The sequence below is a fragment of the Myzus persicae genome, unplaced genomic scaffold (assembly GCF_001856785.1).
Source record: "Myzus persicae strain clone G006 unplaced genomic scaffold, MPER_G0061.0, whole genome shotgun sequence".
In the NCBI taxonomy this organism is placed as follows: Eukaryota; Metazoa; Arthropoda; class Insecta; order Hemiptera; family Aphididae; genus Myzus; species Myzus persicae.
In genome coordinates, this window is record NW_019104096.1 from 63,924 (window position 1) to 136,012 (window position 72,089).

At 29.7% G+C, this 72,089-nt stretch overlaps 6 protein-coding genes across 13 annotated transcripts in view; 4 read left to right on the top strand and 2 right to left on the bottom strand.

Moving 5' to 3' along the window:
* The first annotated feature begins 982 nt into the window (after positions 1-982).
* LOC111038696 lies at positions 983-13,596 on the top strand. Its single transcript, XM_022321911.1, has 5 exons — positions 983-1,175; positions 1,373-1,691; positions 4,250-4,695; positions 7,047-7,719; positions 10,750-13,596. The coding sequence occupies exons 1-5, from the start codon at positions 989-991 to the stop codon at positions 11,189-11,191; spliced, it is 2,067 nt and encodes a 688-aa protein (XP_022177603.1). The 5' UTR covers positions 983-988; the 3' UTR covers positions 11,192-13,596.
* Positions 13,597-20,460: 6,864 nt separating this feature from the next.
* On the bottom strand, positions 20,461-28,731 carry LOC111038693 (AP-1 complex subunit gamma-1). 5 transcript variants are annotated; one of them, XM_022321907.1, is made up of 17 exons: positions 28,201-28,731; positions 27,498-27,570; positions 27,377-27,438; positions 27,121-27,304; positions 26,737-26,883; positions 26,009-26,324; positions 25,749-25,844; positions 25,350-25,676; positions 25,063-25,284; positions 24,691-24,903; positions 24,363-24,490; positions 23,456-23,702; positions 23,266-23,383; positions 23,085-23,201; positions 22,821-23,014; positions 21,811-21,903; positions 20,461-20,708 (listed from the first exon to the last, which is right to left on the bottom strand). In XM_022321907.1, the coding sequence occupies exons 2-17, from the start codon at positions 27,518-27,520 to the stop codon at positions 20,568-20,570; spliced, it is 2,628 nt and encodes an 875-aa protein (XP_022177599.1). In that variant the 5' UTR covers positions 27,521-27,570; positions 28,201-28,731; the 3' UTR covers positions 20,461-20,567. The 5 variants fall into 5 exon arrangements, with proteins under 5 accessions (XP_022177599.1, XP_022177595.1, XP_022177597.1 ...); XM_022321903.1 differs by having other exon boundaries at positions 22,821-23,017; positions 28,201-28,730; XM_022321905.1 differs by lacking the exon at positions 28,201-28,731 and adding an exon at positions 27,989-28,141 and having other exon boundaries at positions 22,821-23,017.
* A 12,389-nt stretch (positions 28,732-41,120) lies between these two features.
* On the top strand, positions 41,121-54,740 carry LOC111038689 (UDP-glucuronosyltransferase 2B15-like). Of its 3 annotated transcripts, XM_022321899.1 has the most exons (5): positions 51,100-51,296; positions 52,377-53,128; positions 53,244-53,463; positions 53,621-53,840; positions 54,007-54,740. In XM_022321899.1, exons 1-5 carry the CDS (start codon positions 51,224-51,226, stop codon positions 54,284-54,286), a joined length of 1,545 nt encoding a protein of 514 aa, XP_022177591.1. In that variant the 5' UTR covers positions 51,100-51,223; the 3' UTR covers positions 54,287-54,740. The 3 variants fall into 3 exon arrangements, with proteins under 3 accessions (XP_022177590.1, XP_022177591.1, XP_022177589.1); XM_022321898.1 differs by lacking the exons at positions 51,100-51,296; positions 52,377-53,128 and adding an exon at positions 41,121-42,045; XM_022321897.1 differs by lacking the exon at positions 51,100-51,296 and having other exon boundaries at positions 52,148-53,128.
* A 3,254-nt stretch (positions 54,741-57,994) lies between these two features.
* LOC111038695 lies at positions 57,995-62,037 on the bottom strand. Of its 2 annotated transcripts, none has more exons than XM_022321910.1 (3): positions 61,780-62,037; positions 61,179-61,423; positions 57,995-58,669 (listed from the first exon to the last, which is right to left on the bottom strand). In XM_022321910.1, the coding sequence occupies exons 1-3, from the start codon at positions 61,948-61,950 to the stop codon at positions 58,660-58,662; spliced, it is 426 nt and encodes a 141-aa protein (XP_022177602.1). In that variant the 5' UTR covers positions 61,951-62,037; the 3' UTR covers positions 57,995-58,659. The 2 variants fall into 2 exon arrangements, with proteins under 2 accessions (XP_022177602.1, XP_022177601.1); XM_022321909.1 differs by lacking the exon at positions 57,995-58,669 and adding an exon at positions 58,709-59,451.
* A 350-nt stretch (positions 62,038-62,387) lies between these two features.
* On the top strand, positions 62,388-64,928 carry LOC111038700 (ribosome biogenesis protein WDR12 homolog). Its single transcript, XM_022321916.1, has 9 exons — positions 62,388-62,551; positions 62,726-62,811; positions 62,900-63,122; positions 63,291-63,431; positions 63,639-63,814; positions 64,094-64,155; positions 64,214-64,460; positions 64,532-64,664; positions 64,751-64,928. The coding sequence occupies exons 1-9, from the start codon at positions 62,481-62,483 to the stop codon at positions 64,890-64,892; spliced, it is 1,281 nt and encodes a 426-aa protein (XP_022177608.1). The 5' UTR covers positions 62,388-62,480; the 3' UTR covers positions 64,893-64,928.
* A 2,089-nt stretch (positions 64,929-67,017) lies between these two features.
* Positions 67,018-72,089, top strand: part of LOC111038692 (EF-hand domain-containing protein 1-like) — a 6,030-nt gene continuing 958 nt past the window's right edge. The window contains exons 1-7 of the mRNA XM_022321901.1: positions 67,018-67,167; positions 67,346-67,482; positions 69,078-69,294; positions 69,403-69,764; positions 71,180-71,370; positions 71,849-71,954; positions 72,023-72,089. The exon at positions 72,023-72,089 is cut by the window's right edge and continues 57 nt beyond it. Of these exons, the coding sequence (XP_022177593.1) occupies positions 67,120-67,167; positions 67,346-67,482; positions 69,078-69,294; positions 69,403-69,764; positions 71,180-71,370; positions 71,849-71,954; positions 72,023-72,089 (1,128 nt within the window). The 5' untranslated portion in view covers positions 67,018-67,119. The remainder of the gene's footprint in view (positions 67,168-67,345; positions 67,483-69,077; positions 69,295-69,402; positions 69,765-71,179; positions 71,371-71,848; positions 71,955-72,022) is intronic.

Consider the following 72,089-nt stretch of genomic DNA (forward strand, 5'->3'; position numbering starts at 1 on the left):
AGTTAGTTATTAGTATTAACGTTGTTCCTTAAGAAAAGATTAACAGGTGAACAGATTCTATAAAAAAAATGATTGAACAAATTGAGCGGTTATTCGAATAAGTATCTAGATGCTGAATTAAAAAATGTTTGATGTCAATATTAATCATATCAATTTATCGAATATAGGAAATGTCTGAAAACTCAAAAATCACTTACCTACGTCTAAATTAAGTTTATTAAAAAATTGACAATTGTTCATTATAGTGTAATTTAACTTAAATCTTAAACTTTAAGCTACTATTTCGTTAAAATCATAAGTATTAGATAACATATTATTTACTTATGTGTATTAATTATTTTAATATACGTTAAGCTAACTAAAACAATAAAATAACACTGTAAAAAAAATTATTATTATTTACACTACAGTGGCGTGGTAAGTAGTTATAAATCACATGATGCCCCACGGCCCACATAATTGTCAGTAGGTAGTAGGTACTAACACGCTGGCTAGCCCGCTAGCCCTGCTCAACCCAACCACTTCCTAAAATGACAATGCGTGTATGTACATAATGTTTGTACTGTTTACCAAATACATTATATTGCATTATTCTATACTGTAGAGTCTACCCTACCACTATATTATATAGATTATATTATATACATATACACGGCCCCAACTATAGTAGATAGGTATCTACTAATAGTCTTCACCGTCACCCACCCTTGGTCATACCAACGCCCTGCAACACCACCTATAGACTAGTCTATTCTAAAGAGCATAGATAATAATAATATTAATAAAATAATAATAATATTATCTAGGCTCTCTAGTCCAGTCTAGTCTACAAATCCCGTAGAAATTTAAACTATGATGCCCGATTACCCAGGCATCACAAATCCCACAGTGCCACACCACTAATAAGTGATAGTAAATATTTATTAAAAAGCTTGATCAACATATATGATCTTTAATTGTTTATACTGTTTTACAGAAAACTTAAATTATGACTAAAAACCAAAATTTAAAGAAGTGTACAAACGATACAAATAAAATCATCCTATACGTGGTTTTTATGACAACTTTGTTCCTGTTATATTGTAGTGGTGCAAATAATGAAATTGAAAATTCAATAGATTACCATTCTGCCGAGTACCAATCATATAACGGCAACGTTATCACATCTGAAAATAGTAATATACCTACATTTTGTAAACATATAATAATTATAATTTTTTATAAACAGAGAATGTATACATATATTTTTTTAAATTATTATTGATATTTTGGATACTTGGTAAACAATATATATATATCGCAATAATTACTTTATACTTTGATGTTTATATTATAAGCCATTCAAATTATTTAATTTATGTTATTTTTATAGACACAAAAATATTAACAAAAGTGTATGATAACGTGAAAGAAGGGTATGTCGTATGGAATGACAATTGTCGAATACCTAACATAAGTGCCTACGACAAGACAATTAAAAATTTTACTAAGAAAATCAATTCTCCAAAGTGCTTTTCAACATTGCCGTTAACTAGCGTAATCCTTGATGTAGACAAATGGTCTTATACTTTCAAAATTAACCATGGACTTCACTCACAAATTTCAAAATCAATTGTTAGTTGTTGTTATTCGTCAATCACTAGAAATGAACTGAAATTCAAAAATAATCCAAATGATGACGATCGTTATAAGTAAGTGTCTTTATTATAGGTACAAGCACTTAAACAGTGTAATAAGTAATTATAAGAAAAAACAAAGAAAAAAATTGGTCATAATTCAAGAGCTGGTTTGCTACTTTTTGGGAATTCACTGGTGAATTTTAATTAATAATTATTATGTAGGTAATAGGGATATGTTGATAGGTATTGATTGGAAGAGTATTTATGTGAATCCCGGACCCTGATTAGTGATCATATTAAGAAGGCATTTTAAATATTATCAAAATATTTTAATTATAAAAAATTTTTTTTATAAACAAAAATTGTAAGTTTGAAAATTAATACGTATTTGGTAAATGTGTAAAACTATAATTTCTATTAATATTTTTATTAACACTTCAAGTATATCGGTGATTAAAAAAAGGGGGGCAAGTGGCGGTCTCCTTAACAGTACCAACGTGTCTAGTGAATCACTGGAATGGAAGCGTACAATTTGAATTCAATGATATTGGATTCCTATAATTTAATTGCATCAATATGCTCAATTGAGTTTAGCCCAGATTAGCAGCACTATTGTGTATACTACAATACTCCTCAATGCTTAAATATAGGTGTTCTAAATACCAGTTTTATGATTTGTATGATAAATATTATATCAATTTTCTGTGGTTTTGAATTATTTTATTTTTAGTATAATTGTAGTTATGGTTTAATTGTGATGAGTGATGACTATAATGGATTTGAAACAATACAAGATTGCGTCAATATTAATTACCTAACCTATAATTGTACAAATTATTTATTTACATTTTTAATTCAAGTTATTAATTTATCTAATTTTAAAAGCTAAGGACTTTATTAAATGTGTATTTTAATCGTTTTTAAAAATTACGAAACATAGCCATAAGTTGCTTACAAAGTATTAAATTCATTGCCAAATGAGTCATAAATATTGTGTCATTGTAAGACTGGAAAATTACACCTAAGTATAATAATATAGTATGATAGTGTAATAATAATATGCGCGTATTAGCCAGTAAAATGTATTTTTAACAAAACGTGTGCAATCGTGTATTCCGGATGCATTTGCATATAAAAAAACTCAAGTGATGACATTACATTAATGCAATATTACGTAGAAATTATTAAAATTCAAGACCATAATATTGTACGTTAAAAAAGAGTTATTTTATAATTATTACTAAACTATAATGTTCAGATTTTCTGCTTTTACATATTTTATAATGTTTGTATGATACAGCTCGGAGGAGTAGATATAAAAGATTTGCTTAACATAGATGAGTCATAAAATTCAAAGAAAAATGTTTATTTAGCATATTTTATCAATATTAGGTATGTAAGTGAGCATTTTTCGATTTTGATTATGCAGTGAGTAATAGAAAGATCTGACAAAAAAAATTTGATAAACATAACTAAATTTTTTAGAAATGTTTGAAGTATCAAAGTCAAAATTCGTACAAGTAGTTTTTGAGTCATTTAACTTTTAGTTCTAAGGATAAAAGGTCCATAGTAATGAGTTTATAAGATTACATGTGGCCGGGGGCTATGGTGATATGATAATTGTAGTCATTAATATTAATCTATCCATAATAAATAATAATAATTTGTAAAACCAGTTTTTAGGACTATTATTCTTAATACAAACATTTTAATAACTAAGAAACTACGAATTCGAATTTTGAATGTGGTACATCGAAATTTTCAAAAAAATTATCCACTAATTAATTTACAGTAAAAGCAAGGGTTGGATTCTCGTTTGAAAAACAGAAGTTTGTTTTGCCACAGGGCACTCATAAAGTAGTACAAAACAATTTGAACATTTGAAAATAAGGTCTTCGAATATATTTTAAAATTCCAAAAATAAACATTATATGAATAGATTTATTATCAAGGAAAAAATGGGGGGAGCATGCTTGGTGAATCGCCCAGTAAACTTTCACCTAGTATACTTATACACTATGGTCTATGACTATTGACTATCAACACTATACTTTTACAGTATATACCCAACAATATTATGTCAATAGTTATTTCGTTATTACTTGATACAACACAATAAAATATTTTCAAAAACATTAATACTTTTTTTAAATAATGAGTGTCTTACGTTAAATTAATCACCAAAAATATCAATCTTACATATTAGTTATTTAGTAGTATATAGACGATAACACAGTTCATGTTCTCGTCACGTTTCTTGCCCTGTTTCTATATTTTAGTTTTAATGTGAGTTTTAGCCTTTTAGGTACAACTGTACAATTGTTTCTAAACTGATATATTGTATCTACTTACAATAAATTAGTTTAAAATTAAAATATTAAATAAACCAACAAGAGTACAGGTAATTTAATCATAGAATTTGGTTTAAGTTTGATAGTATAGGTAAGTTCATTCAAATAATCCAATACCAATAACAACAAAACTATATTACCCAATATAAACATAAATTAGGCAACATAAATTTAGTATGCGTAAGTAAGACAGAGGCAACGAATGAGTCTGTAATCTCCTCATAGTTTTTAACTTTTGACTAAACATTTTAACTAACATATTTTTATCGTATCTTTTAGAGTTGAGCCGAAATGTAATCCCATCAATGATTCAGAAATAATTCCCAAGTCCGTCGAATACATGATGGTAACATGTAAATTGAGACCAAATGATAATAAATTAAAATCAACAGTTTATAAAGACATCCATGCAATGGTGATCGATAAAGGTCAGAGGCGATTCCGAAACGCAGATATCCCAGACAAGCCCAGCGTGCTAATAATATCCATTGATTCATTGTCTCGGTTAAATCTTATACGATCAATGCCTATAACATATCGTTTGTTGGAAACGCATGGATTTATGTCACTTGAGGGGTACACTAAAGTCGCCGACAATACATTTCCCAACGTTGTTCCAATTTTAACTGGCATGTTTGTAAATCAAATGACTAAACGATGTTGGAAGAGTCCCAAAGACGAGATGGACGGATGTCCATTTCTGTGGAAAGATTTCAAAGAACGAGGTAATTAGCTATAGAATTAGATACACCTTTTAAAATAACATATATATATACCAGATACCTGCCTACTTAATACCTTATTTATACATGGTTAAAATTATGCCTACCTACGTCTGTTGTGAATTTGTGATCATGTATAATTTTTGAATGACTTGACCGATTAAAGCAAAAGTTATATCAAAAGATCCTTGGGATTCTCTGGGATGATTTTAAGATTCTTTTTTTAATCCCTATAATACGTCGTTGAAGGATTACTCACACATTTTGTTTCGACATACAAGCATTTTTAAATTTATATTCTCAGGGTTAATATTGCAATAGTTAATACATATGGGTATATTTGTAAAAGTCATATAATACCTATTATCAATTGAAATAATAATAAACACCGTGAAAATTGTTTTTTGATGTCTTTTTCATATTTATGGCATTCAGCTTAAGTGCTTAACTTTTAAGTAGACTCCGCAGGTTGAGAACTGAGGTATTTCCTCTTTATAGCTGTAAAGCTATTTTATTCGGAAATTAGTTGTCTAATATCAAAGTTAAGATATTTTGTTCAAACACTCCATTTTAATATTTTATCATTCATAGTATGTGTCAAATATGCATTCAAATTATGTCCGAACTCACAAGTACAGTAGTATAAGCACATTTCCTTTTCAAATGTTGAAATGGCTCAATATACAAGTATACGACTGGCAGCAAACGATTATATATTTTTCCTGTCCAGCGGTTTTAATGTATTCCTGTAGCGTAATGGTGATGTAATACCATATCTTAAAATCATCGACTTAAACTTCGTCCTTGACTTGATTTTCAAGTTCTTATTATTATGTAGATATCACTATATCAGTGTTTCTGAGAGTTCTGATTTATCATTAAGATGCTTATATTATATATTTTCAAATAAATGAGTTTATTTTTCAAAGTTAACGCCTCATGGATAATGATATTTTATTCGATTTCGAATACCATACTCGATACCCCTTTGGCCCTTTGTGTTATTTAAATAACCAATATGTACCTATGCACTTTGCACTATTTGGTGTTTTTTCAGTTTTAAAATGTTTTTATATAAAATCAGTACGACAGTCCATAACCCACAACCTTACCAATTGGAAAATACCCTTCAATTTCTTACATGTCTAGCGTGATACTAAAAATAACTCATGATCATTGCCGTATTTTGATGGAAGACTTGGGTGTTCTTAGCACCGAGATTCACATCTAATTTACACCATATTTTATGGTTAGTTACAGTTATTATTTTATTCTAACAAATTTATATATTTAGCACCGAAAAACAAATTATTTTCTGTATGTATAATAATGAATGTTTCGTTGTTTCTTTTACCATTATAGCCTCAAAAACTATTGTAAGGTTTTCAATAAAAGTTGTATCGATAGATTCCTTTAGACTCGGGACTCGGGTAGGGTTTGTATAGCTTCGTATTTTCAACCCCTATATTGGTCGCTATATAGAGTCTCACACATGAATTTGGTTTTGACTAACGAATAGAATATTTTGTCGTTTGTATATAGGTTATTTAGGTTGTTATTTTGAAGTGGCTTGTCCGCTATCAATAATACTAAAATAGCAACCGCATTTTCATTTATTTCTGCTTGTTATTGGTTACACGTAAAAAAAGTTGCTTAAATTAAAAGGATAGTAGTCTACTGCAGGTGTGGAATGCCCATCTCGGTTTCATTTACCCTCAGACAATAAGCTGCGAGTATTAGGTACAGCTAGTAAATGTTGGTATACATGATTTCCATGAAGGGTGTGGACAAAGTTTCTTGTTTATTCAAATGTTACAAAGACAGGGTTAACTACAAAAAATAGAGAGCTCAGTTTTTTTATCGAAATTGTGTCCCTGCTCATAAGGTGGCTTATGTTTGTTGTCTTTTTCTAAACTAGTACAGCGCGCCGAGGCTGTCATGTTTAATGTATCTACATACAATTTTCCTACTATTGTTGTTACTCATTGGGCTCATAATGATACCTACATCTGAATTCTTACTAAATAGCAAATAATTATTATTATTGTTCCAGCTGCTTCACAGCAATGTATTGATCTGATATGTGTATGAAATATTGTAGTTTGACACTCCACACTCCACATCATGTTTAAAATATTCAAATGCCTACTATAATGTTATTTATTATTTATTTCAACAATTATACATAGGTTTTGGGAGTGATAATGTGTCAATCAGCTAGGTAATAGGTACTTACTAAATATAAAACAAAATATCTACCAATTACGATAATAATATTAAACACCCATATTTAAGATTAAAATACATACTATATAATGATACAAAATGTAACCATCGTACACATATCACTTCAGGTTACGTTACGGCGTACGTGGAAGACGAACCCAGCATGGGCACTTACAACTTCGGTAAATACGGGTTCCGGAACGCGCCGACCGACTACTACTCGCGGCCGTACATGCTGGCGGCCGAGCGTTTCTTGCCGGTAGTCAAGTTTGACGGCATGAATTTCTGCCTCGGTCCGCGGTCCGCTCCCGACCGAGTGTACGGTTACGTGGAGGACTTTGTCCGGTTGCACAGGCACCACGGGTACTTTGCCGTGTTCTGGCTGAACACGTTCAGCCACAACGACTTGAACACGCCGTCGTCCATGGACGAGCGGACGGCCGGCGCGTTGTCCAAGTTGCTGAACGGCCGGTTGTTGGACAACGCCGTCACTGCGGTGCTCAGCGACCACGGGCTCCGGTTCGGCTTGATACGCCAGACGCAAGTCGGCTGGCTTGAGGACCGGATGCCCGCGTTCTACGCGCGCCTGCCGCCCGGATACGTGGCCGCACGACCCGACCACCACGCAGCTCTGGCAGTCAACAAACACCGATTGACTTCGCCGTTCGATCTGCACCTAACGCTCAAGCAATTGCTGTTTCAGCAGCACGACAACGATGACAACAACAGCATTTTTCGGGGAACTGTGGCCGACGGCTGTCCAACCTGCCACAGTCTGTTCCGCCTGGCTGATGCCAACAGGTTATTGCTTATTTTATAATATGAACCGGAAAGGGGATATTTAATACGTTACTATAATGAAACTATACTGCCTATACAGCTACGAGCTACCTCTTAAGTTAAATGTCGTAAATCCCCAGAGAACGTTTTTGAGAAATACGGGTTTTTATATTTTGTATTTTCTTGAAATATTATTATACCGGGTACATTTAAATTATACATGTTTTCCTATGCAATTTTATCTATGAAATAATAATAAATATGGACAAATTGATTTTCAATAACATATCATCTTACTAGTCACGTTGATCAGGGGTATCAAGTTTTTGTAACAAGAGTTCCTCGAGTAGTAAGTACGTACTTCACAATTTATTTCTGATTAAATACGATTATTTATAAATAACGCAGAATTATTTGATATTTAGTATGATTTTACAATGAGGTGGTTTTTTTTATTTCTGTCAGCCATCACTTTTTGAGGCAATAAAAATGCTTTGATTTTTCTTTTCTGGTAGGAAAATGGATCTTAATGGTACGTTGGTGATCAAAAGTGAAAAATGACCAACTAGTTTTCAAAAGCGTCAAAAATAACAAAAATATTAACCGAGTTTGTATTTTGATGTATTTAACCGGCTCATGTATGTGTACTCACGAGCACTACCTAACCCAAACTCGAGAAAATTTGAAAAAATCTAAACATAAATCATAATAATACAACTAAGTACCTATAATGTTATTGGCGATACGGCCGGGCGGGGTTGTCCCCGCCGAAACGATATCAGTATGTACAGTTAGTGGTGGCGTGGCGTAGTGCAGTAGTGCACACAATCGTTGTGCACATTTCAATTTGTACAATGTAAAAATTAAAGCAAGTCAAACCACACAACCCGCGTTATAATGGAATTGTTGTGAACATTCGTTTCTGTGCACGTAACCAATTAAATTTAATGTTTTCAGCGAATTATGTTCGACATTGCAGTTGCGCGTAATATATTACACTTATCTTTGATCGGCATTATGGTTTTTTTTATTCTCATTTGTTTATTGCATACCGATTATCAGCTCGACATTTGTGTAAAATACTATCTATTATATTTTATGTAAAATAATAAATATTGATTACATTTTTTTAATGTACACTACTTCATTAAAAACCCACAAGCCGCCACTGTAACTTGACTAAAAAAAAAATAACAGTACATAGGTACATGACATTTTCACTGAATGCTTATAATGAGTAATAACATTTTCTATGAACCATTGTATTTTCAAAATCTGTTTAAGTGTGCTAAAACTAGTTTTTCTGTTCTAAAATGTGATGTTACACAGAACAGTCGATATCATATCCAGTTCCCTGGAAAAAAAAACAGTTCTGTACAGCAGTATTCCTTGACATCTCCCAAGCCTTTTATCGGGTTTGGCATGACGGATTAATGTCTAATGTACAAACTTAAAAAGTTCTTACCCGCCCCTCTTTTCCTCTTGATAAAATCATATCTGTCAAATCGTTTCTTTACTGTTCGCTTAAACAACACTTACTCAGCCCGTTACACTATTAGAGCCGGAGTCCCACAAGGAAGCGACATCGCCCCATTCCTTTACTCGATTTTCACTCATGACATACCCAAGACATTTTTTACATCTTTAGGCACATACGCTGATGACACGTTAATAACCGCCTCCCACGAAAGCCACGTCACAGCCAGTGAAATGATTCAAAACCATTAAAATATGATCAGCTTGTGGGCAAACAGATGGAAAATCAAAATAAACAAAACTAAATCTGTTCAAGTAACATTTTCACTACGTAATCTCGATTCTCCACCTGTCACGTTAAACAATATAACAATTCCTAAGGCAAACGAAGTTAAATACCTTGGGCTAACTCTCGACAAACGCTTAACCTGGAGCCCACACATAAAACTTAAACGTAAAACTGTTAACTCTAGACTTCATATCCTTAGACCACTCTTAAAATCCAAACTTTCCCTTTCCAATAAACTTCCTATATATAAATCAATAATTCGACCAGCTTGGACATATGGTATTCAGTTAAGGGACTCTGCAAAGCTTTCTAACACCTACACGCTTCAAGCTTTTCAATCTATCCGCCTACGATTAATAACATCTTCTTGGTATTTCACAAACAATCATCTTCACAAAGACCTAAAAATTCCTACACTCAATCAATTAGCAAAAGCACATTACCCTAAATTTCACTCCAACTTAAGCTCTCACAGTAATCCATTAATAAAGCAACTTTCTTCCACCTCACTTCCTGGCAATGTACGCAGAAGACTAAAAAGACAGTGGCCTAGAGACCTACTAAAAAAAAAAATTTAAAAAAAAACCATGACATCAAAATGTTCACGGTCGAGTGGTGCTGCTGAGTGCCTGCCCGCAAATGTTAAATTCTGTTACTTTATATTATATTAACTATCAAATTTGCTCATTGTACATAATGTTGTATAGATTGTAAATTACTTAACTAATAAAAAAAAAAAATGGCAGCCAAAATAAAACACGCGCATTATTGTATAACCAATAGGTACAGTTTTCTCTCCGCTCGGATTCTAGAAATGTGTACTTAACTGTTAACTGCTAGTGTTATCATTTAATAATGAAAAATTTAAAAATATGATCATACCTAAATTATAAATTATAATATTTTAAAGTACCTACCAACTATTTTATATTTAAATTATAATGACAACATGCATTTCAAATGTATTATAATGTTCAATTTCAGTCCAAAAGATTAATATTTTGTTACGTCGATAATCCCATAAAAATGTAAAATGCGATCTTGGAACTATTTATATTAAATATTTATATTAAATTTTAATCTGTTTTATGGTCATGATAATGATTAATGAATATTAAATATATAGAAAATATATTTGAAAGATACGTTCAGTAACCCCTGGTGCAATAGATAGATAAGCACACCGACTGCATTAACTGGTACTCCCAGGGAAATTACATAATTATTATATATTTTTTTTTTTGTAGTATATTATACTGTTTGGTTTTTCTAATTTTACCTAACAGGTCGTGCGAACAAGCAGGCATCGCGCCGCATTGGTGCACGTGCAACGAGTACGAAGAATTGGACTATCGTAGCAAGACAGCAGTGGACGGTGGCAAGTACGTGGTGCGGCAGCTGAACGCGCTGCTAGCCAAGTACCAATCAGCGGTGCGCCAGGGGTACAGTTGTTCTCACTTGTCGCTGAGAAAAACCGTGTCAGCCCGGAGCAGGGTGAACCGGGTAAACGGTCGCCGCGAGTACTTGTTGGTAGTGGAAACGTTACCGGGCCGGAGCATGTTTGAGGTGACCGTCGGCCAGGGAGGCGATGACAATGGCGCGTTTGGCATGCTCGGCGACATAAGTCGCATTAACATGTACGGGTTCCAGAGCTTTTGCACGGACGACTGGAGGTTGAAAAAGCATTGTTATTGTGTGAAAAAAAAACGGAAGTCTGGTGGCAGTTAACTGCAGCAGTTGCAAATGTTCCGCTGTGACTTGACGAGTGCATACAAATTGTGCGACCCCTAAACTCTGTGACATCACAATATTCTAGATTCCAACTTGTATTCCTATTTTTAAAACTATAAATTATTATAATTACTTATTGTGATATAACATCACAAAGTCCCAAAATATGAAGTAAGTGCATAATAATAAAATACGTATGGTCTGAAATTTACTACAGAGGCCAGAGAGTGCACACTACTGCACAATACATAAGTACATTGGATCGCAAGAGAAATTAAAATATCTTCTTGTAGCCATGAAGTTGACACTATTTAATATCCACTTATTGTTTCTCAAAGACTCAAACTCAAACAGTTATATATAATTACAACATTTTGCTATTCGTATGCAACTTATTGAGTTGTCCACCAATGGGCAATAACTCGTCATGGTTTAATAAAAATACGAATTACGGCCTGCAACCTTCTCCGCTTCATCTAGGTTGATTCAGCCAAAGGAAAACCCAACCTAACCTATTTTTTTTATATAATAACATCGCCAAGTGGGGGTTGTTCATCTTTGCACAGATGATAAAATCGGATATTTGGATTGCCCCAAAGGAAGCTCGAACCCACTTTTTTAGCAAGCTAGTATATACATAATACATGCAGTTTTCCAATGTTAATCATAATACAATTCGACTGATTCAATTAACCACCATCACATAAATTAATTTAATCGTTGTCATGATTACTGGAACGGGTGTCACTTCTCGGGCTGACATGAGTTCACCCTTAGACATCTCGTTCTGTCCTGTTCATGAGCCAAAGCCCGCCACAATCCTAAAAGCACCGTTCTGAACTTCTGAGTAATCCTTTTCTCGAGCCCAATGCTTTGGATTCTCGTACTGTCCTTCCACAGCCTGTTCAGCTCTCTCTCCCGTTTCCTCAAGTTTTGAGAGTTATGATCTCTGTTACCATTGTGTAGACGATTCTGAGTCGTAAAGTATAGCCGCTCTTTCATAATGATTGATCGGCAAGTATTCGAATAACAGCCCAGAGAGAATGTACCTATTAAAAATCCACCCTGTTGTAAATAAATATGTGGTTTGGTTAGTTTCTTATCTCGGTGGAAAAAAAATTATGCCACCATTTCCACCTCCGAGGAATGTTATTTGTTCAAAAGAGTCGTATGCTGAGTCCTAAACTGCAGAGCGATACGGCCTATATAGTATACATAGGCTATATACATTCCATCCTAGAAAATATATATAATTATAATTATATATTTAATGTTCACGATTGCGTACGATTTGTATCTGCAACTTTGAAGCACTGTTACCATTTGCTTTGAACAATTTTTGATTACCATTTTTACCTTTTCAAGACATCCAAAATGCGTTTGGTGAACTAATATAAATTTTTCCGGATTTAAATATTGGATGTTTGTTTTCTGACTAAATTTTAAATACATACTTGGAGAATGGTTGTTTATTTCCACAGGAAATTTGGACACAAGAGCCATCCGAAAATCCCCAGAAAAAATTCAACTATATAATTGCTATAATAACTTTAATTTTGCATTTATTTTTATTTTTTTTAAGTAGGTACAACAAATGGATCTGAAAGTTTTCATCGAACTTATAACGCTCAATTTCATAGCTCCCACTCTTCTGTCCATGTAGTTTTAAATATTTTAAAAGAAACGCAAGAGGAAACATGTACGAAAATTCAATCAGTATTTAAAGGTCGTATTAAAAAAATGGAAAATGCTGATTTAATTCGTATAAAAGAAGCCATGAAAGAATATAACAAGTATAAAATTCATAAAAATACTATAAAAAATTTGTCAAGATTTGAGTTTTTAAGTGGTACCATAACTTAAATCATTTTTTCAAAATTTAAATTTTACTGATCACAAATAAAAACATAAATTAGGCAACGTTGCACAGCAAATCATACCCAATCGTTTGACTTTTGGGGTAAACATTAAAGTTAATGGTTTAACGTACGCAATCGTGTTCTCAAAAAGGCACATCGTACGCAATCGTGTGGTACCCAAAATTTGCAACACAGTTGCCCCCCGGGCCCCGATCTCTTCTTACCTGTTAAAATCACAACACGTTTGTACACCAAATGATATGTGTATATATACTATGTAAGAGTAAGATAATTTATGTATAACATAAAATAATGTATACATGTATACTTATTACTAATTACTATTATTTAATCACAATTTTTCTTCCCAATTATTACAGAATACAGGCTATTAGGACTGTCAAATTATCATCATTGCAGGCTTGGTTAAAAAATGTTTTTTTTCTAAATTACGTGTAGCTAAATGCATATACTGACATAGTCAATACACGATATATTTTTTTTATTAAAAATTGTTTATTTTTTCTATACTGATATAGTCATTAGTTGATATTTATTTTTTTGTTCATATAAATTCATATTGATTAATATTGCTCTTTTCGTAATTTAATTTCCATTACATCATATATTTTCTAATATGTAATTGTTTTTAAAAATTACATTTGATAACTTCCGAAAATGTCATCAGTGGGGGCTTCTTCTATCAAAATGTTCAATTTCTTGTCAATTAGCTCATTCTCATATTGTGCCGTAGTGTACAGATTGTGTATATTATTAATAAAGTAAAAAAAAAAACATTTGGTAACTAGCACAAAAACGTGGTCCCAATGCTTACAAATAATCATTCACTGATATTTAATTATTTTTAAATTTTTCCCAAGTATCCATTATAAATGTTATGTTGTTTTCTTTTTCTTTCCTTAATTTATTTTTGTCATTGAGTTTAACACTATTTATTTTTAAATGTATTTCAGTTTAAGTAGATAATAATAAATAATATGTTTATTATTATTTGGAAAGTAGATGGATGCGAGGTATAAAACTGCAAGTTATAGTGAATATGAAAAGATTCTGGACCATTGTCTATTAGTTGTTCTAGCGTCTTCTGATGGTTTATCTACCCATACTGTTGATGGAAATTGTGCATTGTTTTGTTCATAGTTTTTGTAAATAATCGGCAAATCTAAAATTAGACGTAGCATTTTCTACTAAATTGGCTGGTAAAAATCCTAAAGCAAAAAAATTTTTTAGTCAAACACCCGATACGGAACTTGTATACTTGATATAACTTTATGTATACTCATTTAATAGCTGACTATCTTGTTGGATATGTCTAAACCAACTTTGATTTAAATTAAACCGACATGCCAGAATTCTGCGGTTCGGGAGAAAATTTCTTTAACAGCATTATGTGCACTTTTTATTGATAATTTGCCTACCAACTATATTATCAGCAATAACATTATGATTATGATCATTAAGCATACTAATAAGTAATAACTATAATTGTATATACAAGAAGCTAATTGAAAAAAAAAAAAGTAATAACTATTGTAACATCGTTATTAACAATCAGACTAGCAGAACAATTTTTATTACATAGTACAACGGTATCGAATACTACCACATCTTTTCAGTTCATTTCCCTATATTTATGTCTATCGACTAAAATGTGCGGATTGCTTTTTTATGTTTGGAATTTTTTTTAAAATTAATAATTAAAATAACGACTTAATAGTCAGTATGTAATTATTATACGTGTAATTTAGAAGAAAAAAACAATTTGTATTGTATACATTATTTTCTGTTATTCATAAATTACTATACATACCTAGTTTATTTACACATATCATTTGGTGTGCAAACGTGTTGCAAATTTTTTGGGCAATCAGTCGGGCCAAAAATGAAAAATTTAGCAATCGTGTTGTAGCCATATATAATAAAGGCACTAAATACTTTTATGCTATTAACATTAGTTTTTTGCTTTATGCCAGACATAAGCTGTCTGAAACTCTTAATGATATACTAAATACCTAAGTCAGCTGTGCAATACGCTAATACTGCAATGTGATATCCATTAGGAGTTTGCTTTTTAAATTAGGTATTTAGGTACATACAATTATATAAATAATTTTTAATAATGGATATTTCAATAATGTTTAATCATTATCATTCATTATGTATCTATATATTTTTTTAATAATAAAGATAGGGTTATAATTGAAACAAAGTTGCATTAGATATATTGAATCTAAAAAACTTTAAAGAATAAAAGATAAGAATTTATCAAACTCAAACGGGTTATCGTAGTGTATTTTTCCGGGACCCAAATAATATTATGTTCCCAGTTTCCCATTAAGAAATTATTGTCCCTCAAGGATTAATTGGTAAACACATACTAATATTAATAGTTGGAATATATTTATATTTACACGTATGCGGGGACGTGTATGAAAGTTGAATCGAGTGGGTTTTTTAATAGTTCCTCGTTTGGGTTAGTGAAAACTTTTGCCCTCCTCTTTTAAAAAAATGAAATGACGCCACTGCTCTGTCGCAATGAGGATTCAAGTTGGCCCATATACTACAAGAAAGCCGAAGGACTTTGGGTTCGAAATTTGTTTGAAGGGGTTGGCTCAACTTCTGGTACTTAGATATTGGCAATATGGGTTTGTAACACACGCTTATTTTACCCTTCCGCTGTGTTTCACTCTCAAACTCAACAAAATACCAGATTCAGAAGCTTTCATAAGTCATGACATATTATTCAAAAGTGTCCGTATCTCGTTTTGTTCCAATGCACAACTTTTTCGCGATGACAGTGCTGAGCCAGCTAGGGCCGGATTAAGGTTTTTGCCGCCCATAGGCTGAAATGAATTTACCACCTAATTTACATAGGTATTGATATTTTACTAATATCTCAACGTAATTTTTGGGTCACATCAAAAAAAAATTTGCCGCCCTATGCTTTAGTCTACACAGCCTAAGCGGTAATACGGCCCTGACTGAAGCAGATGTTCTTCCATCTAATCTAGGATTTTTTAAAGTTGCACTGGTTTTGTTAACTTGTCCCAAGATACCATTCCAAAATATTGTGTGGAGGCTTCGTTTCCTTATTTGAGGTTAAAAGCTATTAAAATTTAAAATATCTATTATTTTAATTATTTATTTACATAGGCAAATAATACACATTTTTATATTGCTGTAGTAGTTTTGACATTAGAATGTAAAAGGCAAACGTGAAACAGATAGTTAGTAGGTATCACATTGACACATTGTACAGCTAACTTTTTTGGTACACGCCATTCCGACAGGCAGATTATTTTTGACATAAAGCATAAAAATAACGTCAATATTTCGATAACATAATATTTATAGTACGTCGTTAGTACTTAGGTATACATAGTAACTTTATATATATTTATATATATTATTTATTATGTAGAATGGAATGAATGATAAAATATAACATAAATTTAAGTGTATGCCTAACTAACATTGGTCAATGCCCAGAGGCGGCATGATTTTCTTTTTACAGTTAGACAAGCAATTAACCATACTCATCACTCATGTATTTTGTAAATTGTTTATTAGTTGTTACTTGTTAGGAAATTAGTATAGAAATGCCAAACTTAAACCTAAAACTGTATTTTTTATTAAGAAAAAAAGTTGTTTTGTGGTGATTTCGTTTATTTAGTGAACTCAAATGTGTTGAAATGCAGAAAATGAATGTTCAGTAAAATACAAGAGAGAATAAATGTAGAATCGTATTGAAGTCACCAACGTGACTAACAAATTTGAAAACTATGTAATGTAATCAAACACTAAGACTAAAAATAAGTCTTGCCAAATCTACATCTAATTTAATTTGTCTCTCTCTTATCCAACTTCCTCATACCGACTTCACTCCTTTCATACGTCACCACATAAAACACCTCTGGGCTTCCCAGTGGTGGTCAAAGCTCCCAGCAGAATTCGCAGCCAGATATAAAAATATCGTTCCTTCAATCCCTCATAAAACCCGGTTCAACAACCTCCTCCTATCAAGAAAATCCATAGTTCAGTTTAATCGCCTTCGTTCAGGTCACACACTTCTACCTGCCCATGCATACAAATTGGTTTTAAATGACGCCCCTTTCTGCACCTTACATTTAACAGAATGTCTTTGATATATCTCACATTCTTTTCGAGTGCCCTTCCTTGCACTTAAAACGCACTATCTTGTTTAACTCCTTAAAAACTTTTAATATTACCCCTAACCTTTTCTCTATCCTTAACTTTACATCTGTAATAGTCATAGCTTAAATCTTAGCCTTTATTTCGGAGGCTGGCTTTTGTATATAATTTTGTTCTTCTATTTTTATTTTATTTTTTTCTTTCTCTTTTATGTACTCTTTGAAAAAAATTTTTTTTTTTCATATTTTGTAATACCTAAGTGTTGTGAATTGTTATTATCTGTAATCGTTTTTATCTATATTGTTTTCATAATAACTGTTGAGCTATAATTGTATATACAAGAAACTAAAAAAAAAAAATATATGTATTAAAATATATTGTTATTTATTTACAAAGTGATATATTTTGCATTTTTTTTTTTTTTTGCTTTGCATTTTAATATCTATAAATGTACTGCTAATATATACTACTTATATGTATAACATGCAGTGTATGCAGTGGTGTATTGGAGGGTATATACGGGAGTATACTCATAAAGTCATAACAATATTTACAAAGAAATGCGTATACTTGAAAAAAATATTTATTTTATAAGTATACGGTGGATGGAGGTAAATGGAAAAGCGTGTATTATTTTACTAATTGTTTTTGAAGATTTGAAATTGGTCTTTTAAATTCTATAGTGTAAAAATAAAAATAATATTTTCAACATACTTATGGATTTTATATTTAAAAAAATTGTTGGTTGATACTGATAATGAAGTAAGAATAATGATACATGTTATATTTATGTACACTATTTTTCGAGAGGAGCGAAAAAAAAATTTCTGGTATAGATATATATAACAAGTGTCGAGCGTAGTGAGAAAAAATTGTTTAAGATACATTTAAAAAAATATGGCGAATACACAAGACATTTTTTACCAATACCTACATCCCTGAGTGTATGGGAGTATGGAACTACTTAGAATCATAATATATCAGTCAAAATATCTTGTTATATCCTAGTCCGTGGTATTTTAATTAGAACACTTGTGCCTACTCATCAACCTGTCATAAATGACCACCTAAATCAATGTTTCTCAACCTTTTTTAAAACCTGGTAGGTACCAATGGCAGGCCGAAAGGATCAATTTTGACACAAATGCATCAACATTTTTAGGGGGTGGTAGCAGTTGTACCGAGATCCATGAAGGTCTGGCCTCTTTCGGCCACTCATTAATTTATTTATAAGTTAATAATTAATTAATGTATATTAAATACTAGACTATATTGTTTGGTGGAAATGTTGGGAAATACTTAAAATTTAAGTTCAGTCCACCAATGCCTGGCACCTTAATAAAATATCTTATTCTTAAACATCCTAAAAAAGTAACTTTGATTTAAAAATATCTATTAATGAATTTATTATTATTCAATATTCATGTGTTTGTAATATTTATTTTATTTAATATTCGCTATACTTATAGCTAGAGCAAGGACTTTCATGCATTTGCATGTTTTTTCTGGTTTAATTAAACTTATGCAGAGGAAGTACACAACACGTTTCACAACGTTTGTGACCAAAATCTAAAAGTTTTAAGTGCATATTTTTGCATATTTGGACATTTTTTGGTTTAAAAGGCATATTTTTGATTGTAAGAGCATATTTTAAGCTTTTAATGCATATTTTGATGGTTTATCGAAAATCGAGCACTGTGGTGAATATTTTCCACGAATCACGGTCAACAATTTATTATAAACTTATAAAGACGATAGAGATAAATTTTATCTTGAAATATTAATAATGGTCAGTATTAATTATGTCTATTTTTGTATTTTTATTTAACGAATAGTAAGTACGTGGGATAAAAACGATAGTTACAAGTATCTATAGTCAGTGGGTAGATTAGATTAGTTCTAATAGATTCGCTGCGTGTGTGTAAGTTTCGTGAGTTTAATTTTTGTCACTCTATTAATATGCCAAAAGAAAAATCGACAAAAGCTTATCGTCTGCGTAATTTTGTAATCGAGTTTGGTGAATCTGTATTTTCAACGGATAATAATTAAGAAGAATGGGATCCAACACTTAAAAGAAATTTCAAATCAATTTAATAAAATAAATGTAGTGTACATTAATAAAAAATTAATATTTTTAAGGGCATATTTAACCGCATATTTTTAATTTTTTGATGCATAAGTGCATATTTTATGATTTTTTAGTGCATGAAAGTCCTTGCTCTACTTATAACATACAATTCGATATTCCAGTTTTGAATCACTTGTTAAAATCCTTTGGAGCAGACTACAATTTCTCTCAAAGTGCAAATTAATAATTAAAAGATTTGTATAAAATAAATGTATAGATTAATAACTCAGTTAACTAAATTACATTACAGACAGTTTAATGTATGATACAATATGTTGGATTTGCTAAGTTTTTTCTCATTCTTTCTAATACACACATGTTATTATGTTTATAATTAGACAAATTTTCTAATTGTGTAATTGCTTGTGGGGAATTGTTCAAGAACTAAAAAGAGAAAAATAAGTTAAATTTTGAATTTAAAATAAAAATTATTATCATCAATAAAATATTTAGTGGATGATAATTAAAAATTACTACATACAATATAATTATTTTAACTATAATTTATAAGGCTACTAGGAAACAAACTGATTAAACAACTTAGACTCAAATTAATACATTATTTTATTAATGTAATAATAATTATTATAATAATACAATGCATAATAATTTATATAGTTAACAATAAAATAAACATTTTATTAACAAGTTATTATTTAATATACATATACATATTATATAGTAATGAATAATATTTTATGCATCTACAAGTAGTGCAGAAAAGAATAAAGACACAGATACATAAAAAAGTTGAATGCATGTTTAAATATTTGTACGAAATTATTCGTAAGTGTGAACTAAATTGTTACATATTATTAGAAGTTCACAACCGGATTTTGATTTACAACCGAAATAAAAATAATAGAATGTGCAGTTTAAAAATTATCACAAACATCAACAATTATTACTACTATCAATAAAATTTTATTTTGAGAACTAATGTAAACAAAAACATTGTTTCATAATACTGTGAGCTAATAATACAAGTTTTAAGTACAATACAATTGGTTAAAAGTCATAGTTACTGTACCGTGTTATTTTAAAAATTAAAATTAACACTTAAAACAATGATTTGTGTTATAAATAGAATGGATGTAAAATTTCAATTTTTTTCTCAAAATAATTGACGAAAATAAAACACATATCACATTGAAACACATACAACTCAAACCTACTGCTATATTCATTAGCCAATGGCCATTAATACTTTATGTCATTGGTTTTCAGACCAAAGATCTAATGTTGATGTTCCAAATGTATCTGGCGGGGTTGGAAAATTATTCACTTCGGTTTGGTCTTGAATTGGTACACCATTCGCAGTATATGATAACCGAATTCTCATTCTTAGCTGGCTCTGATAGTAAAATAAAATATTGTATTAATATTTTCTTAATTTGTAAGGTTTATCTAATTTTTACTAGAAACATTGCATATTATACAACTAATAACTAATAAGTTAATACTGATGTACTATAGAGAAGTATGAGTAGGTCTTTGGTGTAGATATTTAAATTAGAATTAGCCCAAATATTTTAAAATTATGAATAGAAAATAGGAAAAGCTGGTATATTTTGCAGAACGGATATTATAGTGTATACCATTATACACTCAACATGTTTATTTTAATATGATTTTCTAAATTTTAATCGTTTGGACAAGTATAAAAATATGTAATTTGATACACTTATAAACACATCATATACTTATTAATAAGGATCAGTAAATAGTTAAATAACAATAATCAAAAAGGTTTATATTAGTTAATTTGAAGTAATTAATTAAAATTAATTTAATATATATATAAATAATGAACTTTAAGAAATTTAGGAAATATTCTCTTATTCCAAAATATGCATTTATACGAAAAATAAAATTGTTCTCATATTATATTCCGCAGATTACGAAACAAACATTTTTTACTCTATTATTCACCATACAATGGATAAAAGTGTCACCAAACAGATAGGTATGTCAGCAACTTTTTTACGTACTGTGTTAGCCAACCAAACCCCATCTTATTGAGGCTTATTGCCTGATTTGCCTCTTCCCATTGTAAGAATATAAGATAATATACAAATAATACTAAGATATTGAATTTTTGCAGGTAATTTAATGGCTAATGAAATGAGGCAACCTAACCTACTAAGGCTGGGGAGGATGGGATGTGTCAGCCAGACAAAACAAATGTATTGTTACTGACATACCTTTTTATTTTGCCATAGATAAATATGTGTTTTTATCTTAAAATGCAGAATATAATTATTATAATAATAAAATAATTCCCTGATTACATTTTTTGAAAATATTTGTTCAATATGACAATATACAATAAAAAAAGCAACTTAAAACCTCATTTACACAATTTTTTTTAAGAGATAATATTTGTGAAAAAATTGTACAAAAATATTATTCAAATTAAGTAAGTACTTAAATAACAATATATTCGGAAAACTTACTTTTGATACATTTGATACTCGCATTAATTGTGTCAAAGATGAACCTGGTTCAATTACATTTGACGATGGAGGTAACATTTGTAATTGAAAAGTCTAAGTGGAAAAGAAAAAATACATTTATAATTAATAAATATTATCTAAGTACACAAATATTTTAAGTATACCTACTAAACAATATAGACACTTGGGACTTAATCTATTTATTAACAACTATGAAAATATTATAAATATTTTTTATAGAAAAATATATTTACATTATTGTTAATAAATAGATATAATGAAGTGATAAAAGAATTTAACTGTTATATATATTATAAGTATAGATAACAATCAATACAAGATCTACATGTCTAAAAATATTATTTTTTTCTTAAAAAGTGTTTCATTTAGAGGACTTAAAAACTGAAGAGCAAAAAGTATAAAATTTCATATCTTAACTCTCTTACTACTATATCTAAAACTACACTTTATCCTTATTTAGAGCATATAGAATGGAGGACTCCAATCAAAAAAAGTCTTTTCAATAAAGTAAATGTAATACAGTAAAGCCAGAGGTATATTCATATTTGAATGCAATAATCAAGTGATAAGGTTTAGATGATGATTTCAGCACATTAACTTTTTCTCTATAGTTTATGCATAACAGTTTAAAAAAAGTATTATTTGACATTAACATAAAAAAGAATGAGTGTTTTAGCTGTCCAAAAAGATTTTTAATTAACGACGTTTATAGCTGTCACTTATTAACAGGAATATATTTATACATGAAAAAATGTGTATCAATAACTAGACATAGCATGAAAATACCATTAGAAAGATACAAAATAAGTATGGAAAAATGTTGAGATATATTAACAATGTTTTAAATGACAGACACATTTTACACTACAATACACTAACATATTTTACTGTCCCCATCACTTAACACAATGCAGAATACTACTTTTGCATCAAAAGTAAAGATATTTTTACTATAATATTATACATAATAATCTTAAACATCAACTTACTTTAGGGACAGCTGCTTGAAACAGAAATTCACTGATGGTAAATGTACCACTATTGTAAGCAGTCATATTCACAGTGTTTGAATCTATGTTCATCTGATCCCTTTCAACTAATAATGTTATGAGTAAATTGTTTTGGTCGTATGCAGTCACAGTTCCTGGGCTTTTAACTTTGGTGGTACTGATAATTGGTGCTTCTGCTGAATACATAAAATATAAGAATATAGAACCACAATATTTATGAATAATATTTATTTTTTAACTAACCTAGACTCAATGAGTCAAATATATGATTAGTAGTATCAATTAATCCATTAGTCGAACTAATTTCAGATGGAAGATTGTTCAATGGTTGCATTGGTTGGTTATTTAAATCTAAACCACCTAAATAATGTTAAAATTCAATCAATAAATAATTTAGAAAATATGAAATATAAAAAAAATTTACCTAAGAGATCCAGCAAATCTTGAGTATCAGTTGCCATGGTAGGCATTATTGAAGAGTTTTGATTTGGAATCAATTCTGTGTCTCCGTTTGAACCCTCTAGTAATACTAACAATGCATTCTAAAATAAAAAGTAAAAAACAAAGTTATAATTTACTTTAAAAAAAAAAAAAAAAAAAACAAAATTTTTTACAGAATCACTAGTAGTCTCAGTATTTGTCACATCAGTGCCAAGTAAATCATTAGGTGATGGAATATTTTCCATAGTTTCATTCCATTGTGATTGTTGAGTTCTATTTGACTCCATAGCAGGCATTCTTTCTAATAGACCTTCTCGCATTGGGTCATATCTGTTAAACAGCTGATTGTACTCAATTCCACGTTGTTGCAAATCAGTATGCATATGTGTTGTAAATGATGCTACCATCTCATGTATTTTACTAGATAATTGAAATAAAATTATTTTTATAGGTACTTTGATAAACATAATATACAAACAATTTAAAGTAACGGCAAAAAAACATTTATGGTCAAGTTAAATAGTCACCAAAATTTAAATTTATAAACAAAGATGTGTCCAGACTTTTTTCACATGTTTTGCACAAGCTATGGATAAATCTACTTTACCAGACACCATTTTTTCTCCAGAAATACTTATTTTAGATGTGGATTTAAAATTTTTTGAAAATATTTGAGGAAATGAGTTACAGGAAATTAAAGTAAGCCAGTAAGCGTATACAAAGCCAAGTACTACTTATTGTCAGATCTATTTAACACTAATAATGATATTATAGTATTTTGAAAAATCTAAAAAGTGCAAAATTCAAAATATATTAGTCCTTACGCTGTAACTACAAAAATGAATTGCTTTTGAAAATTGATGAGTATTTAAGCTGTATGCTGTAATATTGACAATAAAATTGTAACTACATTCAAACAGTAAATTCTCGAAAAATTTTTCCAATGTTTTTGAAAAAAATTTTTTGTGGCAGGGGGAGAATAGTATCTGATAAATTAGATTTATTTCCAAATTTTGCAGAAGCACAATCCGTGGACACGCCTTTGTTTATATAAGGTTATACTTATAAGTTATTACTTACTCTACATTAACTTTGATACGGGTGCTTAATTTCATAAGTGAGTTTAATGTATACTGTTTTGTGATAATATTATTTTGAGGACTCCACATTAATTTATGGTATACTCTTAATATGTCTTCTTCATTGACCTAGACAATATTAAAATAAATAAAATAATTTTTTATTTACCCAATATATTTAGAAATTAATGAAGTTTCATTGTAGAAGAATTAATTATTGTGAATATTTAAACATTTAATTTATTTAACAATAAGCATAATACATCTAAAAAGTTTTCTTTTTATTCTTTAAAAGAATTAAGTATTTACGTAAAAGTTCAAAATCTTACAGTTACAGCATGTTCATCAGATTGTTGTAATAACATGTCACCAAATTCTCCAATTGTCCATGTTGAGACTTGTATTAATGGTTGTTTATCACTTGTATCTTTTTCCAATTCTACCCATAGTTTTGAAGCCATATAACCGCCATGTTGAGCACCAGATTCAGAAACTAATTGTATTGTACTAGATACGACATCATCTCTTACGTAATTACCAGCCTGATAAAAGATAAAAATGATGATTTACAAATCGGAAAATAATGCTTTAACAAAATTCAACCACAAAATTGGTTGGTGTCATTGCTATTAATAGAGAACCTAGTAGGCCATTGTGATTACAATCTAAAATCTATTAATTTATATTTCAAATCTACTTACTGCAACAAGAACTTTGATTAAAGTATCTAAATGCCATCGAGTATTGGGTGCAAATTTTTCAGCTGCTAACACAATGCTAGAAGAGCACTGGGCTTTGAATTCAGGTTCAGATGTTTCCAAAAATGCAAGTAATTCTTTAGTCATAGTCAATACATTATGGGAATTAATTAAAGCTATGCTTAACTCTAGAGCTCGTCTTCTTATAGATACGTCTGGGTCTTGCTATAAAATACAAATTAAAAATTAGAAGTTATTTCATTTCAATAATGTTATTATATTCAACATACTCTAAGACACTCAATTATAGTAGTTCTATGTCTTTGAACTGCAGTCATGTCTAAGTGAATAGTTTTTAAAAGTGTGTTCAAAGCAACATATCTGATATTTTTATCTGTGTTCAGCAAAAATCTACCCAAAATATTAATGGCTAGCACCCTGAGCCCGGATTCAGACTTAATATCCATAATTGATAACACAGTTTCATATAAAATTGTGTTACCAACATTTTTATTTGTTTCAGTTGTTGTGGCTACTTGTGCAAGGACATCATTCATAGTTTCAGAAGCCTCTGGATCCTTTTTTCCAAGTATTTTAAGCAATCTCAGTATTTTTACCTGCAAATAAAATAGTGATTTATAAACTTAGATATTCATTGATTGTTAACAAGACAAATGTAATTTACTAACTTGTAAGAAAGGATCGCTCACTCCAGAAACATCGTGTTCAGGTGAATAGCCAGCGAGTATTAGGTTTTTTAAGATTCTCACTAAGTTTGGCACAACCTACAAAATATTAGTATGTAATAAGAAATAATAAAATAAAAATTATATGTATTTATTAATTTGAAAACACCTAGATAGGTAGCAGTTTAAATATTTTCAAATAAGACAATGTCGATGCAAAAATTATGATTAATTATTTAAAACAATCAACACAATTTAAATACCTTTTTAAAGTGCTGTAATGTATCAATACTTCGTTCACACATTTCAGTTATTAATGTTACACCAGTAATAAGTACGCCATGATTTTTTTCTGAAAGCATTGATCTGGTGGCTGGCAAAAAAATTTCCATTAGTTCTGGGACTTTGAGCACAATTCTATATGCACACAAAGCTGCTTTTTTCCGAATATATGTATTAGGTGATTTCATTAAACGTTCTACTTCGGTGGCAAGATCCCTAGCCATTTCTGGTGATGCTATAGCACCAAGGGTACATAATGCTAAGCCCACAACAAACTGAGTACAACTATTCAGGTCACTAAAATTAATAAAATCACATTTATAAGTTTTATTTAAATATTCACATGAATTATTTGTATGGTGCTCGGTTAAAAGAGAATAAGCCAATTTTGGCCATTTTAAGATTATGACGAAAAAATATATGTTCTATGAGAGAAATGAACGTCTCTTGGTCAATAATTTACTCTATTCCAAACAAGTCTGGAGAAAATCTGATTGGCTACAGTTTTGGTTAGTTGTTGTGATTTGGTGGATGGCAGATCACGTGACACATTGCGCGAAACCGGACGTGTTTCCATCATATATTTTTCTAGACTTATTTGGAATAGGGTATAGAAATAAGGATTTTTATTTAATTTGCTAAAAATAAGTAATTTTTGACATATTTCCTTTAACCAGCAAATAATATTTAAAACTTTTTATTAAATTACTTTTTTAAGCAGTTTGTGATAAGGAGATGTACATCTTGTCGTTCATCCAATAACAACATGGCACCCAAGTAACCTATTCGCTTATCGGTAAATCTTGGTGATGCTATTAGTTTCAGACATTCCAACTGTCCAAAATGAGCTGGATATCTATATTATTAACATTTCACTTTAAAACTGTATTCATTCAAAACAGATAAAATAATTAGTTTTCAAATAGAACATTCAAAAACATTTTAAATCTGATACATATTTAAATCAACATTTTTTTTTTCAAATGTACTTGTTATTTGATGGCTATTAGTTAATTGTTATTCTTCATAGATTAAAAATCAATCTAAAATCATGATAACCTTAATAAATAAGAATATTAAAAAGTACACTTACCCAAGCATATGAATGTATAACAATTTAGCAATGTTTCGACATCTCCAGACATTATCTTCATCCCGAAAAGATGTTCTAATATCTGCACATTCTTTGTTGATAACAGCTCTTTCTTCAGCTGCTGTTCTTGCTGCTCTAATTTGCCTTATTAAGTCCCTGAGTCTCATGGGGGTTGGCATACGAACTAAACCAAAAGAAAGAATACAAAATAAATTTCCATTAAAATATCAAAAGCAAAAACAATGGTCTCACTCACCTTTTTCAACAGCTTCATTGAATACTTGTCTTATTGTTGCAATATTAAATGCTGGATTAAATCTGAAAATATAAATTAGTTAATGTCAATAGAATACATAATGTGAAAGAAAACCACATACCCTGTATCTGAGGAGCTATTCATTTTGAAATGGACAAGTATGCTGTATACGATTTATGTATTGAACTAAGTGTCTGTGAAAAATAAAAAAATAAGCCATTGATATAATACATCAAATTACATGATTTGATGAAAGATAATAATAGGTTCACAGGTGTCTTAGTACCTACAACTAGGTATGTGTAAAGAACATGAAATTTTTTTTTAATATTCAAGAATAGGCGAGTACAGTAACTGTTTTGGCCGTCCAACGCTATCACCGGACCGGAAAGGCATATGATCGGCAATTTATGAACCCAGTTTGCTCAGAGTGAAACAGAATCAAATAATTGGAAACTTATACAGTTACAGTATTATACACTGGCTAACAGAGTCAGCAAGACGTAAACGCCCCCTCCTCATCATCACAAAAATATGTGAACGTCAGATAAAAGTGCACATTCACAGGTGTGCGCCCTCCCAACTGAACAGAAAAATATTCAAATCAGCCACCTTCAAATCTAGGCCGCAACCGCGAACGTGCATCATCATCCATCATCGTCGGGTCTTGAATCGTGATAACACGTTGCCCGTCTTGTATACACGTCGATGTTGGCAGTTTCAGTGCCAAAAACGAGCCACAGGGTGTGTGTGAACCACAAGTAACAACGAGCACCCAACAATAATGCAATGTTATTATAATAAAATAATTGTACAATATTCACCTTTCGACGACGACAGCGGTGATTCCCCGCGTCCTTTCGTCCTTTTCTAGTGTGAAACTACGAGTCTACGTCTACGATACGACGACGAACAACGCGTCGGCTGCGACGGCGCCCCTTATGGCCTTATCTATCGTTGTTTTTCTGCATTCGTGTCATACTGTCATGAAAACATTCAGCCGCCGCGTATTATTATTTTTTATTACCGTACACACACGCACACACAAACCAAACACACACACATGCGCATTATATCATAAAATACATATCTCGACGTGTCCAGATATAACAATAATAGTTGAATATTAATTTTATTACGTGACGGGCCGCTGCTACTGCAGTGCCTAATTATTGATAATACCTACCGCCCGACCGCCATCACCGTCGTTTATAGTTAATGCACCGACGGTGGCGTTTAATGGGTTTTTAATTCGGAAAATGTATCTAACAGGTGTGAACGTGGTACCTTTGTTTTTCTCACTGTCGTATTTGTGGTCCGCGGGCGTCGGGCCTACGTGGAAATTGCAGAACAGTTCGGGCGCACGACTGACCCCGCCCCCGCGCAGCGCTCGGGACGTTAAGCGTTGTGGACACAACTACTACTACAACTACTACAACCACTGCTACTAATCCTTACCACAACTACTACTACTAGTAGTAGTTACCACACAATACACGTACGGCACACACAAATACATTAATATATAATACTTATAGTGTATACCTATAATGTAGTTAGCCGATAGGTAATAATATTAAGTTTTAAGTTTGTTTTTATTTTTATTTACCTATGATGATATTACCGCACCCGCAGACAACAGACTATAATATGTTGTTAGTCAGCAGTGGGGTATGCAGGATTTATCAATGGAGTGAGGAGGGGCTTGAAAATGAATTACAATATTATTATTATATTTTCTAGTCTAATAATTTCAGACTTTTAAGTGAGATATTTGAAAATCATTGTACAACTTCAACATCTCAACTTTTTACGTAGAAAACGTAAACTTCATAAACTTTGATTTAGGTTTTTAAAAAAAAATTGGATCTAGTTGGTACTTTTGGGAGGTCGAAAATTCTCAATACTTTTTAAAATAATTGGGAAAAACAGAAATAAATAAATGAAAATTTGTTAAAATTGTTTTGTAACCTTGGATAGACCGTTTTCGCTTGGATTATAATTGATTCATTTTAGTAGTTTTTCTAAAATTGTCAACTAAAAATGTTTCGTTCAGTCAAAAAACTTATGAATGTAACACATGGTTCACCATAAGTTTTAATTATAGCTATTTAAAAATATTAACGAACCATAGGCACGATTATTATTTATAATCATTTAGTTCAAATTTAAAAAAAAACAATAATCAGCTTGTTGTTCAAAAATTATAAAAAATTTAATTTGTACCTAGCTAAGGTTTAAAAATGGAATACAAGGTCATCTTTCATAAAACAAGTTCATATTTTCAGCAAAAAATTTCTATTCATTTTAGGAAAATTGGTATGCAAAACAGTAATAGGTTATTTTTGTAATAAATATATAATTGTAGTTACGTACCTTGAGAATTTATTTTATTTACATTTAACAATAATACATGTGACGTCAGCAGCCGCTGAAGTTGAAGATTATAAAAAACTATTTAATGAATACCATTCATTTCTATTGGAGATAAAATAGCAGATGTATACAGTGGTATACACTATACCTAAGTACCTAACTGACATATTTGCATCACAAAAAGAAAAGATAAAAAATTAAAAAAATTATAATTATTAGTACTAACTATTAAGAAGCATTTAAGCTACGTGTCTAGTACTTTATATTCTAAAATCATATTATGAAAAACTTTTTTGAAAAATGTGTTATAAAATTGGTTTTTTTTAAAAATAAAATTGAGTTTGTCTAATACTCTAATACATATATGAGACTAATTAGTAGGTTTTTGATTATATATATGCTGTAGGGGCTTCGTAAAATCGTCTATTTTTATGAAAAGATAACCATTTCATAAATTCGAAACAGATTTTTTACACTTCATGAAATTCGAAAATATTTCACAAAATGGTCACTTACTCATGAAATGGTCACTTCAATTTATCATCATATAAATTGTTCACAATGTGGTTATTCACTTTGTGAACTGAAAAACAACATTTATCGGACTCGTCAAATTTGATTACATCCATTATTATTGTTTATTCAGTAGGTCCCTATTTATGAATTCTACTATACCATTGATACAACATTGTATCAACATAAATGTAAGTTATTTTTAATCTAAATTTAACTTAAATTTTTATACATAATATATTTATAATTATAACTATTTATACTATTTTTACTTATTTGTATTGCCTCTAGAATAGGTACCCACATTATATCTTCTTTATTTTCTTTTTTTTTATTTGTATAATGAATACTTTTTATTTATTTAATTATTTATTAGGTTTCTCCGGTTACTGTAGAATGTTTTTTTGGGGTTAAAAAATGCATTTGCCCCGGGTGCCTTGAATAGTTGAATAACGGCGCATCAAAAACGGCTCCCGTCCATTGTTTGCTTATCTCCATATAACTCCCGTCGAAAAAGGTTTTAAGACCTGGTAAATTTCCAAACGGCTGACTATAAAATCGGTATACCGATATACCCTATACCACCGGTCAGGGGCGTGCCTAGTAATTTTTTTTCGGGGGAGTGGGGTGGGGCGTTCAATATTTTTAACATCATGTTCATGATATGGACCTAGCCTAATCAAGTTCCACATATATTTTATATTTTGGTCAACTCTTATCAATAATTATTTTTTATTTTTCGGAGAGGGGGTGGAAGGTTGACCCCCCCTCCCTCTAGGAACGCCCCTGCCACCGATACACTGTATATTGTTGTACAATTTACTTAGAATATAACCTAGAAATAAACAACAACACTTTTTTAAACACACCTCTTTTGAAGGAATTTGTGTTGTAAAAAACCGGAGCCGTTTGGGAATCTACCTGATCGTAAAACCTTTTTCGACGGGAATCGTTTGGGAATTGATTTTTTTGTGAAACCGAAGCCGTTTGGGAAAAACGGGAGCCGAATGACCTACGTCCTTAAATAAATTTAAGCTTTCAATAGTAAAAGTTTTGTTTTGAACAAAGGTTATTATATTTTTCATTTAATTCATCAATTTTGAACAAACATAGTCAAGCTGTAACTCTAACCTTTAGAATAGAACGTGATCGAATCCACAAAGCAACTATACACTTTAACATTAAAGCATAGACATTAGACATGTAATGGGCAGCCATTTGCCAATTGGTCAAAATTGCATGAATGATAATATATGTATATTTGGTATCTTAACTATTGAGTTATTTTGTAAACATTGAACAACTGATATATGGGCGCAGCCTGCAGGACTTCAACTTCAACGCTCCTGTGGGAATGTAATATGCAGTCCGCTATCTCTTTGTTTTATCTGTCTATGCATTAAGGTATTACTAAATCGCTGATGTGACATTATGATTATGACTTAACAAAACCAATAAATATCATCTAAACATTTCAGTTTTTTAGATAGTTTGGTAATTGCAGTATATATAGGAATAACAACTTTATTAAGCGGACTGCCCATCATGTGGATCGCCAAAAGACACAGCGTAGTTGTATTTGGCATGGGCAAGTGCAGGTTAGTGAATATAATCAAATTGGACCTGTCTATAACGTATAGACGTGAACCTAAATATTAATTAAAAATATTATAAAGGTTTTAGACTTTAGGTATAGCTCGATAGCCGTATAAGTAAAAGATGAGTACACTATCGCCAATATGGCAATGTGGAATAAGTAATTAAATTGCGTTTGTTAATAATTAATAATTGAGCGAACTTAAGACACAAAATGCGAATTTGCTTAGAATAAGGGACACTTACTTTTTTATTTTATATATACATACAAATATGCATATAATACCTATATGTATTACGTAATATATTGTATTTAAATTTTAATGTGTATAATGTATATAATGTGTACACGAAATTTTGATACCTATATAGTTTGTGAACTATTTTTATACAGTGACGGAGCCTCGCAAATCATAACGCCGGACGCGGTACCTACCAAATGGCCAATGGTGTCATCGGTGACGGATCCAGGGAGGGCCGGGGATGACCCGTTTGGGCGCAGTATAAATAATTTACCTGAAAATTGTTACACGTTTGGGCGCATTTATAAAGACACCTTTGGGCACAATAGTAATTGCAAATCGTGTGTAATCTAATCTAATTAGTACTTAATCGTTTTATCTGTAGACCATGTCTTAATCATTGGAAAATACCAATTAATTAATAGAAAATAATATATGATACACAATAATATTGATAAATAAAAAAATTTAATTAGGCTTAAAAAAAAAATATATTTAATTGGAAGACTATTAAGCCAACCTCCTCGGTCTTCTGGGTAACGCTAATAGGCTTAGATTTAATAAAATATGTTAATATATGCAAAGAAATAATTGCACCCCAAATGTGTTATGGATTTACGCCCAAAAGTGTTTTGTTTTGGGTAAATGCGCCCAAACGTATTTCCCCCGGAGGGCCCCCCCTCCCAGACATATTATTTCTCCAATTTGTTAATTGGGTATTCCATAGATCCTGATATTTCTATATTCCAATGACTGCAGATAAGGTATGATATAATTGATAAATAAATAATATGATACGAATTGTTAATTTAAAATAAAGATATAATTTGTATAAGAACGCATAAGTTTGTGTTGTAAAAAACTTGTCCCCCCCCCCAGATAGGTATTTGTTTTGGATTCATATCTGAAAACGAAATATTTAAGCAAACGTTATATTTATAAGTTATAACATAATATGTATGTACCTATACATAAACACATATTATAGTGTCCCATAAAAAACATTATAGTATTATTTGTATAACTTATATCTCTACATGCGATACACGTAAATTTGTCAATTGGCGCCACTGGGTAATTACACGCCTTTACACCCCATCGAGATTGCAGACGACACGATGAAATTACGATAATGTTTTTTTTTATTTCAATAAATCCTTGTGAATTAATTACTAAAGTATAGTGCTGTTTACTGCTAGTCCAGGCGTAATAAGCCACGCCCGCAAAACCATTATGTGGTCGGCGGGGGTGACTACAGGCGAGTACTTATATAATTATATGACAAAGTAAATTTAGTTTCATTTGTTTTTGCTGTTATAGGTACCTTTTATGAGTACTACTCTTTGGTAGTTTTGTGTGAATTTTGTTTTAATAATGGAACAAACAATATAAATCACACTTTTAAACGATAAACTCACTTACTATACATTATAAATATTATTTACGAAACCTTGTTATAAATTTATTTAACTTTCATTCCTTGGATATTTTCAGTATCTTATATCTATTCTATATTTCTTCTGAGATTCAACTATTACTCGTTAATACATGATGGGTAAAAATAAATTAGGTTCTATAAATTATCATACGATAATATAATTTACAATAAAATATATAATATAGATTATAGGTAACCACTAATCATTAATTAGTATATTCAGGGCCATTCCTAGTTTTTCCAGAGCGGCGCTGAACAAAACAATTTTGCCTGTCGATGTAACAATATATAACAACAGTATTATTACTTACCCGAGAACATATATTTCATATGATTTTAGCCTAATTAATAATTCTCGGTAATTTTCATGTTATTAGGTATTTCATTCTATATGAACATTATTAATAATAATGAAAACCATAGAACTATAGCCTATAGTCTATAAGTATACTGTTTCATTAGAAAGACAAGTACTTCATCAACGACAAGTAAACAATGTTTATTTATATTTATCTATTGGTAAAAGTCGTATAATATGGTTATTATGGCATATAGTATGTATATCCTAATGGTAGTCGGTAGCGACGCGACGGGTGCGTATTATTATACTTATTATTCATAGGTGGGTCGATTTTCACAGATAAAATATGATGAGCACCACATCATTTCATCTGAAAATAATAAATAGGTAATGTCTAATATTATAACGTAGGTATATCGTATAAACATTTATAAAATTTAACTCTGCTTTAACGAATTCGCATACTTTTTAATAATGTGAAAATGAAAAAAAAACGAAATCATTTTTGGAGGATAATGAGAATCATCTCCTTGTGGTGTACTTTGGGTAATGCTATCTTTATATCTATTTTCGGGTAAAAAACCCATGCATTGGCGGTCCGCACTCTAATGTAATAACTAATAAGACACTTTTATCGATAAATCCATTATTATTATTACGATGAATACTATAATACTATTAATTTTTTTATTTAATTATAATTTCATTTACCTATTTAATACTATTGTTGACCCTACCACTATTTTTAATTTAATACTTTTATAGTTTTTTAAATGTTATGCGATATGTATTTGTACAAAATAGTATTCATGTGGCGTATCCAGATCCACATGGGGGTGGTAGTGGGTTGTACCCTTCCGCCTCCTAAATAATAAAGACATTTTCAAACCACGATTCCAATCTATACAATACTCAAAAATCTATTAAACTTACAATATTTATTTTAGTCTTTAGATATATTTATTTATAAATTATAATTACCTTCGACAGAATTTTTAGTCTTTGGCAAATCTATTGCGCCATAACAACTCTACATTTCCTAAGGAAATGTTGGGCCTCTACGTCGTTTGCGCACAGTCTTTCCAAGCCAAGTATTGATACTTAGATACATAGATATATAAATATATAATATTATACTGTATGGTATATAGGTATTATGTGTGCATCTATTTATTTATGTGTTAACGATAGTTATTTATTTATTTACTAACTATAAGATTAAAAACATTTATAAAATAAAACAAACTAGTTTTCATCATGAAGTTAATGCTTTCTGAGAAATTCAATACTTCATCAGACTTTTGACAAAAACGTAAAAGCATATAATATGATAAGTTTTTCCGCCTGTATTAAGTCGATAGACGATAAAACTATGATAATATTATCTTATTACTTAGTTAGTAAAGTTAGTAAAGTTGCCACTTGTCTTTAGTTTTTGTATACTGTATTACTACATGTCTACATAGTACATACCAACATTTGTATGTAGTAGGTACATACTACAGAACAATATAAGTATTAAATGCCTACTAGCTAACGATAAAATATGTTAATAGTTAATATTACGGTTTATCATATTATTATAGTATTATACACATGTGAATAAAAAGTGTGTTGTAAATTGTAACCGCGGTTAAAATAATTCTTTGTTATAAGCGTTATCTATATATACTCGTATAGATAATGTCTATACAATTATATATCGTTAGGTTTAGGTACTATAGTTAGCATTGCAGGTACCTATAGCTATATAAACTATAACTGTCTACTATACTGCTTTATGCCTTTATATACAGTGTCTCACAGAAGAATTTTGAGAGCACAAATCTGTAATTGAGTCATTATATACTATAGATAATCTTACACCTGAGGATCGGCATATCGAAGCCAATGTATACATTAAACATTTTAAAGAGTGGATCACACAAGGATTTGTTAGTTCTTCAAAAACAAATATTTGTTTATTTTTAAAGTGTGCATTATATACACCTAAACTTTTCTAATAATTAATGTATTGATAGAATACCACACATTTTTCATAGACCAATATTTAAACACTCAAAGCAACTATTCTGGCTCACGGAACCTATTCTTCACCATTCTATTCTACTCATCTATAAAAAATATTTCTTGAGTTTTATAATTTAAAATTTTATCATTAAATCTCTGAAATTATAATTTCCTATCAACTAAATTTCGTTTAAATGAAATAATTATTTTTGCAATATTATGTAGGTTGTAGGTATAGGTACGTATAATCAACTATAATTACTAGAATGTTTGTACTTACTTTAACTATCTTGTGTTAAAGTAATATAACTAAATTAATTAATTTTTTATTTACTTTACATCCTTAACTATTTTTTAGAGTAGGTTTGTATCTATAATAGCTCATAATTGTTAGCTCCAACCTATATAGGTATTAATCAATAAACATACATATATATATATATATCGAAAGCTATGTATATATATATATATATATATATATATTAGACATAGCTTTCGATCAGCTTCTGCTTACGTATTCCGTATAGTACGAGTATGATATAAAATATAGTTGTTGTTGGTGGAAGTAATTCTATCGTGGTTTCCGCCCATATAGATTAAATTATACTTAAAGTTTATACACACTAGGAAGTAGACTTTAAGTATAAGGTCTATCCATTGTCCCACGTCGGTTGTGAAAACATACGAAAAAATAATTAATTAACTTAATAGTTGTTGTATCTTCTGTAGAAAGAGTAATAGAGAGTCTATTTTAGTTATAATAATATTTTGTACATCTAAGTTCCACATATAATTTATATACTCATATAATGAGTTAAAAAATTGTGTTTGTATTCTTAAAATTTGAATTGAGTACCTTTCTAAAAAACTAGCATGGAAGTCTCGTGGGGGGAAGAAGAGGCCATTTTCCTCGAGGTTTTTAATTCTGTTTCCCAAACATTTATATTATATTTATATTAACATAATAATGTAATAATGTATAATTTGTACATTTTAAACCTATTTATATATGATATATTCAAAGTTAAGAGCTATCTTTCTAATCGTCGTTTATTTTTTAAATTATCTTTGTCCCCCCTCCCTAGAAAAATGTCTACGGACGTCCATGCAATCTACCCAAATGTAGAACAATTTATTTATAATTAGCTTGGGGTGGTCGACCAAGTACAGCTTTTGAAACTTAATTAACATTGATTTAAATTGCAAAAAAATTTTATTCACCAAATATTTTAATCAATTAGAAAGGCTCTTAAATATAAAAAACTCATACAGGTGTAACTGTTCAAAATATTAATTTATTCGTTGCAATATGTGTGTGCGACATTTAAATGCATTTATTTATTATTATTTATAAATGTATGATATAAATTATACGACCTTTAGAGTTATGATAGTTAGCACTTAGCTATACATTATTATTTTATGATATTTCCTTATCATTTAAGAGTGTTTCGTGAATTTCAAAAACGGTTTTTATCACTGAAATAAAAATTACTTTAGGATTGATCTTATTCCAGGAATTTAATAGATACTTCCTTTTTAACTGCAAGTTATTTGGTATAGCTGTGCGCCTTTGCTAATAAACATACACCTACCTTCAAGAAAAGAAATTAATAATATTTTACAACAAACGATAAGAGTCAAGGGCTACATATTATAATAACAGGTATAAGGATTCCAGATTTATTTTTCTAAAATAAAGGACATTTTAAATCATTCCTAGTAAGTTAAGCTCCCAATACCTTTTTTTCAAAATACAATTTTATATATAGTGTATATTTTTGTTTTTTAGTTGAGTGTCTTATTTTAATTTTTCACATATATATGTGTAACTGTAAAAGTACCCACATTTACCTAAATATATTTTAATATAGTTATGAATATGAAATATAATATAATAATATATTATGCTCTAAGTATATAACGTACATAAATTATTTCTTTGCTATCTGGGTTTATGCGTATATTACATGCAACTTATAAATACTATCAGTACTTATGTGAGAGTACTGTGTTGAGACTAGGGGCCCCATAATTTAGTACGCACTGCAGGGGCCCACCGGGAAAATCCTGATTTCCTGAAAGAACAATATTAAATATTGTATATACCTAGTTAATAAATTAATATGTAAAAAATATACATCAAATACAAAAATATCATTAAATATGCACACTTATGAAAAAAAGGCTAAATATGCAAACTATGCTAAATAAACAGTATTGTTTTAAACTTAAAGTATTATAAACCAAATTTATATATAACTCAGCTATGTTTATCGATAATATTTGTATATAATTATGAGGGGAGCAATGACTTTTGCCAAAATAATTGGAGGGATGGAAAATGTGAATTATAAAAAGTGAAAGGATCCATCCCACCGTGGCTATGTCTTTACATAAAATATATTAATCACTTTCATTTACAAGCGTCGGAAACCCCCGTAGCTCGGGTAAGTTTTTACTGAGACCTAGTGCCGATCTCAAGGTATTTAAAACCATGATTTAAAATCGTGATAAAAATAAAGTAGGCACCTACTATACCTGCCGAATGGTAAACTCCTACAAATGTAGTGTTATCTCCTACAAAAGATAGTGTTAATCCCTACAAAAGATAGTGTTAACTCCTACAAAAAATTAATATCGTATTGCTGTAAAAAATATCAGTCCTGCAATATATTAACACATAAAATAAAAATGGTTTGAAAAAAAAAGTAAAAATGTTAATAAGACAATAGTCAAAATCACATACGTTTAAAATAAAATTTTTTTGAAAAAAATAATTAAAAATTCAATAAAACAATACTAAGTCATAATCATTTACGTATATTTTTATGGAATACTTTAGAGATAAACTCTAAACGTGAAATTTCTCATCGTATATATTTATCTTTTTGATTAAGTATAAATTGATATTTAGAAATAGTTTTTGTCTGTCTGCGTTGTGTTGTATGACTGCTTCTAATTTTAATGTATGTTTCAGTTTGAATATCATTCAAAACTTTCACGAATAAATGGAGATTTGGACGATGATGATAAAAACTACTATTAAATATTGAATGAAATGATTCACATGCATTTGTAGTATCATTAGAAGACCACAATTTTAGAGGAAATAATGAAAACGAAAAAATATAATTTTCAGATAAATAGTCACAATATTGTTGGACTTTATAGTCAGATGGCATATTTTCTAAAAAATCAAATACAATTTAAATACAAAGCATTTTGAGCTTTTCAACTTCAAAATTGTGAATTTAAGTAATATTACCCTATTGTTTAAAGGGAAAAATGTCTATGTAGGAGATTACAATATCTTTGATTTTCAGGTAAAAATTTTAAAAGGTTATTCGTGTAGGAGTTTACATTTGGCCCTATACTTATCCATAATCCATTTTATAGTGTTTTGAGTTTTGATTCTTTGCCTTTGTTATTATACTTTTACGATTACCGAGCAAATAAGTGTTGTTACTTATTGCATTGTTTGATTACACATTGATTTCTAGTTTCTTATCAAGACATTCGAGTAAGTAATATGTATATAGGTATGTATTCATTATTAATAAGTGCATTATACATTACGAATAAAAAAATATCTACTATTCAATTGTTCAGGTACCTATACCTACATAAGATTACAACCATACCATAACGCCCATGAACCTGATTATCATTTATCAATATTGAAAATGTTGGCACAAGTTAAAACTTCCTACGTGGCACGTGTACATGCATTATTTAAGTTTAAATTAAAACCAACAAATTTACTGAAATGTTAAATATTATGTAAATGTTAATATCTAAAAAACGAACGATTTGCGATGAACGGTGTGTGTGTTCAACGATTCATGGACTGATTTATAATATGCAAGCAGGCAGTAGAAATAAATAAATTAGGTTGTGGAAAATATTAAAATTTATAAATCACACTCATTTTTTTACTGACATTAAATAACATGAATGTTCATGTTTTCAACTTTAAATTTTTCCGAGTGTAGGTACCTATACTTTAATATTTCTTAAAAATTAAGTTGATTAATAATAATAAACCGTGTGATAAAGTAATACAATCATATTTATCACAACCAAAAAACCTAATATTAACATTTTATTAATTTGATTAAATATAGACCCAATATGGTTGTTTATAAATCAGTACGTCACAATATAGCAGTATGAGGATTCCAAACAATACATCCATACTCAAGAATGAGGCAAACAAGGGCACAATAAAATACTTGAGCAGACATACTTATAGATTTAGTTAATTAGCTAATCTAATATAAGGCCTAACAATTTAAACACTCTGCAGTAATCAATGTGTTGCTTAAACTCAAGGTTGGGGCCTTGGGGGTGAACTTAGAACCAAGATCTAAAGACTAAAACACTATCAGTTAAGCACAGAATATTTAATGCAATTATAGAGGTGTACGAAAAAACCACTGCAGGAGATTGGATCTTTGAAAATGCAAAAACTTAATACTTTGAAAATATACTAAGTGACAAACCTAGTGTACTAAACCAATCAGAAAACTAATCGATTTTTCAAAGCCAACAAATGGCAAAACCCTTTAGCAGATATAAACTATTAATATACTTGTACAAAGTAAAATATACGTATAAATATCAAAAATGTATAGTCAATAATATTTGATTTTCAAACTATCATAAAAAATTTAAATCACTTTATACTAAAATATTTGAATGCAGTAAGTAATACTTACTTATGAGTTATGACTTAAACCTAACCAAAAGTTCAAGCCTAAGATATTCAAATTAAAAATGTAATTAATTTTTACAGCAAATTAATGTGCACATTTTCGCGATTATGGCAAATTTTAATCGAAATATCTATCTTTAATATGATAAAAAAAATTATAACAATTAATGTTTTTTTCGATAATTTTAATCTCACTTTTAAACAACCAAGCTTGGATTTTTAGGCTTGTTACTTATAAGTTATAGCCAATATAAAACTTAATATAATTTGAAACCACTATAATTACTCTCGAATAAAAAGTAATAACAATGATTTTAAAAAGGGTCAATTCCAATATTTTATTACAAAAATGATAATTACAGGTAATGTGGAATGACATACCTAGCGCGTTTAGTATAATACGTTTTAAAAAATCAATCGGTGAAACGGAATTAGTATTATAAAGACGACAAATAAGACGTATGATATATTTTTATCTGCGATATATGTCGAGGCGGATTCAATTACGTTGCTCGGCGCGCTCGTCGGTATGTATTATATGCATGTACATATTATTATTGCACACGCGTGACGCGCGCAGTTTAAGTGCACGTCCTGACAATCAGTCGCATATTATATAGCTCGCGCGACACTGCGCCGGGCATCATGGTATACGCCGCTGTAACGTATTTTCTCGTCGCGGCCACCGTGGCCGCGTCTTACGGTGCGTCCGGGGCTCGCATACTCGGGGTGTTCCCGCACCACGGGTACAGCCATCACATGGTGTTCTTGCCTTACCTGCGGTCACTGGCGGACCGCGGACACGACGTGTACGTAATTAGCAACTTCGATTCGTCGCACCCGAACATTACCGACATCAGCGTCGAGGGCTCCATGCCCATGTCCAACAACAATGTCACGTTCCCGGGCACTGCCGGGCAGTTCGGCGTCGTCGGCACGTTGATGGACATGTTTTACCTATACGAGTTGGCCAAGTCCACGGAGGGCCTGTTCGACGTGCCGGCCGTCCGGCGTTTGCTCGACGATCGGACTGTGTCATTCGATCTGGTCATCGCCGAGCACTTTAACAGCGAGCTGCCGCTCGGTTTTGCTGCTAAGTACCGAGCGCCTGCTATCTTACTCAGCAGCTGTCCGCTACTGCCGTGGACGATGTCCTTGGTTGGTCAGTCACAACATACGGCATACCGACCGTCCGTGTTCAGCGGCCTGCCGGAACGCATGGACCTCGTTCAGAGGCTGACCAACACGGCTGTAGCGATCGTGTCCGCTGCTGCGTTTCGGCTGTTGCACCGGCCCTGGAGCCAACGGACGTTGAAAAAACGCTTGGGCGTGGACGTGTCCCTGGACGAGTTGGCGTCCAACGTCAGTCTGGTATTGGTCAACACGCACTGGTCCTTAAACGGGGTGTCACCGACCATGCCTGCTGTTAAGGAGACCGGTGGGATGCACCTCATGCCGCCGAAACACTTGCCTATCGTTAGTATATACTTGTATTTTATAATATTATGTATTATTACAATAAATCGACTTGTACATTGTAGTAAAGTGAAATCTTTTTACTTCAATAATAGTTATATTATGTTTAATGCTTGTGAATACCCACACCGATATAATATAGATAGGTACTTGTCATTATCGAGATTTCCAATATCCCAAATATCATATTATATGCCAAGATGTGCATTATGATTGAAGTACTAATTTAAATACTTATGCTATATACAGTATAGGATAAATATATAGGCATATGTTATCTAGGTATTGTATGATAATGATAGATGAACCAACTGCGCTATTTTACATTTTTCTCGAACTTGTCGGAAAATATTATTCTGTGCGAATATTAGAAGAGTTAAGAGTAAATAATATTCAATGATATAGACATATAGTGCGCAAGGTACTCTATTAACTATTTAAGAGGTAAATTAAATTGATACTTCCAGCTGTATTGTGTATTAATATATTTTTATAAAATACTTAACGATGATCGATAGGTATTCGTGGCTGGTAGTGGCAATAATGCCAATAATATTGCGTAACAATGTTATGTAATACGGTCAAAAGGACTAAGGAGCGTAACTATAAAATCTAATTATAAAAAATGAGACAATTTTCGATGCAGGAAAATTATGCATGATTATATGTATAGATAAACAATTCATAATATCGTACAATTTAAAAACCAAAGTGTGTTACTTCATGTAAGAAAATAAAGATTATACCCCGATGTTTAAGGATCTATAAAAACTATTGATTTAATTTAAAAAAATATTATTTTATTTTATATTGCCAATATTGCTGGCATATTCATAGTTGACTAATTATATCTACATACTTTTGAAATTGATTTATAGTGTATTCAATTCATTTTAGAAAAAAATTACAAAATTCATTGTAGAAATAATTTTTTTTCTTAAAATAGTGATTAAACAATACATGCATGGTCAAAAATATAAAATAGTTAAGTTCTATTGACTTTAAGTATAAATATACTAAATATAGTTTAAATATACTATACGCCTAACACACTGCAAAGCAATCCAATATATATATATGTATATGAAGAAATTTGCATGGCCAAAAATTCTTTAATAAATAGACCTTGTCATAAATTAACGAAAAAATCTAGAAATGTATTGTTGACTTTATATTTTTAAGAATAATATATAATGTAATAGGAGATAGGTAGTTATCTATCTAGTTAAGATAGTTACTGGTTGTATATATTTTATATCAAGAATGAACTGTAAAGAGTGTGTGAGTGTGAAGACTGAACTACTGCAGTAGTACTATTTTACATTAATACATATAAACAGTAGCTCACATCTTAAGGTATCAATTTATCATACCTAATAGACGATTGCTTGTTTGAGTCAAATAATCTTATACAATCTCATAAGGAAAATGAAGATTAAAATGTACCTAAAACAATGACGTAATTATATTTTTATCGTTAGTAATTTATACGCTTGTAGCCCATCTATATTATGCAGTGTGCATAAAAAAATATTTAATTATATTATTGCAGATATGTATGTGAAACATAATAGTATGAACAACGAAAAAGTATTAATAGGTTTAAGGTGTATAAGTATTAAAATGCAGGCGATAATAACTAATTACCAAATAATTACTAATAATAGTGATAAGAAAATGTACTGCAGTAACTCATGCATACAATTGAGGTTATAATATTATTTACATTTAATTGAACTCTAGAAAATGTTACGAGCAAATTAAAATCTTTTGCTCAAATTAAAATAAAATACGTGTAATAATTAATAAAATATTGAATACATTAATTTTATCGTAGGAGATTATACATTTACATGGAAATGCGCAAATATCCTAAATATTTTAGGGGGTACCACCACCCCAAATCAGTTTTTAAAAATGATATATGTATCAATAATAGTACTATTTCTTGAATTTGGGAGACTTGGCAGAAAGTTGGGGGAACTTTAAGTCAATCTATTTTTGCTAATTTAAATACCTACCTTAGCTGCTTAATATAATATAATGTAATATAATAACTAGTAAGTTATTAGTAGTAACCAATAATTATTATTAAAAATAATTATCATTATTAAGTCATTATATATTATGAGTATACAACAATATCAGTTGGAATTTGGATTTTTTTAATTTTAAGATGGAGAGAAATATGCTTCCGATATCAGATTAATTGTTTGATATTGTAAGTTAGGTATATTGTATTCAATGAGGCATTACAGTATGTGTGTATTATATTTTATTCACAATGTTAATTTTTAATTATGAGAGTATTATTTTTCATTCAGATTTTTTTTATTAGAGTTATAAGCTCCCAGATCCAAAAAAAAATACTGAAGTCACAGTTAGGTTAGGTTAGGCGATATTTATATCACACTAGCTGATCCCGTTCACTTCGTTTCCCGACAATAATGACGACTCTATTATAATTTATGAGACTAGCTTGTGATATTGCGAGTAGTATATTATCAGGTTGGCAATCAACCTGTGGTGGACGATGGGGCCCCACTAGGTACATACTTTATATGAATAATATTTTTTATTTTTGTTTACTTTTTATTTTGACTGTGGACAGAAAATACAATTTGCTACCAAAAACCGCCCTGAAAGGACAAACTCAAAGCATTTTTAGTTTATACTGCTCTTAAAAGTGACGTCAGTGTAAAACAAACACATTCATCTCTCTGCTCAAAATTTAAACATAGGTATAATGAGGTATAACTCATTTAAGTTTCATGTAGGTACCTATACGACATAGTTACTTTTTAAAATTACTGTGAATGAATAGTTATGAATAATAAAGGTAAGATTATAATTATTATATTGTTATTATTCATGAAGTACTTACCAGGTATTTGTTTCGGGAAACAAAATAATAATTTACAAGTTATTCATATTCTTCTTATATAGCAATATAGCATATTATTATATTAATATATTTCAAAAAATATAACTTCTTCTGTATACTTCGTGACAAATACACTTCCATTCTATAGTATCTTCGTATTATTTTAAATTTTGAACAATAATAAAGCTCAATTTATTTACTGAAAATATGAGTTAAGTAATAAAAAACAATAATGAACAGTTTTTTATCATCGAAAATAATCAGACTTATTTTGAAATCGACCAAATATAACTAAAGTTGACACATATATACAATTTATCTATTTAAAAAGTAACTTAAATAATTAAAAAAGGTTGAAAGCATGTCTAGAACAGAAACTTGATTTCAAAAAATAATTAGGTAAAGATACTTATTCTATTTATTAGCCTTAACTAAATTGTTTGTCACCTACTAATTTAGATAGTTTTAAAGAGTCTCGAAAGTTCTTTTCGCTTCAAACGTGTATTAATTAACAAAAATATAATTACTATAAAATTCATGGCTTAAATCCAAAAAAATAATATTGTTTACTGTTATATACGAACATCAAACGCTATGATCGATTGAATATTTAACGTTATAACGAATTTAAACGTTATTAAATGTATGCGTTTAAATGTTTATACAATTTAAGAGTCTTTCACTTTTGAGTTTAAACGCTACAAAACGTTAAAAACAAGTTCTTCTTTTCCTCGTTCAGTCAAGTGTCAGCAATATATACCTATATAATATATAAATTAATTAAAATATACGTTTTTTTTTTTTAATTATCTTCTTGAAATGCAATATGATAGCTCGCCAATTATTGTAGTTTATCTTAAATGATATACATATAGTTAACATTACAATATTAAATAAGGAAACCTAAAATATAGGTACCTAAGTAATAAAAAAAAAATTAACTAATCAAAATAATTGGCATATTATTATGTGTACATTTTATAAATATTTTTTTTATTATTGTGTAAATAATTAAATTGTTCAATCCGTTAACTTAACACTATATCTAGTGATGATATGCCTACCTATAACCTATATATCTGTATTCATAGTAAATCTAAGACGAGTACTATTCGATACACTATACACGTGGTTTTTTGAACGATCGTTTTATACCGATACGTACTGTTACAATCAAATTAATTGTTTCTTAATAATGTTGAAAGTTTATGAAATACACACGTATAAACATGTATAAATGCGTAATCGTACAAGCTAAAAAATCTAAAAAGAGTCATGATTCAAAATAATGCATTTATTTTCCAAAAAACGAAAAAAACATGAATAATCCCTAATCCCTATATACTATACGAGTGGAGGGGTAAAGGACTAAGCGACCCAGAGTGCGCAGCGCAGTTTATGGAGTTTTAATCGTGCGACTCATTTCGTTATCAGAAGCGGAGTTTGGTATCCTTATTCTAGACCGGCGGTTCCTAACCGGAGGGGGGGATATAGTGATGATGGAATTACGAAAATAATTGTGTTATTTTACAATGTGTAAAATTGAAATCACTTTATAAGTTATCAGATTATCCGCGGGTATCATTAACAATTATATATTAGGTATAACGATAGAGTCGATAGACCGAGATATTATTTATACTTGTTAATATTTTTGTTTTGTATTCAATATTTTTTTCTTATACTTCATATTATTACTTCGTAAGTTGATTTCTAATACATTTTTAAAATGATGATAATAATAAAAGTAAATAGTAGTATATTGTATAATATATATTTATTATGAGTGTTTTATTTGTACCACTCACAAAAAAAAATTCACCTAAACTCTAATTTAAGGGGGGGGATGAGATTTTAATAAATTTAAAAGGGGGCGTAGAATGAAAAAGGTTGGGAACTACTGTTCTAGCCTCTTGTCTTCATATGGGTCCTAACATCTAGCATACCAGTGGCGTAATTTGGTCTTGTTTGTGGTGGGCGGGGAGCCGGGGAATATGAAATGTTTGTAAATTTCGCCAATTACCCCCCCCCCTCAATTTCTTTTTAAAATCAAATAAGCTCCTCTAAATCTTAGTATACATTTAAATAAATAATAACATAATTTTTAGATACTCACATTTACATTTAAACATTAGCTTTAAATCATTAATCTTACAATTAAAATGCTTTGCACATAAAACGTAAAATATTTATTTTTATCAATTCACGACTTATGTGTAATATGTGGTACTGTAGTGTATTAATGCCTAATGTATTATACTGTCGACAAGACGTATTTTTGATGTGGCCATATCGATTCTTTGTAATATCCGACGGCGTTACTGTTTACTTTGTAAGAATGTATTGAATTCAGTTTCTAAGTGAGCTATGAGAATTTTTTATCAACGCTACAATATTATATATGCAAACCTTGCTAAAAAATTGAACTATCGTGTAATACAAACATAAATAAAAATGTTCTTACCATCAGGGCATCAAATTTCATAATATAAGGTCGATAGTTATAAATATAATTAATGGCTGTATAAGTTGTAATAATAGCCCTGCTATACATAGATACTCAACAATCAGCGTTCTTACATTTTATATTAATGATATAAACAATAAACATTTACAAACATTCTTGCTAAGAAAACAATGATTACCGCATACACGTTTAAATTAAGTTTAAACGCTTCATTTAATGATGTACCTATCAATCAACATTTACAAGTAGCTATATATTTTCTGACTTCTTACATTTCTATCAAGGATCCACTCAAATACCTACCTGGTTAGCTGGTAGCTATGTACGTAAATTGATTGTAAACCAACTCACCACACATCAAACAATCACATTAATTTTAGCGAGCGACAGTAGATTGATTGCAATTACTAAATTGATATCGTAAATTTCTGATCATATCTTATATAAATTAATTCCTATCATTCGTTATTCGTATTTATCAACAACTTACTATAATACAATAATAACCTTACCGTAATAGTTCCATATTTATGGGGAGGAGAGTCCATTAAAGATAATAAAAAATATCATCTTATATATTATCTAAGGAATCGATAGGATTTGAATTATAGACCTTATACTACGTGATACTACTATAATTGATAAGTCTTAGAACTGTGTACCTATATCTAACAGGATTATGAGCGGCGGTAAAACATCTCCGGTGATTGGCCTTCTTAACGAAAAAGTATAGTGATGTAGCTTTGTCTTAACGACAAAATACATATAAAATATTAAATATGTTGCGAGCGTCGCCAAGCCGACAAACCGTTTCACCTAACCTAACCGCTTATCATAAAATAACGATAAAAAGTTGACAATTTACATCAGCAAATGTTTAGTAGGTCCGGTTTTGCTTAAAAAAAGTTGAATTGCCCATAACTAAAAAAATTAAAAATTAGACCAACCCTTTAAAGAGGTATTTTCATCACTTAAAAGGTATATTTTCATGACAAATTCCGGCAGATAAAAGATAAATCATTATGAACTCCGAAAAGGTTTTTTTTGGAATGTAATAAATTTAATTTCTATTAGTATACATTGTCATAGGCGGAGATCTTGTGAAATATTAAGGGGGATAAAACCTAACTCATGTGTCTAAAAATAAAAATGACTTTAAAAGTGAATTTGATGAACTTATAAAAGATTTGGATGTGTTAAATTCTAATAACTGGCCTGATAATGTTGATATTCTGTATGGAGATGACTGTGTTAGAAGATTAGTTACAAGGTTTCATTTAGATGAAAAAACTACGATCCGAGGATTCCGTGAGTCTAAAGGTAGGTACAAAAGATTCCTCACAAATAAACTATCTACATCCTCTTTTGACTGCAGTCAGAACAATTCCAATTTCTTCCTCTGAATGTGAGAGATCATTCAGTGCAATAAAAATATAATTACATCAAAAAGAAATGCTTTGACTACAGGGCATATATCTTCATTAGTTTTCATTAACTGTATCGGACCTCCCATTCAACTGTTCAAACTAGATCGTAATACGTCGAAAGCTGGATAAAAAGTAGAAAAAGAAATTCTGATGAAGTAAACTGTCCTAAAAGAACTTCTAAAAATGAAGATAGTTCATATGTAAACGTGTGGACCTTATTTAATAATTAATACGTAGTTTCTTTTTTTTCTTTTTTTTTTGTAGAATAATTAATTAAAATAATGTTTAAAAAAAATAAGGAATAAACAAGTGTTTTTTTTCTATTAAAATATTTTTGTATAGTACATTTAATGATTTTTTGGGAATATGGGTGGCTGAAGGTGGGTGTGAGGGGCTTTGCCCCCACGGTAATGTGATAGTTAATTTTGTGTGGAACACTCATTCGTCAAACATCCTCTGAGTCCCCCTTCTGGTTTTTTTCCAAATCAAGCACTGTATATATATACATATATAATACTGTATCATATAGTATCTATACATAAAACGTAATTTTGTAATGTGCCTAATGCCCTAATGATATAATGGATGTGCATTAATTATGTACTTACATAATATTGACTACTAATTAGAAAAAATGAATAAATTATAAAATATATAGAAGATATTATTATCTGTGGTATACTGGTATTGCATTCATAACAGCTAAATACAAATTACTACAATGTTCCTCATAAGCAGCTGTGCTTACTGAAACTTAAAAATTTCAAAAATACTTATTATGAACATTTTTTATAATGGACAGAACATATATTATTGTCAAGTTCCAATTTTGACAAAATTAAATAGGTACCTTCAAAACGAAAAATAAAAATTTTTTTTATAATTATTCAACAAATATTTAAGACTTGATACTTTTCAAAATTACGTATATAATATATATACATCAATATTTATAATTACTAAAAACATCAAAATATTTAAAGTATTCAGATTAATTTTAAACTGTTTTTATAAAGTATACAAACGTTTAATTGGCAATTCACACTATTCACATTATTCACACTACCTATCCACGTTATGTCAGTATTGACTAATAAGTTAATGTATGTGGGGAAGGCGACCAATACACCCGCTCCTACTAGAGTACGTACCTGTATCAAATATATATATATTATAAGACAATTTAGAGACCATGTACCACAACATAGTTAACATTTCAAGTATAGAACTATAGAACTACTAGGCGCTGTAGTTAACATATTTGAGCCAATGAACTTGAATAAATCATACAATCATACTATTTTAATTGTAGTACATTACTTAGTAAGTACCCATTACATACTTGAATTTATGGATATGGCCATGCATACGATTCCATCAATTAAGTGTATTAATTAATAACTAATCAATATTTAAACTCTTACAAGTGATAAGTTTGAAATTAAACCATTTCTGAAGAAAATTGTGTTAGAATTTTCAGAGGCATAGCCAGGATTTTTTTTCGGGGGTGGGTTTGATCAATTTTTTACACAGTGGTGGTTTAGTTTTTGATCGAATACCATAGACCATTAAAATAATTTTTAAGTTTTATTAACATTTCGGGGGGGGCTGTAGCCCCCTCAGCCTCCCCCCTGGCTACGCCACTGAGAATTTTCATAAAAAAATGTGTATACTGGCATTTAACAATATGGTATACCTATGTCCTATATGGCTATATATACAGCATATTATCGTTTAAAATAAATGTTGTTATCCATAAAATCAACTAAAAATTGCTAAAATGTTTTATTCTAGAAGACGTCTTATACCAAGTTGTTATTTGTTAACGCAACGGCTTAATCTTATCTTTTATAGAGCTAATTTAATTGATATACGTATACCTACGCCTTCTAATTAATAATTTACCTATATAGGCATGAAAATACAAAATATTCATTCATTAAGTTATTCATTAGTCGGTGATTAGCAATAATGAGTCTTGTTGTTTTGTTCTTATCTGACTCAATATACGATAAAACTATGTATTTTAGTGGATCATTTTAATATAGTTGCATGTATATTATACATAATATAGGTATGGTTAACATTTTCCTAACTTACTAAATATTGAGCTTAATGTTATTGACTAAAGTACCTAGTAAAATATATAATAGCACTTAACTATTGTAATTTATTTTATAAATTTTAATCTTATTAAGTTTTTTTATCTTTAAAATACAAGAGTGTTCAATGTTCAAACATTATATTATAGAATATTCTAACTAATAATATTTAATAAACTAGATATAACTACACCTAAAATGATTGTTTTATTTGTAACAGTAATTATTAGTGTAGCAGTAGTTTCTCCAGTAGACTCAGCAAACATCTTAGCTGTGTTTCCTCATTAAGGCTTAAGTTATGATTTGGTTTACCCTCCATGGATTCAAGGACTTGCAAGTTACAAGTCAAGGACACAGCATCACTATTATAAGTAATTATACGACAGAATATCCAAACATAAATAATATATTAGTTAAAGGAGCAATGCCTATTTCCTGCAATAACAAAAAAATATATCTCCCATTTCGAAGGCAATCAAATTAAAGAAATACAAAGTAATATCATTTAGGTTTTTTTAAACAGTCCTTAAAAATTTGATTTAGAAATTAGAGGACATTTTAATGACGAATAATTGTTGGGTTTTGCATTAAAGTTCGACATACATTTTATATTTCTGAATAGTTGCAACTTTTTGCCATGGAATCAGCATGCGATTCAACAGTCATATTCGTTAGCCAATAATATACTTTCAATGTTGTCTATCCTAAAACCAAAAATTCATTTTTATAGCAAAAGTATTAAATACAATTTATCATACAGCAAAACTATTTGGTTTTAAATGTTGTATCGGACGACGGATAAGAAACGGAGCAAACATCAAACAACATTTTAACATTGAAATTTCATTATATCCGTATATTTTGAAAACTAATTTGACTATGATTAAGACTAACTTCACAATGTTTGAATCTAAACCGTTAGAACCAGTTTTTGTGGAAATCGGTGGGATACACATTACACAATAGAGTCAATACAGTCATTGCATATAATAGAAGTACTATGTTTACGCTTAAGTACCTATCTAATTTTTGTTATCATGATGATAGTTTTTATTTCAATAGAACATTTACAACCAATCATTAAATCATGGCATTATTAATTACTGATTAGGCACCTACTAAATATTTTAATACGAAATAAAAATCATAATTTATAAAACCCAAGTCGGTTGAGTTATAATATAGTTTTAATAGTTATTATATGTTTTTATAATCAGTTAGTGTTTTGATAAAAAAAAAACGATAGGTGTTTTTTTTTTCTAATCAATAGATTAATAAAAGTAGATAATTTTCTTCCAAAATATGAATATGTTTGTATTCCGGTAGACCGGTAGACCGGTAGACGGTAGTGTGTTCAAATACAATCGACATGGAAATGATTAATTGCAACTCATATATTGTAATTTTACAATTGTTTATTCTTTCGTTTTTCAAAGAAGCTTTATGTGCAGACATTCTAGGTGTATTTCCGATCGAAGCCCCTAGTCATCAGATCATTTTCGACTCTTACATGTCCGAACTTCATCGCCGCGGCCATAATGTGACGGTGTATTCACATTTTCCAGACATTGCCTCCGAACAATACAAGCGAATACAAATCAGCAATACGTCATCTGTATTGGACCCAAGCTACGTGACTATGGATCATATGTATTCGCCATCAACTTTAAATAGTTATAAGCACATGTTTCATATCGTGAGCAACGGAGAAAAATACACACAGTCTGATGCACTGCGTCAACTGTACGATCAGCCAGAAGACGCTTACGATTTAATTGTGACCGAAACATGTAACACTGACCTATACCTGGCGTTGATAGATCGATTCAAAGCCCCGTTCATTGCGTGGACTACGTCCCCGTTATTTGTGTGGTCTGCCGATCGCATGGGGGCGTCTACTCATCCTGCGTACATACCAGTACTGATGACAACGTACGGACCGCACATGAATTTCGCAGAACGGATTTATAACACACTGATGCGATCAGTAGCTTTTTATAAATATTATACGGGATCGTCGATATCCTCTCAGAAAATCGCTTCAAAACGTTATAAAGATTCATCACATTTAGATCAGTTAGTGTTGAGGACAAGCTTGTTGTTTGTAAACACATACCATGCTTTGTGGGGCAGTAGGCCTCTACCACAAAACGTTGTCGAAGTAGGAGGTCTGCACGTAAAACCGCCAAAACCTCTGCAAGAGGTTTGAATACAAACAAAATAAAAATAACATTGTTTAACACTAATATTTTGTTGAATTGTCTTATGATGTATTATCATATAGTTAATAATTCAGTTATTTTTACACATATATATAGGACATACAGAAATATATCGATGAAGCTGAGGACGGAGTAATTTATTTCTGCATGGGCAGTTTATTACGAGGTGAAACTTTTTCAGCTGAAAAAAGACAAATGTTCTTAAATGTCTTCAATAAAATTCCACAACGAATTCTGTGGAAATGGGAAGGAGAACTACCAGGAAAACCGTCCAATGTAATGATTCGCAAATGGATGCCTCAACGAGATATATTAGGTACGTAAATTAATTATACATGTATACGCAAATGTACGGTTTGTACTGCAGCAATTTTAAATTTTAAATTAAATTTGTGGTATGATTTATTGTATTACTTAAATTTAATAGCATAATATTATTGTATATAAACAATGTTTTTTTTATTTATGTACAGCTCATCCCAATGTTAAGTTATTTATATCTCACGGTGGCCTATTGGGAACTACCGAAGCTGTGTATGAAGGTGTTCCAATTTTATCAATGCCAATTTTTGGTGATCAAATGACAAACATCAAAGCTGTTGTAAGCAAAGGAGGTGCAGAGATGATGAATTACGGAGATTTGAATGAAGATGAAATTTTTACAAAAATAACATCCATGCTCACAAATCCGAAGTAAGTTAATCGTTTTATAATGTTTGATATTACGGGTCGTGGTCCACCTGCAGTAATACGTCAATAATTGTTATGAGTCAATGAGTCATTATGACTTTATGATTGTAATTGGCAATGATAAGTATGCACTACATATTCATAATATTTATTAATTTGTTAAATATAGATACAGACAAAAGGCTAAAGAGTTGTCAGAAGCTTTTCGTGATCGACCAACGTCTCCTTTGGAAACTGCAGTATATTGGACAGAGTATGTCATCCGACACAAAGGGGCGCCGCATCTTCGGTCTGCCGCCGCCGGTATGCCATGGTACCAATACTATTTAATCGATGTATTGGTTGTAATTGTCCTATCTATAACAACAATTTTCGTGTTACTTTACTACTTAATTATTAAAGTTATTTTAAGATTGTTAAATAAAAAATCTAAAGAGAAACAATCTTAATAATAAAGGGAATTTTGAATATGCTAAGTAAAAAAAAAAAAAATAGTGATTACCTTCTTATTATATATTTATATGTGCTGGGTATACATAAGTAAGTATCTTAAGTATCTATATTGAATTTTGGATGTCGAATAGAAGGATGTGTAGGTAATTACTAATTAGTTACTAATTAAGTACTATTTTATATACTATAAATTTACCATGAATTTAACTAGGTATAAAATTATTTTAATTTTTTGTTTTATTGTACTACAAATACATGTATAAAATGTTTACAAATATAATTATAATTTATAAATAACCTATAAGGCTGCCAGTAATAATGTATTATGCTTATGGTTTAACGCTGTTTAAGTATACTCAAGACCCAAGAGCGCCCACGGTGGCATGCCCCCGCTATTTATTTTAGTTAATATAAATTGTTTTATTGTAATATAACTTGTAAAAAAAAAAACAATTAACTTGGTGACGCTCTGGTATACAGACAGTACAGTAGGTTACAAGTAGGTCACTGTAATGGATGGTGTTAAATTTGAATTCAATGATATAGTATCATTGTATACGAAAAACAATTATAGGATATGGTTTGCGGGTATAGTTTGAATTAATATGATTTTCATATTAAAATATTTTTATATCATAGTATACTTTACAAGTTTCAAGTACCTATGAATAATATTTTTAAATTACAACAATATAACTAAAATCTTTATTCTTGGTTATTTGATATGTAATTTCGTCAAAAATTTAACTTATAATAACCATACAAAAACCTGTGTTTATATATTTTTTGGATTTTTTTGGTTACAGAATTAACTACTTACGAGGAACATTGTTTTAAATTTTCAATTCTTAACTATAAAAGTTGAACGTTTTATATATTTTAAGCTACAAAATAAATTATAAATTTGAATTTAAATGCCTATAAAAAAAAACTCGTGACTATGTATTTTGAATGTTTTTTAACTACTGTTTTAACAATATATCAAAAAACTTGTAATTCATTTTTAAGCCCTTGGACAAAACGAATACAATTTTATTGACATTAATCTAAAAAAAAAACTAAAAAAATTTAAAACTGAAAATGTCAGTAAACAGCTCAAAACAAATAAAAATTGTATCAAGTATAGGGAATGTTAAAATAAACATTTGGTGTAAATTTCAACTTTCAAGTATCTACAGTTATTCGTATTTGAATTACAACAAAATAAGAAAACCGTTCCATGAAAAGTCGAAATTATAAAATAATGATATAATAAGATAAATAAATAAACGAATATAATATAAAATAATAATAATATAATAATTAATAAATATAATATTCAATGTGTTGTGAAAATTTAAACTTCAAACGCTTATAAAAAGTTATAGGCTATAACTTCAAAAACAATGGTTTCCGAAAATTGGTTTTTGCACTATCGTTCTTAACTTATTAAAATACGTAAGTTTCAAAAATGAAATTTAAAAAAAATGCTGGAATAAATTTATGTCAAAAATGTAAATATGTTTTAATAAAAAATATTACAAACAATGCCCGTGGTATTCACAGTGATGACTGATGAGATTAGGTAATGAGCGGCCAGGTCACTCACATGTTACACTGGCTTGGACTGTTTAAACTAAATTGAGTACCTTAACTTCTACTTACCAATTTTTAAATTTTACCAATCTATTGAGCGTTAAAAACCACACATTTTGAAAAAAAATTTTTTAAATATTCAATTATAAATATTTTTCTTTAAAGCCGCGTTACGAAAAAAATGTACCTTTTGAAGTTTTTCATCAGTAACTTCAAAACGAAGTCCGTCTGACCTTTTTTATTGATACAATTTTGAACTCCAGCCAACTCAATTCTTATCTATCTGCAGCTGTAGGAAAACTTTATGTGCCCGATACGGTGTAGTCACACAGATCTCCACTCTCCAGAAAATCTAAAAATCTATATTCATCATAATATGTAAATAATAATTAGTTTAATAAAGCTTATATTAAAGTGTGTCTATGCCAATGTGCCATAATTCATAACTCATAAGCGGTGGACGGGAGTAGATCGCTAATGTAGCGAGGCTATAGCAGGGGCGTGCTCAAGGAGGATGAGGGTGTAATATCCTCTCCCCTTTGGCTTATGAATGTACCACCACGTACATATAAAATGGTCTGAAAATAGTCAAGAATTCATACCCACCCCCTCCCGCCAATCCAAAAAATCCGAACACGCCACTGCGCTACAGCAGTAGGGCAGTAGCACGCTACTTTATTTGTAGCGATTAACTATCGTCGCTACAATACACCTAAAGTAACAGGTAGTCTGCATACTAGAAATTGTCAGTTATCGTAGCAAAGATTACTATTATTTTGACGCTCCCTTCAAAGTGGTGCTGCAACATAATGTGGCTAATAACGCTGCATAGTTAGACTTGTATGTTGTAACGTTACTGCGAAGGCGTGAAACTCCCTTTTAAATATAAAAACTGCTTTTGGCTTAATACAGGTTATTTGGGGACTCAGGGTCCTTGCCACAACTACCACTTCTTTCCATCGTTCTATTTATTTTGCCAAATCTTCAAGTCTACTCCTATCAAGCCCCCCTAAAAAAATGATCTTTAATGAGATCAATTTGATTAGAATCTTTATGTACATACTACATAATATTATAAATCATGCCTATAAAGTGTGTTCCAGAACACCTGTGTCACTTTTGTTTTACCCATACCAAATAGTGCAGTTTTTTCTAGAGTAATTTTTAAGTCAATTCTTATAGAAAATACATGTAGGATGTAGGTATAGGTCAGGGATGGCAAATCCATTGCACGCGTGCCCAAGGCGGCACGCAAAAATTTTTACTATTATATAATGTATAATATTATATTATTAAAGGACCCATAATAACCTAAACTAACCTTTTTAAACTAATACATTAATTATACAATCAAATTATAATATAACAAAATACAATATTTTTAATATTTTTTTCATGGTACGCTCTAAAAAAAAAAAGGTAATTTTGGGCACTCAGTGTTCAAAAGGTTTGCCATCGCTGGTATAGGTACATCTTTAACACACTGCAATGTGATATATTCACAACAAAACTAAAGAAATTGACATTTTACTTTATCTTGAGAATAATGAACATGAAGGTCTTATATTACAATTACATAAATAAAATAGATATATGGTTAGGTACCTATGAAAAATAATGTTTATTGTTCTTACTAATTATTATTAATTACTAAACCATATTAAAATTATACAGAATAAATGTAGATTTAAATATATTAAACTTAGCACGGCAATACATTATGTTAAAATAAAAAATAAAGAATATCATTAATTAGAGCATAATCATTGAATGTTTAGTATTTGTTGTTCAGAGGCTTTTTTTCTGGAGATTGTATTTCGGGGCTTTTTTCCATAGACAAGTCTGTTTTCCTTTCCTACTTCTCAGTCGCCCCCAGAATCTCTTACTCTCACCGGTCCATCTGGTACGCAGTATTCACAAAGTTAATTTTTTATCATTTTCCCTATTCTGTGTAACAGGTCTGTCCTGCCCATCTAATCCTTTTTTTCTTCAGTTTTCATTATTGCTATTGATATCAGGTTAATTGTACAATTTATTCAAATCATCATGGTTCTGGCATCATATATTAATTGGTGATCAGTTTCCTTATTCTTTTTGGAGCCAAATATTTATCAATATTTATCTTATAATTTTTTTTTTTGTGTTTCTCATCACATTTTGGGGCACTAAAAAAGCTTTGATTTTCTACTTCAGCGTCTTAATAGACAGAAAAGTGAATGGGCGATTATAAACTCTGCAAGAGTACCGAATAGATAAAAAGGTAATGAAAAAATGTAATGTAAACACCTCCTGTTTTATTTTCTTACTTGTAATGGATATATGGAAACTCCATCAGTGTTAAGGTCTTGCTTATGTAAAACTTAATATATCTCGATGAAATAAGATAACAATTTAAAATAATTGTACATAGATTTGAGAGGAGAATTTTATAAGTAAGTCATTCAATTTAATAAATATTTTTTTTAATGGAAATAATACAAAAATACCTCAATACATACAAAAACCTTTCCCTAATTGTGAACTTGAAATTTCCTTTAAAATATTAATTTGTAAGCTTACTATGTAATATTTAACTTATATTAATACATTTTAAAATGTAAGCAGAGAATACATTTTTAGTAATTTATAAAAAAAAATTATTTGTATTGGGAAGTATAACTTTTATATTTCTTTACAAATAGGCAGTCTTGGATTTTTATAGCATGAACTATCAAATATTGATCACATATTGTTATATATATCACATAGGTATGCATTTATGACTTAGAGCCTTGCCACACTGCGTTTTGTTGGATCAAAAACTGCTAAATAAATTATTAATATTCAGGAAACAGGCAGTCAAGTATGCATACAAAAATTCAATTTATTTTAACCACATATACACAGTTAATTTAGCAATGAAAATGTTAGGTTCTTACATAAATTTCATGATTAACAAAAACTAAAAAATACCAATTTACTATGAATTGTAGATAATACTAATAACTAATAAAATTAATAAAATATACTTCAAACAGTGGCGTATTTTCAACTTGTTTTCTGGGGGAAGGGGAGTCCAACAATTTTTTTAAATTCTAACATTATATATATGTTGTTATAAGAAAATTGTTGCTTATTTATTGTTACACTTAATGTATTTATATAATGAATAAACATCATCTACATTGTATTATAATATAATATCAAATTAAAATTTCTATATCTTTAATTTATCCTTTTATTTTTAATTCTAGGAGTCCACCGCCCTTTTACCAATTGAACCCCTCCCGCCTCAGAAATACGCCACTAACTACAAAACATATTTACTATATAATTGAAACACAACAATTTAAAAAAAAAAAAAGTTAATCTCGTTAGTATTACTTTACTTGCTATTTATTTAAAATATTCACAATATATCAAAAAAAAAACATTGTAAAATTGTTTATACACGACATATTATATACATTTTTAAAACATTATAGTAGGTAGTTACTGAGTTTAAAATATCGATTTTTTTTTATCAGCCAACATCCATTGCAACCAATAAGTAGAACTTTATTAAGACATTGTGATATTGACATTGTTGAGACTATCATTTAATGATCTTATGATAGAGTATAAGGAAATATATTATATTAGTTTATTTTGTTATGTTTAAAAGTCGTCAAAAAATAAATTAGAAATTAGAATTTGGCTGATGAAATATTCTTGTTATTTAATAAAATGTTTGTACTAACACTGTAATCTAAGATAGGGGTCACTAATTAATATTTTTGGAGAACCACATAAGGAATTCAGACATTTTTATTGGACCATCAAAATGCAATATAATTAATATTATGTCATATTTAACAAAAGAAAATAAAGGAAAAATTAAATGAAAACTCATCCAAGGAGTAAGGGCCTAAACATCAGGGCCTCTCTTGAGAGGGAGGGAAGAGATCGAATTATAGGAGTTTCACACTTGAAAGTCGAACAATTTTTTTTGATTTATGAATTGAATCAACTTGTAAAGAAATTTAAAAAGAGTGCCATCCACTGCCAGCATTATCTGGTTATTAGCAACCGTGGTGACCAGAAGGACTCAGAAAGTGCCAGAACTGGTATTGTTTATCAGCTAAAAATGCCTAAGACGGACTGACACATGCCGTTCAATATTCATACTAACACACACATCACTGACATAGTTTGAGAGCGGAGTGTGGTGTCTCAGCAAAACTTCTAAAAATGTTAAAAGTAATCAGTATTTAATAAACTCAAGTCTATCGATAATTTAGAATACCAGAAACATTGTATTAGATATTAATAACAGATATTAAGAGTCAATACATGCTAGTATTGATTTGCCTAGTGAAATAAAAATATTTTGTAACATACTTTAAATGAAAAAAAAAGTTAATTGGAATGTATTAAGGCCATTTACATTGGATAAATTCAAACACGGCACTCAGACAATGGCGTGTATCCCTGCTCAGGTATGAACTTAACCAATGTAGACTAAAAACGCGTACAATAAGTTGCATATGATAAGCGTCCATGTAAAACCCTTAATGTTTTGAATATGTCCAAATGTCCTAATATTTTTGTGGTTTTGAGCATTATACTTCTACCTAATGCCAATAACTACAGCTAATGCCAGGAGAAGTTTTTCAAAACTAAAAATTAAAAAAAAATTATTTGCGTACTTTGGTTTAAGACTAACTTTCTGATCTCACCATTATTTCAATTGAAATACAATTTGTGAAAAAATTTAGAATATAGTAATTTAATTGCAACATTTTTAGCAGAGCTGTGCAAAATTTTATTTAGATGATTATTCAAATAAAATGTTATCTAAATAATCATCTAAATAAAACTTCATTCAAATAACGTCCTATTCTCGATTTTCAGAAGCAAATTGTTGTACTTGTATTCTACTTTCTTAATTTTTAAATATAAGAATAAATTTAATGACTAGTAATAAAATAATTCATGTAGGCAATTGAATAATAATATGTATTATTTAACTTTTTTGTGATTATAATTATAGTAAAAAGTTTTATTTATATTTAAGTATATAGGTAGAGGGTGAAAACTAAGGAGGAAGGGGCTCACAATGATATCTCTCCCCCAGCTTTGTAAGAATTAAGAGTGGCCCTGATAAACATAATGTACAAATTAAAATGTAACATTTAATATGAATGAATACTTTAAATGTTTTATTTGTATTTAATTATGTATATATAGATAACTGATAAAAATTACAGCCATTTATATGTATAAAAATCAAGAAGTAACATTTTCCTACCATATTATTTTATTATTGGTAAAATGAGTTAAGTAAAAGGATACTGATCTGCTATTTGTCTATCATCATGTATATGAAGTTCATTGAGAGAATTTAATTCTTCATTTACAGAATCCGAATCACTATATGATATAAATGGTTTATAATCAGGATAGTTAGATGACCACAAATTTTCATAATCATTCAAGTTAGCAACAACTTCTGATTTAAATTTAGCAACGGAGTTGTAATCTTCTACCATTCCTGACCATGTTGAGTTTTCTTCTTGTATCAAATTCTCAATTTCTTGCTATAAATAATAAGCATATTAATTCATTTTTTTTTTTGTCCAAACTTAATACTTAATAGTATTAAATAATAATAACTAAGGTTTATTGTTATCATAATAATATAATAATATAATAATATGTATTCATAGATCAGAAGTCTTTAACCGGCATCTAAAGGCCCACCTTACCATTAAAGCTATTGAACACATTTTAAGTTTAGCATGAATTTTTCAATACATTTTTAATAATTTAAAACAAGTTTTTATAACAAATGTGGACCGCAATATTATTAAAATAGGTGGGCTGCAGCTGGTTAGACCCCTGGCTATAAATATTTAAATAAATGTAAAAAAGTACTCAACTTATTTTTAAATACCTTTTTATTTTCCACATCCTTGATCATATCTTTCAACATTGATAGTACTTTGACACCTTGACTAGAATTGTTAGAATACATCATACTCATAGGATGAGCTACTTTTGCTTCTAATGATTTAACCTGAGCATCTATACGTTTAGCTAAAGCATGCATATCATTAAAATTCATATTTTATCGTTTAGTACAGTAAGCCACTAATAAAATAACTTTCAAGATATTTAAATGTATGTATTTATTCTAAAGAAAACAGTATAATATCAATAAAATAAAAAATAACTTAAAATACACGGGTAATATTATAGCCTATAGGTAATTTTAGGTATAATATAAATATATCATAGAAGGAATAAGGATACTATTATAATTTATAATGATAACAATTTAATAGATGAACTTTTTACCCGCCAAAACTATCAGATTTAAAACAACGGTTGATTGATACTATCGTTCAGTGCACGACACTGTAGATATGCCATAATACGGTGTGGTCACTTCATAGAGTAAAATTATGTTACCTCTTAACAAGTATTCAGCTGTGGTTACACTGTTTTCAAAATATTGATAATTGATTACTGATAAGATTCAGATTGTTTGAATGATAAGCACGTGTTATGATTTGTCGACATGTTACTATGTTAGGAAAAACCTACAACTCAATTATCTGTTTTCATTAAGTTTAATTTTTGTAAGTATTAATCATGGACCGCTCAAGAAAGAAAGTCGATTTAGGGTCTCAAATCCAAATAAAATTCATTACAAAACAAGAAATGTAAGTTTTTACTACTTTAATAATTGTATAAATGTAACTCAAAATAATACTGGACTACACAAGAAAACATGTAGTTATAATTACCCAATTGGTTTATTGTGATGGATTATGATATTTTTTATAATGCTAACTTATTTTTATTTATAACTATGAAACATTTTTTTTTTTTTTCAGTTATGCTGTACCAGAATTTCCTTTTGCTGTTGATTCAAAAATCCAATGTGAAAATTTGAACAAACTAGTGAATGAGTTATTGAAAGGTTTAATGAAATTGTTTTAAAATATGTTAATTTGATTTTTTAATTGAATTGATTCACTATATTATATTTGACTGATTGGTTTATTTAGATAAATTATCTGACGATAATGGAGTTGTGAAAAAGGTTGATTTTGATTTTTTGGTCAATGGTGAATTACTGCGCACTCCTTTGGATATTCATTTGTCACACAAAAATGTATCTAGTGAAAGCAATGTGGTTGTTGAATACATGGAAGCTACTCCTTCACCCGAACCAATGGATTGCCTTATACATGATGACTGGGTATCCGCTATACATTCTATGGGACCTTGGTATGTTGCATACATTTTTTTTTTTATAATTCCTTAAACATGGTTTAGCGGGTCATGATTGGTCCATTAAATTTTATTGAATAGTTAAATTAATACATTTTTCATGCAACCCGGCAATAGTATATCATTTTTGTAGAATTTATTATCATTTTTATGGAATTTTTTCAGGATCATAACAGGATGTTATGATAATTCAATTCATATATGGACAAACAAAGGGAAACATAAAACAGGTATATCAGGGCATACTGGTCCTGTGAAAGCAGTACAATGGATATCTGTTTCAAATGATTCCGCAACATTTGTTAGGTAAATAATTAGAATTGATAATATTAAAACAATTAAATAGTTATTAATTCATTAAAATCTATGAAATTATGCTAGTGTGCATGTGTAAAATTATTTATTGAAATTACTAAATATTAAATAGTAAATGGCCTAATCATAATTTTAATAATATTTAATTTAATTAAGTATTTTAGTAGGTATTAATTATTATTATTATATTATTTTTAGTGGTTCTCAAGATCAATCAATTAGAGTTTGGGATTGGGATATAAAAAAAGGAACTACCAATTGTTTACAAATTGGCCGTGGACATGAAAGATCCGTTGAATGTATAAGTGTTAGTCCAGATTCAACCAGATTTGCTACTGGTGGATGGGACACTATGTTGAAAATTTGGTCATCAGGTATAAACTTTTTTATATTTAGCTTACATAAAACAACAATATAATAAATCACATTTTAAATTATAGTTTTAAACACAAATCCAACTTTAATATTTTTAATGATTTTAAAATTTGTTTCAACCAAAATTAAAATATACTATTAATATAATAATATTAAAGAATAATTGTCTTATATATTTTTGTTGATAATATGATCATGGTATCAACATTTTTTTTTTTTTATCAAACATTGTGTAATAGAATTATACTCTTCCATTAATTTTTATTAAAACTTTTTAGATCCAAATTATGAGCCTGCTGATAAACCTGCTAAGAAACTAAAATCCGAAACAAAAATTATGGTAAGTACATTCTTTAAAATTTTTTAATACTTATTATATTTATAACATGTTTTAACAGCCTCCAATCATGACATTAAAAGGCCACAAAGAAAATATATCATCTGTTCAGTTTATTAACAACTCTGATCTAATAACAGCTTCTTGGGATCATACTATAAAACATTGGGATGGAGAGATAGGTGGAATCAAAACCGAAATTGTTGGTAACAAATCATTTTTCAATCATGATTACTCAGATTTGAATGGATCTGTAATCACGTGTTCATCTGATAGACATATTAGATTATATGATCTAAGATCAAAAGGTATAACATTTTTTCTGCTATTGTTTTTAAAATTTTAAAAACATGTTTTAATAAAGTATGATTATTTTTAGAGGGATCATTAGTTAAAGGTACCTACTCTTCACACACACAATGGGTGACCACTGTCAGATGGTCTAAATCAGAAGAATATCAGTTTGTATCTGGTGGTTATGATAATCAAATGAAATTGTGGGATACTAGAAGGTTATAATATAATCATAAATTATTTGATATATATACTATTATATAATACAATACGTTGTATTTTCATAAAAATAAATATGTTACAGCCCTAAAGTACCATTGTTTGAATTAACGGGCCACGAAGAGAAAGTGATGTGCAGTGATTGGTCAAATCAAAAATTAATACTGTCCGGTGGAGCTGATAATACTGTTAGAATTTTTAAAAATAAAAATGTTAAAACCGATTAGTACATTAAATTTGAGTTATTTTAACTATTTCACTTATTTACTGTTGTGATTTTATGGACAATTTATTCTTTAAACATTCCATTAAATAATTATTGAACAGTAAATTACAAGCTTACATTTTTAATTTCTAAAGGAATGCAAGTATATTTAGAAACTTCCTTGGCTGTAAAGTTGATTTTGAGTGTAGCTCACTATCCTTAATTTATGTATTTAATTTAAGTTCAATGGTAAATCATTACATATAATATGTTACCTTCAATATTGGGAATTCCATCGATGACTTGGCGATGTCAACCAATGGAAACCAGTCATTGTTGGTAACTACTAATTGGTATATATTTCCATAATTTACTGGTAAGATAGTTTCATTTGGTCAGTTGGTAAATTTTAAGTAGATTATTGATTTATGAAACTAATATTATTACCTTTTGTTTAAATTACAACTTTTATTTTAAGAGGGTAGTTAATAGGAGGTCAAAGGCAGGTGTGAATTAAATATCTATATGGTTGCTATAACTTACAAGTGTCGGATGATGTGCAAATTATGAAAATATTTACTTAATAATTTTGTATAAAATGTAGAATACTACTTCTATAGGAGATACTTAACTATAACCCCACATTAAATTTTTGGTTTCAAGCTTAAATCAAAAATGTAAAAACTACCAAAGTTGAAATGATGCTAAATATTTATTATTTGCTGAAAATTTCACTGTGGAGGCTTGGGACATGAATGTATGATGCAAGTTTCAGACAGATTGACTTGTAAACATAAATAAATTAGTATATTTTTTTTAATTACCTTCTAGCTATCCTGCCCTTGCCAAAAATGTATTTTTTTAAAAACATGCATATGCCATATTTCTTGTATTTATAGAAATAATATGCACGGAGACCCTCGAAATTCCAAATCTTCATGACAACAAGACCACATTAATAACTTGGCCAAAAAAAAGGAGGTAAGTGGATGCTCTGCTGCACAGAAGGTTACAAGTGGGCCATTGTAATGGATGGTATTAAATTTGAATTCAATGATATAAAATCATTGTATGCGAAAAACGATTCTGACCGTCAGCCTATAATATTAGTTAGTAATTTAGTAATTTTATGATATTGTGATTAAGTAATTTATTTTACTAATAAGCATTAGCACTAAGCAGTAGATTGAAATTCATTTTTACCAAAAAAAAAATACATTTGAGAAGTCATTGTGTGTAAAAACAAAAAATATAATAATAAATTTAAAAATTCTTAGTGATTTAATATTTAACATCGTTCACATTTGTAAATAAAAAAAATCATGCCCTATGTACTTTTAATAATTTTCAACTGATATTGAAACAATATATCAAGAGTCTTGTATTACATTTTCATGCTTTTTGATCCAACTAATAAAATTTAATTGACATTTATAAAAAAAAAATTAAAAATGTCCGTCAACAGCTTAAAACAAGTCAAAATATTTTGAAAATTGTATCAAGTGTATGTATATGAATTTATGAAATAAACATACGATGAAAATTTCAAATGTCTACAGTTATTCGTTGTTGTATTACTACAAAATAAGAAAATCGCTACACGAGAAATCTAGTAATTATCCAATATTTTAAAAATGTCAACTTCAAAAGCTCATATAACTTTCATTTGACTTCCCTGTAGACATTTTTTTTGATTAAAGGTACATACACTTATAAGGAATCTTGTAATATATTTTCAAATGTAAGATATAAAAAGAAAATATTTATAAATTTCGAACTTAAAATAATTTGCTAATTTTCGTGATTTTTGCGAATTTGGTCAAACGAGCTTTAAAATTAAAATAATACTTTGAATGTTATATTTATGTAGATCCACCTTGTACCCAAGACACTTATGTTATACACTTAGAAATATAGAATAGAGATACATACGCACATATTAAAGAATGTGATGTAGGTATTATGAGAGATTATATATAAAATTAATCAAAGGTATAATAATAATATTTTTTCATCGAGTATGAAGGGAGGGTGTGAAGAGTTACTCAACGACCAATTAATAAACCACCATCAACAGCTATATATATAAATATGCGTTTCCAGAATACGATTTACACCACTTGTTATAACTTATAGCCTATAGGTATAATTCAACTTTATTTTCCCCGCTTGGTAACCAAGTTTACTATTGATTAAATCTTGGACTATGAACACTTGCTTGTATATTCCATTCAAGTACAATTACGAAAATGGATGGTCTACCTTTTATACCAGGATTTCGTTTTACAGACATCACGGTAAGAATAATGTTGTAACCTGTATGTTACAGGTATAGAGATAAATTATTGATTCAACATAATTATTTTAATAATATATTATATACAATAACGCACAAATTGATGGGTACTTATAGGTACTTATTAGTTATTATTTATTACCCAATGGCTAATTATATTATTGTTATATTTTACGTAGAAAAAAGATCACCATTTAAGCTCTCAGTTTCGATGGAAAAACGGATATGCTATTCCCAAAGACAAACCAACGGGCATTGGAAAAGCCCCCTTAGACGTGGATTTCATACAATACAGTAAAACATTAGGATCTACAGGGTCAGTTTAAAGTGTTAACACACATTTTATTTATAATATATTGTAATAATATAATACTATAACTAGATAATTATATTTGATATTACTACTATTAATTATTATGTAACCTACCTAGTTACGTTACACTCATACTGTAGTAGTATAGTGTGCCAGGTGCCTACTAGATTACTCTGGCAATAGGTAGCCAGGTAGGTATACCAGAATGGCAGAATAGCGTACTATAGACATAGACTGAAATCGGGGAAAAATCAAATCGTTATTTTTGTTTGAATGTCTAATTTCACCCAAATTTCAACTTAAAATGTTAATAAAAAATGTAATTTATATATTTTTTAGATTTATTGGTTGCGTTATATGAACCACATTGGTTGTACGTAGCTATACAAATCCACGTAATTCCTTAATTTGTTTTTAGTTTTTCTCGGTTATTTTGTAAATTACCTAGGTACTAGGAATATATTTTTTTGACCTTCCAAAATACCAACTAGATCTAATGTTCTACCAGAAATCACCCTAACTGAAAGTTGAAAATCCCAATATTTTTTCTACGAGAAAAAGTATCTTTAGGCACATAAAAAGAAAAAGAGTCATTGACAAAATCAATTAAGGTAAAGGTATACTTAGCCACTTATAGTTATCTACATTCATCGCTCCATTTTTTAGAACCAAAATAAAATCTAGAAAATGTGGAAATATCATTAGTTAAATGTTATACCTACTGCAGTATTCAATTATTGTTTGATGAAAATTGAAAAAAAAATATTTACACGAGTATTTCTGTACTGAAACTAATTTGAAAGGTCCATACTAAAGTTATTGCGATGATATAATTTTTATTTTTTAATATTATATACAAAAAATTATATATTATAAAGAAAAATATAGTGAATTTAAATAAATTTTGTTATGGATGGGTTTTATAATTTCATTTGAAAATAAAATAAAATTAAATTGAAATTTACACCTTACGTTCTTACTATATAAGTATCTTTATTGTACCTACCTAACTATACCTTGTCATTTAATAGTTATATAGTTATTAGTTATACTCTACAGTCTACAGTGGTACACTCTAGTTCAGCGGTTTCCAAACTGTGAGGCGCGACTCCCGAGGGAGGTTTTGGCAGGGGAGGCGTAGTAAATATTGATATTTTTTAATCAACAATAATTTTGTTGTTACGTCTTAACTATTCTAAAAAAATATTTCACTACGTCAGTATTACTTTAAGGCACGTTATACAATTATAAACTTGATTTGGGGATTTCCGTAATAGTTATAAATTTATGGGAGGTGAAATAAATTTTTTTAATTTGCAGGGTGGCGTTAACTACGCAAGTTTGGGAACCGCTGCTCTTTTTATTTCGTTATAACTTATAACTTATATGTATAACGTTAATCGTTATTCGTCAAAATATCTTAAAATTGGGCGACAATCGGATATAGCGCAATGCGTAACAACCAATAAATAATAATACCTAGTACCTATACTTATATAGTTATATATTAATATTATGCACTATAGTCAACTATATTATTTATATTTTATAATGCGACTATGATTTCGGTCGTACGTACATAATTTAATAATATGTAGATATAATCCAACACTGACCTATGGACAAGCAAAAGATCCACCAAAACCAATTGTTCAACCACATTTCATATTATTTGATGGAAAATGTCTCTCTTTCAATGGATTCACTCAACAGACTATTACAGAATCAGCTGTGGACACGTTTAGAGTGCGGCGTGTTAAGATTACGTATTTTTTGGTTGACGACACAATTAGCGTCGTGGAACCCGTTGAAGAGGTTTAACTTTTTCTCGATTATATCTTACCTACTTTTTAGGTTGTACTTTTTTTTTGATGATGCTGATCTAGATATTAAATTTGTATTTATTTTACCAATTACCATCAGAACGCAGGTTATGTCCAAGGATGTCTGCTGAGACGCGACAAGATACCGAATCCACATCGTAAGAACAGGAATTATCATTGGTCCGATTTCAATAACGGCGTGGAACTCAGTTTCTACGGAGTCGTATATAAATTGTGTAATTGCAACTCTTTCACCAGACAATTCTTGTCGAGTCAGGGTGTGGAAGTGGATGTCGACAAACCTGTGCCCGACGATCCTTATATGAGCGCCAGACGCCAACAGTTACTTCAGCAGAAGAATCAACAGTCAGCAACATTGGCATTAAAGTTTGGATTAGGCAGTCGGTCAATAGAAGACGACAAGCTCAAACAATTTTTAGAGAATGACGGGAAAGTTCTCAGGTTGGAACATTATCGCACAGCTATTTACCTTTTTATCAATCCGTAGATTCATTAGTTCATTAATGAAATGTTTTTCCACTCCTCTCTATCCATAGCAACTTCCTTCAATGCTTTATATAGGATCCTTAACCTAACTCTAACATGATCTGTTGACTGTTTTATATACAGCCAATGTCTTGGCCTTCCTCTTCCTGGTTGGTTTCTCTTAAATTATGAATGTTAGTATGTTACCCGAACATTATTCCTTATGAGATGTCCCATCCATTTCTGATGTCAATATCGACCTCCTTTCGTGTATTTTATAATACACATCTTTAATGGATTTTTAATGACTTTTTCAAACACCATGTTTTGAATACTTCTATTTTTTTCAATCAGCTTTTAAGATTGTCCATGATTCTAGCCATACAAAGCTGCTCCATATCATTGTTTTAATAAATGTTTCTTTGATGTTAATGCTTAATTTTTTTGTGGTGAATAGTTTTTATTTTTGAAGAACATCTGCTTAGCTTACGCTATTCTGCATGGGGGGAATCCAGTGACATGGTTTTTTTGTGGGGGGGTGAGTAATGTTTTTTATTGAATTTTATGGTGAACTTCTTTCAGGTTTTTCCATTTGTCATCGTTATATAGGTGTATCTAGGTGGTGGGGGCTTAAAACTCTAGCTTGAATATTAGCCTTTCCAGAATTATTGTTGTCTATTTTGTTCAGGTAAATTTAATTGTAATTTAATAGTACTCTGTCCAGAATCCTTAAGGTATTAATATATTTTAGCCTGATGATTTATTTTCAGTGGTACACAAACGCTTGTAAACAAAATTGTACCCACGTATTTTATTCAATATTTTGTAATTTCTGGGTTTGTAAATAAAAGTATACCTACAACTTATAAACGAAGTAGGAACTTATGTCTTATTCTATTATATTTTAAGATTGATGGCAGAGGTACAATAAAAAACGCAAAAATTATGGCACTAGTCGCGCCAGTGTCGTAGCTAGGGGGGTTAAGCCCCCCCCAAAAAAAAATCCATCCAACGGTACTGAGTGGCACAAACCTATACCAACCTACTAAAGCGCACTGTATTCTTAAAAAAAATTGTCAACTGTAGGACAAAACGGCAAAAATGTATTAAAAAAAATACTAAATATTTTGACTCAATATCAGATTTGAAACTCATATTGGAGTTTTCATTTTCATTTAGGCAGACCAAATTAGACGTCTTAAAAAATAAGTGTGAGTGCGCATGCTCCCCTTCCCCTACAAATTTCGTGTCCATGGAAATATCTAAGGAAAAATTGATTAATACTTTTATAATATATTAGGTACCTACCTACTGGACTGTATATGTTTACATAGGTATGTTATTAACATAATTTATCTAATATATTAACCTTATGTTTATCTACTTAAAAGATTTTACACGGTGTGGTTTGATGAAGGATCTGAACCTTCAGAATCGAAGTTCTTTGTACTATTGTATTTCATGGCTTATGATCGTGTAGAAATCTACGAATCAAAAAACACGGGAAATACATGTGGGCAAAACCCTTTTCCTTTATTCTTAGGTAAAATTAGACTGCCAAAGGATTGGTCAAATTTACCGCGTAAGTATTAATTCTTTAAAAACTTTTTTAACATTATTTATAACGCATACAAATAAATAAAACTATTGTGTATGAATTATAGCATTGGTTATAAATACTATTATTGTACTTAAGATTTAAGTTTGTTATACTGATAAAACATATAATACTTATTTAAAAACTTGTTCTGTAAATCTAATAAAATTAAGTAGGTAACTTTATTACTCATTTTACATAAATTATTTTGTCTTTTTAAATTTTCTAAACAAAGTCATAGGTGAAACTGTGAAGTACTCGTAGACAACTATTTAAGCAGAATCATTACATGTAAAGAATTTTTTTTAAATGAATAATAATTAATAAATGCAGATGTACAATAAATTTAAATATATTATTGAGTTTAACTATGATAATGATAAGTAATATTTTATTGCAAGATTGTTTTAGTTAAAAAATATTATTATGTACATAATTATAATTTTTTTAAAATTTTTTTTAGCAAATTTTCCATCAATTTATTTGGAACCTGGAAACAAAGAATGTGAAGAATATTATCAACCAAAAGATTTTATCATAGGAAATACTGTTTATGTGATGGGTCGTAGGTATGCATGTTAAAGCATTAAACTTCAGTTCACGTTCTCAAATATATGAACTTTTGTTCTATTTTTAGATTTTTACTTTACGACTGTGATCCATTTACTAGGGATTACTTTAAAGACATCTTACAAATTGTTCAA

Coding starts and splice junctions, on each gene's coding strand:
- LOC111038695 (XM_022321909.1), bottom strand. CDS start 61,950: ATGAATTTTAATGATATGCATGCTTTAGCTAAACGTATAGATGCTCAG. Junction 61,424..61,779: donor AGGATGTGGAAAATAAAAAG/GTATTTAAAAAT, acceptor TATTATTTATAG/CAAGAAATTGAGAATTTGAT. Junction 59,452..61,178: donor GATAGACAAATAGCAGATCA/GTATCCTTTTAC, acceptor CTCTATCATAAG/ATCATTAAATGATAGTCTCA.
- LOC111038689 (XM_022321897.1), top strand. CDS start 52,295: ATGGAAATGATTAATTGCAACTCATATATTGTAATTTTACAATTGTTT. Junction 53,464..53,620: donor GCCTCAACGAGATATATTAG/GTACGTAAATTA, acceptor ATTTATGTACAG/CTCATCCCAATGTTAAGTTA. Junction 53,841..54,006: donor TCCATGCTCACAAATCCGAA/GTAAGTTAATCG, acceptor TGTTAAATATAG/ATACAGACAAAAGGCTAAAG.
- LOC111038693 (XM_022321903.1), bottom strand. CDS start 27,520: ATGAATAGCTCCTCAGATACAGG. Junction 26,325..26,736: donor ATCACAAACTGCTTAAAAAA/GTAATTTAATAA, acceptor TATTAATTTTAG/TGACCTGAATAGTTGTACTC. Junction 23,202..23,265: donor AGATTTGCTGGATCTCTTAG/GTAAATTTTTTT, acceptor AACATTATTTAG/GTGGTTTAGATTTAAATAAC.
- LOC111038696 (XM_022321911.1), top strand. CDS start 989: ATGACTAAAAACCAAAATTTAAAGAAGTGTACAAACGATACAAATAAA. Junction 1,692..4,249: donor AATGATGACGATCGTTATAA/GTAAGTGTCTTT, acceptor CGTATCTTTTAG/AGTTGAGCCGAAATGTAATC. Junction 4,696..7,046: donor GAAAGATTTCAAAGAACGAG/GTAATTAGCTAT, acceptor ATATCACTTCAG/GTTACGTTACGGCGTACGTG.
- LOC111038700 (XM_022321916.1), top strand. CDS start 62,481: ATGGACCGCTCAAGAAAGAAAGTCGATTTAGGGTCTCAAATCCAAATA. Junction 64,156..64,213: donor AATCCGAAACAAAAATTATG/GTAAGTACATTC, acceptor ATGTTTTAACAG/CCTCCAATCATGACATTAAA. Junction 64,461..64,531: donor ATATGATCTAAGATCAAAAG/GTATAACATTTT, acceptor GATTATTTTTAG/AGGGATCATTAGTTAAAGGT.